Source organism: Protobothrops mucrosquamatus, unplaced genomic scaffold (genome assembly GCF_001527695.2).
Source record: "Protobothrops mucrosquamatus isolate PMUCROS unplaced genomic scaffold, P.Mucros_1.0 scaffold166, whole genome shotgun sequence".
NCBI lineage: Eukaryota > Metazoa > Chordata > Lepidosauria > Squamata > Viperidae > Protobothrops > Protobothrops mucrosquamatus.
In genome coordinates, this window is record NW_015386528.1 from 25,407 (window position 1) to 97,495 (window position 72,089).

A 72,089-nucleotide genomic window follows, 5' to 3' on the forward strand; every position below is an offset into this window, starting at 1 on the left:
TGAATGCTCTGACACTGGAGGCTTTTAAGAAGACATTGGGCAACCATTTGTCTGAAATGGTACAGGGTTTTCTGCCTAAGAGGGGGGGTTGGACTACAAGACCTCGAAGGTCCCTTCCAACTGTTATTCTATTATATAATTAATGTGTGCTTAATAGCTCTGTGCATGACAGCCCAATTGCCTTGTGTATTCCACAGATCTCAACCTTTACAATCCAGGGAGAGTTTTTTTTTTCTCCAATGGGCCTGTTTGTGTTTTGAAGACAGCCCTCAAACCTCTCCCCACTTTGCTCTTTCATTTGTGGCATTTTTAGAGGCTTCCAAGCATACTTCTCTCAATTTGATAAACTCCTGCTTTTGCACACCAAATTATAATCTCCATGATCTTTGAGATCAGGCATCTATCTTTTGCCTCAGGTTTGCTTCTAAGGCAAACATAAGCTAAAGTGGTAATATATGGAGCCTTCACAAAATTTGGATCACAACATGACCTTTCATTTCTAATGAGTCCCAAAAGCCAACCTTGTTGAGGTTGGATAGCTACATCAACAGATGTGTGGGTGTCTAATCTTGGAAGGCTTTTTCCTAGCCTAGAGCCATTTTACAGTTGCTGGTACAGGAAGAATCTTTTAGGGAAAGTTTCAAATTTTACTGATGTTACCAAGTTTTCCCCTTCTCAGTACAAGACTTATCAACAGTCTTTTGTATTGACAACAGTTGTATCGTTCAATATTTGAAAAATCCTCAGCTTCAATCATTTGGTCACCAGCAGGTGGCAACAGTCAGCTCAGATAAACAAACAAACAAAAGAAATCTGGGGCCATATTATCTTTATTGAGAAGAAAGACATTCTCAGTCAGACTAGTCCTGCATTTTTTTTTAAAAAATCACTTGATTATGAAAACAGGAAAGACCTTAAAGAATAGAAATCTCCCAAAATGTTGGACCTGAGGTTTGGTAAAGGTGAACCATGCATGATAAATTTCCAAAACACTGGGAGGTGTTTTACTTACAGAAAGGATTTTTCCTGTTGTGCGGTGAGGCATGTTTCGTAGGCTGCCAATCACACTAAGGAATGAGCATTCAAGATATCTGGAAGGCTTCTGTTAAAATAAAGCACTTTGCTTTTGGGGATTGTACAAAAATGCATTCTGTTTGCGCCACAATTGTGAATGCTAATCTTGATTTTCAAAGCAATGAGGAAATATGCATCTCTGCATTATAAGTAACACACCGATGTTGATTTTGCTATTGTGCACATCTGCATTCCCCACTGTGCGATGCTAAGAGCTAACATTTCCTGCAATAATGGACCAGGAGCTTCATAGAAGGGTTTCTGTTGTTCTTGAGGAGCTAGACAGTTGCAAACAGTTTGGCCCATGGCTTCTTTCCCAGAGACGTATGTCGACTAGTCATAAAAATTCAACAGGAATGGGAATGCTTTAAAAAGGTGTTCTCATGAACATCAATGGATTCCTTTATCTGTCAACATCTAACCTCAACTCTGAACTCTAGGTACTCATAAAAGTTTCCTTCTGGCTTTTAGGCCCCAGGTAGAAAAAAAAAATTCTAGTTTCAAAATTGCATGATTTAATTGTAGTTCAAACTTTAGAAATAGGATCTGTTCACTATTGCAAATCAGCAACTGCTAATTTCAATTTACACCCATAAATTTGATATATACTTTTTAATATTAAGAATATTGATCTGGACTGCAAAGGTCCACACAGCCATGAGATGGCAGCAGAGAGCTTTCCATAACATTTTGCTGCCATCTCATGGTTATCCAGACATTTGCAGCCCAAGGCTGGCCCTACCTCAATTTCACATCCATGTACAAACGTGATATATTCACAGTGAAAAAGGAAAAAATACAGTTTTGAGATAAACATCAGACACTTTCAAATGGCAGTAATCTTGGCAATAATCTTGTGTTTATTTAGCTTTGAAAAACTTTCAAAGCAGATGCTGTTTTTTTTTCTTTCAAGCTTATGTTTTGGGCAGAAGTCCTACTTGATCAACATCACATCATCTTATGATTCATCTATTCCAAATAAATGTTATGTTTCTTATTAGCTTGTACGTCAAGGTAAACTACGCACAAATGTGTGCAGTGAAGCCCTTGATAGAGCAGAAACACAGTTACAATTTATTTCCTTCACTTGCTCTTAAAAACACTTTTTGTTCCAAAACAGAAGTCTCCTGGGCTGCTTTATGTGCACTGAACATAGCTTTTCTTTCTTGGTTATGCTTTTATAACTATGTAGCACAGGTCAGCGTCAGTTAACCAAGGTCCTGTCCCACAGACCTTGCTAGACTGCAGTTCTCATGATTCCCAAGCATTCTGACCACAGTTTATGGAAGTGGTGCTCTAAAACATCAAGAGGTCACTGTGTCACCTACTTTATTTTGCCCTGACACTGTCAGGGATTAGGACGAGAGAAAAAGATTATAGCCTTTACAATTACATCTTTACATGAATGTCTAGTTGGTTGAAAAACTGCTTCTTAATGTGAGCTATTACTTTTCAATTAACCAAGGCCTCTCTTTTAAGGTAAGACAGAATCATTTTACTATGTGAAAAAGTATATAGCTTTGGTTGATACAGTCTGAACTATGAGCACATCAGTTTATGTTATTGAGCAGGATGATTGCCCATATGTCATTGTATTAAAACCATGAAGTTTCTTATTAACCCTTATTTCTCATTTTTCATGAACTGAGAAATCATACTTATTGACATTGAAACAAGCCAGGATGTCTAATCAACAGTGACTTAATGCGGTTAGCTTTGTGGCCTTGGAACCACTCTTAATAAAAGCAAGAATGAAAACAATTGAATAGGTAACGAAATAAAACCGACACTGATACATCTGACAACTATTGTTTCAAAGGGTCACTCTATCCAGGATTTGAGGAAAGATTCAGCTGAGGGCATAGCAGTGATATTTTCTTTTTTGTGATTCCATCCTGCAGTTCTTCGTTCTAGATCAGGGGTGTCAAACTCGCAACATCACATGACGTGTCATGACCTATCGCAACTTTTTTTTGCCATTGCTGGCAATGGGGTGGGTGCGGTTTCGCTATGATGCATCCGGCCTGCGGGCCGGCAGTTTGACACCCCTGTTCTAGATAATAGGCTATAATTACCAACCAATAGGGGAGTGTGTCAAACCTGAGCTGAGCTTGGAAAAGAGCTATAATTAAAGTTGGACTATATATTTTTGGCAATCTATATAATGTTAGAAAGCTTGCTCTGCAAAACTAGGATCCCAGGTCATCCCTAGAATTTCCACGTTAATTTGAAATACATTCTAACTAAAACTTTGGAGACCTGTTGTTAGTTATGATAAAGAATATCAAGGTAGTTTAAGACTTGAGTGACACATAGATGCCAGTTTCAACACATCAAGGAGTGTTTTCTAGAAAAGGAAGCAAACAATTTGAATGTATCCCATTCCGATCTTTCCAGGATATTTCCAGAGATGTCACCAGTATTTCCAGTAGCCTGTCCTCTTGATTTCCCAATATCCTGCTACTGCCATGGCTCATCCTTCCCAATCAATTGCATGCCTGTGTTCACTTTATATGTTTTTGCTGGTCTATTAACACAATTGTAGGCTACTGCAAATACTGAACCATCTACCCTAAAATGTGATTGTACAGTGCAATTACTTTCTATTGTTGCTGTATTTTCCCTGCAATATAGCAAAGCTTTAGAAACGTTTCCATTACTTATTAGTACCCAAGTGATTTATGTTCCTTACTTCTAGGGCTTTTTTTGTCATAGAACGCCCAGAATGGAGTTCCGGCACCTTTTTTGGATGGAACCTTGTAGGGTAGGCAAGGCAGGTTGTATGACATGTGTGAGTTCCCGCACCTTTTTTTTTTTTTACACAAAAGAAGCACTGCTTACTTCACTGCTATTAGAGATTTCTCTCTCTTTCTCTAATCAGGATGAATTGTCTGAACTGCATCTCTGTTTCCTTTCCTCTCTCCTCTCTGTTTAAAGTTCATTCATCCTGCAGTCAATCTGTCCTCTCCTCCCTCCCCCCACTTCTATTTGATAATCTTCCTACTTTTCCTTATTAAAAGTAATTGCCCAAACAATGTGAAACTGTTGAGAAGGGGAGTAGGATGGAAGAGAGAGGATCAATTAATTTCTTAATAGACATTCTGCTCCAGGATATCAGCAATTCACATCTGATATTGGTGGAGTAGAACTGTGGCTTGCACAATAGCTTCTCCCAAAGTGTGGGTAGCAAGAATTTTTATTTCACCATTCATTGCTCTTTAGAATGCCCTGGAGTCAAGTATGCTATACTAGGTTGCCTCTCAATTCCTAGAAGCCTACTTTTCTTATTCATTTATTATTTCTAAATAATAAACAGTAGTCACAAAGCTACGAAGGCGGAACAGGAGGAGGAGGACTACAAGAAGTACTGATGAGACAAGCATAATAGAGACTTGCAGCATCTTCAAAAATAAATGGATTTGCTTGACATCTGCTATGGGTCTAGGATGCAGGAGAGTTACATCTTTGCGGGCCAGAGACTAATTAATATACGCCACAATGTGTTAATCTTAAGTGCTACAAGATTCTCTGCTTTTCCATCAATGAAAGATTAATTTTACTAACAGCAAGAAGAGTTTGATGGTGGAATCACTTATCTGGGCTCTTCTGACTTTCTTTAAGCAGAAGTTAGATAGCCATCACTATGAGTTGCTTCCATTTGGATTCCTATACTGATCAAGGGCCTATATTTGATTGATTGATTGATTAATTATGTGTCATCAAATAACTTTTTATTCCTAACAACCACATAGCTAGATTTTTCAAGGCCTAAATGGCCCCCTGTGAATATGTGAGTTCTGCACATGTGTTGGGGGAAGTTTGCACCTTACACGAACACCCTATTTAGAACAAATAACCCAAACAGCTAACTCAGAGGGGTTAACGTTTAACCTACAACTTGGATTTGCTTGGGATTAAGGTTACTCCCCCCAGCTAGCTGTTTCCCTCCCTAAGAATGGGAGATGGGGCAGTGCATAAAGAAAAAGTCACAAGTAAATTTTGATCTCTGTAGTCCGGCTCAAAATAACAGTGTTAAAGACAGAGGAGGAAGAAGTATGTATTTGGCTATCTTCTCTGGGTTATAGTTGATAAATAAGAAAAATATAGTTTCTTCCAATTTGTTTCCAGAGCTACCTGCCATTCTGCTGAAAATATTCTTCCCAAAATTGCAGAGACAGAGTGATACAGGCTTCTTGAACCAGAAAGAATGCAAGTCAACATTTTCTTTAAAAATACCATGAATAATAGAGATGAGATACTTTTGACCACACTGAGGCCCTATGGAATAGAAAGGAAATGTTTCTGGTGTAAAGGGGGTGATAATTCCTTCCAATAATTCCCTTTTAAATTAAGTGCAAGAAGGTTCTGATCACGCATGGAAAGAAACCAAGCAAAAACAACGACTAGGGCTTTTTTTTTTTTTTTACATTTAAGATAAATATTTGCAAATATACAAAGTGTATGAGTCACCACAAACCAGTGGAAATACGTCATTTGGCCTTAATTATTAAAATGCCAGCCTCACTGCCTGAATGCTTTCTGGTTTAGGTATGGTATTGGGAATGCATTGCTTTTCTGTTTCCTCTGTTTAGTTTCACTTAAACAACAATGGTTAGGGATTCTGCTCTTGTCACCGTATCCTCTATATTTTCTGCTATTTTATTAGGATAAGCTGTTTACTACAATCTGTTTTCTTACAGGTATACGAGCAATCTGGCCATGAGCTATTTGATTTTCCCAATTTTAATTTGCTGCTTCTTTAAAATAGTAATAATGATGATTGTTATGAAAAATATTTTCTTAGGATAAGTCCAATCTTAATCATATACAAAGGCTTATAGAAACTGTTGAAAGTGGGTTTTTAAAAAAATCTTCTTTGGGTTTTGATCTCTCTCTCTCTCTCTCTCTCTCTCTCTCTCTCTCTCTCTCTCTCTCTCTCTCTCTCTCTCTCTCTCTCTCTCTCTCTCTCTCTCTCTCCCTCCCTCCCTCTCTCTCTGGCTTTGAATTGGAAGTAAACTCCTGCAGGGTTCTCTGTGATCACTTTCTGGGTGTAGTTGCATGCTTTCACTTCTTGCTGTAGGTGAAATGGCTCATGAGCAATTGCATTAACTCTGTAAGCTCAGCCAAAAAAGTGTGGTTGAGGATTCCCTTGCCGCTACTAACATCACGGACTGATTTGAAGATAGATCTTCGACTTTTATAAGCCCACAGATTTTTACGTTCATTGTTTTATAACATGCATTATACTTCTCTTCAATTAAGACCTTCAATTAAGACGTTCTTAACTCACACCTCTACTACCTTCATTCCTCTTCGTACAGTTTCGAATCGTTTGTCAATGTCATACACATATACAGTGTATATATATATATATATATATATATATATATATATATATATATATATATATATATCTCAAAATTTGGATTGCTAACAAAGAATTAAGGGAGTACTGGGATAGCTATTTCTAACCTTATTAGGTTTCATCAGCCAGACATACCCTTCTGAGATTCGAACCTGGGCTGTCTGCATGTTAAGCAGAGGTGTTAGTCACTAGGCCACAGGCTCTTTCTTGCTTTGTTAGCTACAAGAGACAGGGGAAGAGGATGAATGCTTTTGTTTGAACACCCTGTCGGCCCAAATATGGGAAAGGGAAATCTCCCTTTCCCATATTTGGGCCGACAGGGTAACCAAAGACCTACTAATATATAGGATTGGCTGGGACCTGTGACGAGGTCCAGGAGCCGGGTGCAAAGAGCACCATTCCCATAAATAGCCTTCCCATCAACTGGAGGTTACCCTGATGATGCTGGCAGCTGCTGGCGAAAGCTTGGTATTTTAAAATTTTATTAAAACTTTTTATAGTTTTTAAAAACTTCCTGGTGGTCTTACATTTTTGTACTTGCTAACATGAATTTACCCAGGAATCACCTTTTTATTTTTAGAATACTTAATTATATATATATATATATATATGTATGTGAAAAAGGAAGAAACAGCTGCGATCACACATTACTCCTAGAAGCACGAAGCTGAAGACACCAGCCTGAAGATGACGAATGGGACTTCGTCGAAACGTCGCCAAGATACTTCCAATTTTACGCGGGAGAAAACCCGATTAACCAAAGACCTACATACAAACACCCGCGAAAACCTCAGAAAACAAATATATATATAAAATTGCTTAAATCCTCTGAAGTTGAGGTACATAGCTTAACTCAAACTTAACTCTGACTGCATCTACCTACCTGTAACCTGTCAACACAATGGCAAAATAGCACTATGCTGAACCAGGAGAGCTTCCAGCAGATCTCATTTGCCTGGGCACCTGCCTGCTGATTCATCAAGCTTTAGAATTGAAGCATAAAGCATCTGGTTAATATTAATCACAAGGATGTTCCCATTGATATTAAATTCTAGTAACACAACCCCTGAATGATTAAGAAGGCTAGCCCTAGGGGGTGGTGAAGCTGGAGGCTTGCCAGGGCCCTAAAACTGGCAACCGACCAATTGCTCCAAAAGGGTGACTTTGTGCTGCTGATTAGAGGCAACGGGAGAGAAAGCATGGGTTGAATATCAACCCTCTCAGGCTGCCTTGCCTGAAGCCCCCCCCCCCAAATCCTAGATCTGGGACTGCTGGTTAATGAAAATCAACCACTGGGTTTTGAAAGCATACTTAATCCACCAGCCACAGCTTTCTGTTATAAAGCTATTTCAGTAATGCATGATGGGTGATTCTTAAGAAGTCCTTTTATACAGAACACATACCAGGCCTAAATGTGTGCCAGTTGCATAGTTTTAAAAATTGAGTTACATGAAATTTCCAGTTTGTGGGAAAGGGTCAAGGAACTGCATGGCAGAATCTGTGTTTTTCAAACAGAAGGTTCAGTTTTGGCCATTCCAGCTTTAAAGGGCTCTTGGGTAGCAGAGGCTGGGAGAAAATCTTCTGAAAACAGGAAAGGCCATGTGTCTAAGCAGTCTTCTCCGATCTCATGTCCTCCAAATATCTTGGAGAACAACTCCCATTATGGGTGAGATATATGGGAGCTTTAGCCCAGAGACCCAGGTCAGCAAAGGCTGTAGTTACATCCTATGCTAGGTGGACCAAACCTCTCTGTACAGTTTAACTCATAGGTTCTGTAGAACTTTCTCTCATGGGGGAAAAACTGACATTATATCATAAAGACAATTATCCACAATAGCAGGTATGTCATTTTCACAAAGATTTTCTATCACAAAGTAGTTTGTCTACAGGCATAACAAGTGTGCACCATTCCCCAAAGCCCTGAATTGCTTGCCACTGCTCTCTTCAAACTTCTGTGGAGATACTGCAGTTTATTTATTGGTGGGCTCTGTTCTTATGTATTAATTTGATTCACAGATTAACGTATTAATTTGGTTTACATGGGGGCTATATCATAATGCAGCTTAAAGTTTGTTTTTGGCCTATTGTTCCATCCTGAGGCACTGAATACTTGCCTTGCTCACAGACCAAATTGGAAAAAATAATTCTTTTAATCTGACATGGACTCAGTGTTAAAACTTTCCAGTAACATATCTCGTCTTCATGTAATCAAGGGACTGGGGGAGAATTATCAATGTATTTGGTTTTTTTTTTCTTTTTACAACCCCCAATTGGGTTTGACTCTGTTTTTTTGAAATCAGCCAAGGTCAGGTAGGTACCACAACCTATTGTGAAATATTAAAGTATTTGTGGGGAAATAGGGGAAAGGGAGAAAGTGATGATGGTAAATAATAAACGATATTTTATAGGTAGATGTAGATGTAGATATAGATAGATAGATAGATCAATAATAATATTTGATACAATAAAATAATATCCATATAAAATGGATATAATTTTTATTTAGAACAGTGAGTTTTAGCAAGAAAGTCAACTAGGTGACTTTGGGCCAGTCACTCTCTCTCGTCCCAGCTCATCTCATAGGGTTGTTGTGGGAAAAATAGGAGGAGGCAGGAGTATTAGATGGGTTTGCCACCTTGAATTACTTATAAAATGAAAAAAGTGCAGGAAAAAAATATAATAAACAAAAAAATGAAGGAAGGAAGCTAATCAAATGACGATGGACTCTATCCTATTGATAAGATCTTGCATTTTTTTTATAAGGTTGAGCACCAACTTTTGGCCCAGCCCATTGCTTTAACTTATGTACAAAGTGGGCACAATCTCCTTTTAATACCAAAGATGTTTTATAGCACTTAACAATAGCACTTAAATTTATATACCACTCCATTGTGCTTTACCGCACTCTCTAAGCCACAAGTGCCAAACTCAATTGCATCACGTGACTTTTTTGCCTTTGCGGAGCTAGGGTGGGCGTGGCCTGTGCATGCTGCATCTGGCCCATGGGCTGCCAGTTTGACACCCCTGCTCTAAGTGGTTTACAGAGTCAGGAAATTGCCCCAAGCAATTTGGGTCCTCATTTTACTAACCCTGGAAGGATGGAAGGCTGAGTCAACCTTGAGCCAATGTCAGGATCAAACTCCAGGCTGTGGGCAGAGTTTGCCTGCAATACTGCACTGTAACCACTGCACTGCCAGGGCTCTACCAGTTTTATACTGGTAAGAAAAGCTAATGTGGCATTCTGTTATGTTCCGTATGGCCCAAATGAGAAAGATGTGAGAGAAGGCATAGCTCTTTGTAAGTTCAGCACAAAATCTCCTTGATTTCTCCCGCTAGTCCATTAGGAGCTAGATACAGCTTAGCTGTAAGACATACTGAATTGTCAACAATTATTCTATTAGGAATCAATTAAACTCATCCAGGTCTTATAGCATGATTTAAGCATAAAAAAGATCAGAGTTTACTGGCATGGGAAAAGAAGGTAATTTGATGAGTCAGGAAATGGGGCGTTAAATCTACTTATTCTCAGTAGTTTAATTATCTGATTATAGTGGGGAAATCCTGGAATCCTTAAATATATATGTTTTTCCTGCCATTAACAAAGAATCTTGGGGCTTTTCAAAATAAATGTCTTTTTATGCCAGAATACAAAATCAGATAGATAAAATGTTGGACGTTGGTTAAATGACAAAAGAGGAGATATTTGAACATTTTACATTGCTATTTGAAAGAAATCAGGAATGAAAATAGGATGTTAAAGTCTCTAAAATATTAGGCACAGAAACCCACCTAATATAAATTGACTTCGAGGATATATCTGTCAGCAGGACGGTTTTAACTTTGCTTTACATACCTGTGCACTGCAGGAAGCTTGGAAACACCAATAATTTTTTGGCACACTGGAGCTCACACTTGACTTTCTAAAACATAACTCATTTAGTCTTTGAAAGATACTTTGATAAATGTTTGCATGTGTGAGAGAGAAACTTCAAAGTCCATTCTGGTTTTTTGCAACCTTTGAAGGCATTGGCAACTGAAAAGTAGCAAGATTAGCATCTAGGTTTTTCACTGACTGGTTGAGAAGACCACCCAAAGTTTTTAAAAAGGGGGTCCACGTCTTAGAGAAGTAATGTGAAACTGATTTCCATTACAAGGAAGCCTTTCTATCCCCCCCACCCATCCAATCCCTTTTCAAGTTGGATAGATGCCATCAACACCAAAGTGCTTGTATTTACATTCTTACCTGTGCTTAGGTAGAATAGGTAAGCAGTAAAACCAAAAACACCTTTTCAAGATAGTGAGCTCAGTTAATTGTGAAGTAGCCAAAATCTGAGCTAGATTTCACTTTTCAACATAGATCAGCAAACTGCCCTCAATGTGGGGGCAGAGTGGAATGACCAACTCTGATTTCCCTTCAAATGTTTCATCACTTGTATGTCATAAAATTGGCAGGAACCTCCAGCTGTTTATATGATGCTATTTTGAAAAAATGCTAATTTTTTCTTTACAGTGTGGATTTTTCAGGGAGAATGCAGAGCTGTTTGCTATAGTATGGATTTTCTTCAAAATTTGTACCTATATAACATACAGAATTCTCTCAAAAGTGGACCTGGACATAGAACTCGGTTTCAGAAGCCGCTGTGGTCTTTTAGGCTACAAGTAACTGCTCCAGGTGGTAAGTTATCCAAACTGAAGCTTTCCCCAACAACCAGCTATTCTAGAATGGTTCTAAACAATGGTTCTAGAATAGTCTCACCTATGGAGATTGGCCAGTGGGTCTCCCGGGATGGAGGTCCTCTAAACTTCTAAAGACTTCTCCTTGTAGTAAGGAGATGCCTGTGCTATAGGAAGTTTCAATGTTTGGTGTTTCTTTCAATTATTACTCCTTAACTCAATTCACCACTAATAGTTCTTCTCTGGCAGAGATGAAAGAAGAATTATTAGGACTGCTTTGACTGAGTTGCACTTAGTTTAATGAATGCCATTGTAAGAAAGTTCTGCGCTGAAAAGGCCCAGGACAAACATGCATATACAATTTATGTGGGTAATACAGCCTTTACTTCTGTGAACAGAAGTGGTAATGCTGGGAAGAAAAATAAAGGCAATGCTTTCTCTATTTTCATTAAGCACAAGTATGTGAAATGTTATGCATGTCAAGTTATATGGATACTAATCTCTGATTTCTGTTAAACATGCAAACTGACATATAATCCATTCCCACAGCTTCCACAATTCCTTGTTATCAGTCTTTACTAGAGGACTTTCATTATGGCAGGGCATCCTTAGTTCAACTAAGTTTACTTGCAATAGGCTACATTTTGTGGCTAAGAATCATTTTAATGGGAGGCAGGCGAGAGGGAAACACATCACACATGGGGGCAGGGTGGAGTTTTTTTTTGGGGGGGGGGTAAGATTCCTTGTTTTTTTTTTAACCACGAAACACCTACTTTAGAGATTAGGTTACAGTTTTCATCTGCTCTCACCTCAAAACGATTATAGAAAATGAGGGCCATGAAGGAAGAACACAATTATAAGCAGTCCTATGGATCTCATCTTCTGAGGTACTTCAGGCAAAGTAGAGACCGAGGTGGTTCCCTAGAGATTCATTGCTCTAGAGTCTTAATTGTTTGTTATAATCCAGAATGGTTTGGTTTTCATCTCTATTGAAATATGACTTAAATTATCTTCCCAAAATAAGAAGTCTCAGCTGGGTCTTTTCACTCCTTGATCTTGAAAGGAGGCCCCAGGATGAGTTCCAGTAAAGGAGAATGCTTGGAACCGATCCTCCCCACCTCCAAATCTACCCGAAAGTTATTTGTGAACTTGGTGGCTCCTTAACAAGCAATCTTCTGAACCCCCAGTTCAGCAGAGAGTCCCTAAGGGGACCAAGGAGGTGCTGTGTGAAACCCAGCAACAAATAGGAGGCATGTATCGCCTTTGGGCACCGACTGACGGGAAGACCAGGCGGCAGGCAGCCTGGGAGTAGGAACTCAAAGGCTGAGAGCCAGACTAGACACGCCTTGTTCCTGGCAGGAGATCAGCAATAACTCTAGACGACAGGACAGTATGGAAGTTGGTGGTGGTGGTGGTGTGTGTGTGTGTGTGTGTGTGTGTGTGTGTGTGCGTGCATATAACCTAAAGCAGTTTAGTTGTACTGTGGCAAATTAGCCAAGTGGCTGGGCATAAAGCTGGCTTTTAAAGTCATTGAATGTATCTACACTTTGTAAAAAATAAAAATAAAACAGAAATGTAAGAACAGCCCAATGGTTTCACTTCTTTTTCCAGAAGCCAGCTAAGTGGTTCTAAGAGGTCGAACCAAGCAAGGCATGAAAGTGAGCACAGGCTTTACCCAGCAAAGGGTACCTTCCTGCCCCTGCCGAGAAAAGTTCCCTATAGCTGAACAGCCTTTCCCAATCCCCATTTTGCAAAACCACAAGGCAAAATGCCAGTGTAATTGCTTTGTTTAGAATTATTGTTCAAACCTTTTGCTTTCGGAACAACATTTTGAAGCTAACTTGCCAAAGAATTTTGGGCTAAGAATGGAGCTTCCAAAAGAAGCTACCTCCATGTTATTTATCTATTTAGCATATGGTGCTACCTCCGTGCATTGAAAACCGTTGAATAAATCCAAACAAAAATATTCATGATTTGACATGAGAAGAATAGGCTGAATAGAGAAGACGTGCATTTCGCAACATCTGGAGCAATCTGCCTTGAACCATCTGTCCAGATTATAATTTGATGTCCTACAGTACTGTGCTTGTTCATGGAGAACCAATGTGCCTGGCATGTAATAACAGGGAGCTTCTGATAGACTTTTTTTTTTCAACTATCTCACAACTGATACACTTCAACCAACATAGCTGGGATTGAGTACAGCCAGACTGTTGGCTGTCCTTGGTGAAAGACATAAACTACATCCAGAAACCATGCAGCCTTTCTTTATAAAAATTTCTAAAATTAATTTGATAGTGTTGGTTAATTTCATATCCTAGCTTTCTTCTAGAGTTCAAAAAGTTTATACATGGCGCTCTCTCCTTCAACAATATTCCCAAAACAGTCCTGTAAAGGAAGTTAGGCAGAGGAATAGTAATTGCCTAGAATTAGGCACTGGGTTTTCATGGCTGAGGAAGGACTTGAACTTGGAGCAATCTAAGCCCTGACTCCCAAAGTGATGCCAAGAGATGCCAAGGTGTCTACGATAGGAGGGTTAAAATCAGGGGTCTTCAAACTCGGCCCTTTTATGACTCATGGACTTCAACTCTCAGAATTCCTCAGCCAGCCTGGCTGAGGAATTTTGAGAATTGAAGTCCATGAGTCATAAAAGGGCCGAGTTTGAAGACCCCAGGTTAAAATTGTTCGAATAGTAATCATGACTATCTAATCGAAATCACAACTTTTTGGTGCACAATGGCAGGACTTCAATTGTACAGTCACAACTGCAATTTTGACCTCCTTGCCTTAGGTATATGCCACGTTTTCTTCCATGCTGTCTTTTTTTTTTTAGCATTTAATTTAAAAAAAAACACACCAGGATGGGAAACTAGCATACTTTAAATCAACCTGTCTTAAGAATTACTCACTGCTTTTCTTGCCATTTGCCAAGTGACTATTTTGTGGCTGGCCACACCAACCATAACAATCATTTTGTGAGAGTACCCATAAGATGCTTTCAAAGTTTCTGTGGGACCTCAGTTCTTTGGATGATGGTGATTCATCTTCTTAAACTCCAAGGTTGGAGTACAAAGCCTTATTTCTCCTTGCCTCTTTAGGTAAGATGAGGGGCAGGCTGCCTTCGGAAACATTTTCTTCCTCCATAATTGGCTTTCCAGAAACGAATCCTTTCGGAACAGAATATGTTGCCTTAAATCAGACCAGGAGTCAACCCATCTCAAAGGGAAAGACCTTCAGGGCAAGCTGAGTAAGCAAAGGACTAGATTTCTCTTGTGTTGCTCCAGACTGTTTCTGCACCGACAGCAATAAGTTGCTGGAATTTCTTCCCTGGTTAACACTTCTGTGGGCTGAGGAGTAGCTGTCCCTTCAGCCAAGCATGGGCTGGTCCCAATTCTTCTTTTCCATCATCTTAATTTCTCCTTTGCTCTGGAAAAGTCCTTATCTAGGAATAAAGACAATGAGGTATGTGGTGCCTCTTCCCAGCCCAGCTGCAGGTTTTTTAAACTCAGACAAGGGCAAAGAGGTAGCAAAGAGGTATGGCTACTCTAATGAAAAGAAGGACTAGGGGTGACATGATAGCAGTATTCCAGTATTTGAGGGGCTGCCACAAAGAAGAGGGGGCCAACTTATTTTCCAAAGCTCCAGAAGGCACGACAAGAAACAATGGATGGAAACTAATCAAGGAGAAAAGCAACCTGGAATTAAGGAGAAACTTCCTAACAGTGAGGCCAATTAACCAGCTTGCCTTCAGAAGTTATGGGTGCTTCATCACTGGAGGTTTTTAAGAAGAAACTGGACAGTCACTTGTCTGAAATGGTATACAGTCTCCTGCTTGAGCAGGGGGTTGGACTAGAAGACTTCCAAAGTCCCTTCCAGCTCTATTCTGACTGAATTTGGTGCTCAGGTTCATGGCACACTCTTGCAAGTTACTGACACAGAGCACTGCTGTTCCCTGACATTACTCTAAAATGATCTTTTCTTTGAAAGCACTACACAACACATATACTTGTGATGTAATTTGATGGCACCCTCCACCAACAGTCATGCTATCCCTTCCTAGAGCAAATGATCTTGGTTAGTCACATGACACTCTCCCTTTCATTCAGAACATACAGTGGAAAATGTTGCAGTAGTTGGCCCCACCTTCTGCCACACTAGCCAATAGTCCTCACTTGGTATTTTAGTAAATGGTGGAATGGCCATATGATCCTCAATGGTCTTCCAAAAATAGCAGATGGCCGGCTGCTCTGACAGACTTGATAGTCTGCCAATCCACTGTGACAGTGGATAGAGATGTAGAAGAAATTTGAGGGACTCAGCTACAGTCAAATGCCATACCTCAGTAGAGAAACACAAGGTCATCTGCCATGACTATAAAACAAGTCTGCCCCAAGCTGATGTCATCCAGATTTTTTAGCAATGGCATTTCTCAGAATTCGCTGGTAATCTCGCAAAACAACTGGGAATTTTTGGAGCTGCACTGGAGCACTAGGATAGGGAAGGTTGCCAGAAGTCATTCTGTGTCTTAGATGATCTCACATTAAGAAATAAGGAAGCAGAACAGTGTTTGCTTCACCATAAGATAAAAGATAAATTCATATATTTATTCCCATCTCTGTGACTTCAGGTGATGAGTTACTTGCAGGAAACACTCACTACAAACCATATATGACAATGAAAGCATATCCTTCCACTAACAACTTTCCAGGGAAGTAGCTCACATATTCCAGTTCCAGTCAGCAAGAGACCAATTAATGACTGATGAGACACTAATGTGTCATACAGTATTTGTGCACTTATGATTCAGCATGACAAACATTGTGACATCAGAACAATGACAGATGGAAGGAAGTCCTTGTCTGGTAAGGTTCCATGTCTGGGTCACTAGGCCATCCTCGTGGTCAAGAATCAAGTACTCTGTGTCAGGCTGTTTCCTGGACTCTTAGCTAATCCTGCAAAGTTTGTGTGACATTTATAAAATCATGCAGTATCTTCAGCATGTAATACAGAATGAAATGGGAGAAACTCAATCAGTGCTTTCCTTAGGAGCTGATTGCCAGTGTTTATTCTTTCTCATTATACCATATGTTGCAAACGCAGTTGAGATTATGTGTGCATTTTAAATATTTCTACACTGCTTTTGGTTGCACAGAATCCCAAAACATTGGGCAACAATTTAAACATTCTGGCTTGAGGTTCTTTGCATTACAAGACATCAGTGGAGATGACTCTCCACAGAGAGATCATGGGGTAGAGACAGGGACTAGGATGGTCCCTTACAAACAGAGGGTGGCTGCCAACTACCAGCTTATAAATAGGGTGGCTATCATTTGTCTCCTTCAGGTTAGCAACTCTTCCTTCTGAGTAGCTAGATTAGAGATGGGTACCTACTATCTGGTTCCAAGAGATTCAACAGCTCCATCAGCTTTGAGGCAGGTGGAACTCCTTCTATTTGCCCACCTCCACAACACACAGTTCAATTCCCAAATGGTGGTCAGGGAGGGGAATGTAAGACCACATGCACACTGCCCACATTCACAACTTTTAAAACAACATAGTTGTCCTTGACTTACAGCCACAATTGACTTTGGCTTTCCCATTGATTTTGCTTGTCAGAAGGTCACAATACCATGGGACATTTCAACCATCCTAAATACATGTCAGTTGCCAAGTGTCTGAATGTTGAACATGTGACCATGGGTATGTTGCAACAGTCATGTGAAAAACAGTCATAAGTCACTTTTTTTAGAGCTGTTGTAACTTGAGCAGTCTCTAAATGAATGATTGTAAGTCGAGGACTATCTGTACTAAAAGGAGAGGCAAGACAAAAAGCAAGAAAAACAGGGTGATTGTTTTTATTTTTATTTTTGATAGATTATGATGTACTGACTGTGCTTGATGGTAACTGTCTCTTATTATGTTCCCTGGGTATTTCCTGGGCTCAGGAGATAGCTGAGAATGTAAGGTAGCTTTGCAAAGAACAAAACAAAAGAAAAACAAAAACGAAAATGAAAAACAGCCTACAGGCTGTTCTGTTCCTCAGCATAGAGAGTGGGTTTGGTTTCCAAATGACAGAGGATCTCTGCAAAGTGGCAGTTGCCTGGACCAAAGAAACATTTGAGCAAATGTGAAAATGAGCTACATTGGGAAGAAAGAACTACTTTCAACAGTAGAAGTCTAAGATGGTGAGTGATATTGATGAACATCTACATCAGTCTGAAAGCCCTACTTGGATTGGATCCAGACATCCTATCCTTTCCTTCATCTTGTCAAACAGAGGGCTGTGGTGGGATTGTTGCCCTCTGTGAACAAGCAGTGCTGGAAGTTATGATTCTCAGCCATAAAATACCATGGCTTCCCACTCCAAACTGATGTCTGGGCCCATATATGGTTAGAGAAATGGGGATGCTGTGCACTCTTTCTGACTGACATCAGCATGGAATTGTGGAGTTGGCTTGGAAGTACATTCTTTGAATTTTTTTTTAAAAGAGAAGGATAACAAATGAGATAGAACCCAAGATGTTCTCCTGCAAATGTATGTTCCATAAACCATTCAAGAGGCTTTTAGTTTCAACTTTGCTGAGTTTCCTAATTCAGTATGGTATTTGTATTATGGTAGTGTTTGATTACTGAATTTAGTACCCTCAAATATCGCTTTGATGTTAATTATTTTAAATATTGTAAGAACTAACAGTTACGCATGGTAGGTCCTTATTACTAGCATAATTAATTCGGGTTAGAAGTTAACATTTTTACTTAAGGCAATGTTGTAATCCCTTGTTGAGTCTCCAACACCTGCATGATGTCTCATTTATTTAGTTAAATCAGCTCCTGATTTCATGAGCTAGTACTAGCTCTTTGTGGGTTCTTGATCTTTTTTTAGATTTTAAATGTTTGTTCATTGACAAATCTATGTAGTGATCTTGTAGATAGATCAACAACCAAACCCAGAGCTTTATTAACTTAATGAAAACCTGCATTACAGCATATGCTTCTCAAAGATAATGCAACAAATGACTGTGTAAAAGAATTGGGTGTGCATGTCAATGGAGATTCTCAATCATCCAGGTCATGGTTGTCCCAAAGGTGCTTTTTTAAAAGGCAACCAGACTTTTGTTTTTTCTTGAAGATGTTTCACTTCTCATTCTCATTCAGTTCTGACTGCATGTGCACATTTTGGGTTGGCCCATGAAGGCATAGCTCAGTCAACAGTTGGAGGACCCATATTTCTTAGGTGAAAATTTGAACATGGTGACTCTTGAAACACTTTTCCATCTCAATCTTCAATTGCCTGAACAATAAACACCTCCTTTCTTTCTCAGTCATCTTGCTGGTATTTCAAAGGTATTGGTGAGTAGGAGAAAAAATGTTGCATTGTTTTTCCTAACAGTTTTTATTCAGTTTGATGAGAGAGAAGTTGCTGGAGAAATGTATTTCAAACCACAAGAAAATTTCGATGAAATTTCCATGAGTGAAATATAATGTTTTTGTGTTTGTATAGTTACCAAGTGGTCAAAGGATGCCTGCCCGAATGTCCTGACAGTCATTATGCAATCGTATCTCCAGATAGTAACATCTTCCCTGGGTTTCTGTGTTCAGATTGGTCCATGATATTCTTCAGTTGTTACATGTAGGCATCTAGGAAGACTTCAGAAAGGTAAATACAAGCACAAGCAAGGTCAGCAGAAGTCCCATGGTTTACTGATGGTCACCATCAATAAAATAATCTAAAAATATCAAGAGAAGTTTAAAATAAATTCTCGCTTTCCCTGTGAATAAGAGATAAAAATAGGACCCTGTTTTGCAAGGGCAAAAACATGAATAACAAGGCAGACTTGATTATGTGATCAATTGATCCACTGTTCAGAGTCAGGATAGCTTCTTACCTATTCAATGGAACATCTTGTTCATGATGATTGTTAATGGCCCTCAAAATTCTGTTGCCAGCTCTCCATTTCATTATTTTAACTACAGAAAAATAAAAGAACTCAACTATCACACACAAGTAATACACGGAATGGTGACGTAAGAAGATATACTGTACAGTATTTCTTCACCTATACTGTACAGATATACTGTACCAGTATTTCTTCACTGTACAGACATATCTTCTAGCTGGCCAAACCGCACACAATCACAGAAGCACAAGACAACCCAAACATGGCAGTGATTAGCTAAACCAGCCTAGCGTATTCCTTTAAATCGCTACCATACACTCTGGGAATCCTACTTGGCAGAAGAAACAGCACAAAGCAAACTGACTACATTAAATCATTACACAACCATTTTATAGGCTTTAGTCTTTCATAACAGGTGAGACAGTGGGCTAGATCCTTATCGGAAAATGGGCACGGCTCCATCGAATGCAGTCGAATCATGCTCGGATACCGCAACCAGGTGCTTAGCCAAATTTCTTCTGCAAGAGAAGCAGAAATTAAAGTGTTGCTGCCATCTCCCTTGAAGCCTTAAGGAAATAGCCTGAACTGCATATTGCGCTAGAACTTCACAGGGCTCATCTTCACAAGTACCGTAGCTCAACAAAATCCTTGGAGACCAAAGTGCTGAATCAGCACTTATCGAAGCACGTCGCACACCTCTTTACTCCATCCTGTTTTACTGGTATCATGCCTACTCTCTAGAACAGTTGCTGGTTTATAAAGAGTTGGAATCAAATCAAATCTATAGTCCATTGTTTCAAAAATTCGCCTCCCTGTGAAGTTTCATTACCTCCCAGTGACTTGCTTGCAGGTTAATGGTTTCAGTGATACAACTTCTTTCATGTCACATTAGTGGGGAAGCCACAGCTGTTTTCCTCCAAGATAAAAGAGAGTTGAAATTGAGGATGATAAAGCATTACCCAAAGAGAAACACTTTCACTTTCACTACAGTATGCCAATATTGTTTGACTCATCCTTGATATAGTGTCAGAAGATAGAGTTTTCCTACTCCAGGTCCAAGCATTCATTCCAAGGTCCTTGCCTTTGGACAAGCATTGCATGAACCATTAGGGGTTTGTGTGTGTGTGTGTGTGTGTGTGTGTGTGTGTAGAAAAAAGTATTTTCCTTACAAGTGTAATTGCCAACAACTTAGTTCTAGACTGATTTGCAGTATTAAGTGTAGGTGGCATAGGTGTCCAATCTTAACTTTGATGATTACAAACATGCATAAAATATGCATCACAATGTAATGCAAGCTCCACCATTTTATTCTTGCATCATGACACGCCATGCAAGTGCTTAAGGGGTGAAGTCTGTGTTGTCATGCCACATGTTTCGTTATTTTCTCTCTCCCCCCACCCCACACACCTATGTACACTAATTCCTAAACTAATTTCCATGACTGAAATCAGTGTGAATTCTAAACTGTTTGTTATTTAAAGAAAGAAATGAAGCCAACCACTTTATAACACCAGAAGCTAGGGATGATATGTCTCATTTTATCCTTTCATGATGTCTGCCTAGCTCAATATCATTTTGTCTACACAGGTGGTTTGAGGATCATTCTCCTACATCTTCCATGAAAACAATCTCTTTTAGCAACACTAAAAAAGTTCTTTACTGAAGCTTTAAGGAATGGCTGTCAGTGTGATTAGGCAAGGTAATATTTCAAGTGTTATTCTTTTAAAATACAGAGAGAGGAGGAGGAGAAGGAGAAGGAGAAGACTTTGACGATTTCATGTATTGGTTGACGTAGTTTCCTTGGTATCTGTACTGAAGCTGTTTGTCACTGTTTTCTTCTACATTATTTTTACCCCACTTCCAAATCTAGTAATTCCTGGTGATCTCACCTCCAAATATTGATCATGTAGCATTTTAAAAATAACGTGCACAGATGCCTGGGATCATGCACAAGCACAACTACAGCAGCTATCTGTAATCCTTTAAAGCAGCTGCCTTTTTTTTGAAAATTACGAGGTTAGGATTGCATAGTTTTAAACATGTGCTACTTTAATTGGTTTGCAGATAGCTTCTACCTGTATGCCTTTTTGTGGTCTGAAGTATCTTTTCCAGAGTACTTCCAAAATGACACTAATCAGATCCAAGGCCCCTTAGCTTTTTGAAAATACCAAATATTGACTCAAAACAAAACCATAGCCCTAACATCTTTATACAAGGAGATGTTGGCACAGTCCTTGCAATACATGAATTCAAAATTACCCAGCAATATTCAGTGAATGAAAAATAGGACAAGTTGTCACAAGGTAAAGGGTTAAGGTTTATGATGCATCTTAAATTGAGCTAGAAGGTAATTGGCAGCTAATGCAATTAATTTAAGAAATCGGTAACTCAACTTTTCCTAGAAGAAGGGCCAATTAGCAAGCAGATCTTGAGCAGATTGCAGTAGTCATGCTAATCTAGTGGTTACAAAAGCTTCTTTCAGATGTTCTATGAAGGCACAGGATCACAATGCCTTACAGATATACTTGGCAATCTGATAATACAACTAAGAAAATACATTGGAACTTCGTTTGTAGTAGGTATCTCCATGGCAGACAAAACAGAACCCGGAGTCTGCTATGTTTGGAAAGGTGACTCTTCTTTAAATGCATAATTTAAGACAATAGCATGTGGTCAAAATATTGTAAGTATGGTAGCTTTAAATCACACAGTCCAAAAATAGAATTTCAGTGAATAAAGCAACAGTTCAAACAGAAAAGATTGTAATGCTCAGCTTGAGAATTCATAAAAATGATTAAACAGGTAACAGAAACAGTTTTGAATTTGAAGGTAAAGTTGTTGAGTTTCTGTATGGAAATGTTTTCTCTTTAAGTGTGTGTAAACCCCCCCTTTTGTTTTAATCTAAAGGTAAATGGTTTCTCTTGTCAGTTAAATCATATTTCTAAATTTGTTACAGGATTGCTCATTGCGGTGGTGTCCCCAAGTGGTGCCTTTTAATTCAAGAAAGTCTGCTCATGTTGTGTGTCATGCAGAGGACTCATTGCGTTCATTGAGGTTGAAGCCAAAATTTCCCCATACTTCCAAAACCATCTGCTTAAACTGGCCACTTCTTATTCCAAATTTTAAAAGCACCTTTATGAGGTTTCTCCTTCTATTTCCCTCCATCAGTCCTCTCTCCTTTACTATTTGCAGCCCCCAGATGGTCCTGGTAGGAGAGAAGATAATATTTGTAAATAGATCCAAAAATGCAAAGAGAAAAGGGGTGGGGATGGGGGTTAAATGTTTCTGTTCCTTATCAGCCAGGTAACTGATTCACCACACCAACTCCTTGTCTTTGTCACCCATCTGAATCCAAACACTGCTTTGTAAACTTTTCTCTGTTCAATCTTTGGAAGCATCTCCTGTTATGGTGAAACTATCAACCTCGTTTATTTTTCTGTTTGCAGGTTTCATGCAAGAAGAAGGCCATGCAATTCTCTGGAAAGCTGGAATTAGAAGTGACTTACACCTAACAGAAGATGGATATTTTGTATTTGAAGAGCACCTTTGATGTGAAACTTTCCTACTACTTTACACATGAATAAATGCCTGATCCCCACTCAAGAGAGACAGTCGTGTCTCATTCCCATATTAGAGATGGAGACACTGAGAATAAGATACAATAATCCTGATGGCTCCCAGCACCTGGAGCACAAGCTAGCAAGGTATCATGCCAACGTCCTCTCTTCTCAACCAGCAGCTTAGCACCTTGGCTCCAGGATTTCCCTTACATTACTTCAGCATTAGCAGACTTAGGCTTTCTACCCATGCTAGAAAAAAAACTATAAGAGATGCCACATTTTCTTTAGAACATGCAGCAGAACGTATCTGTAGATTTGTCAGTTTGTATTTGCTGGTCAAAATGCCCCAAGATAATCTCATGTGCTGGTAAAAAGCTCAAAACTGTAGAGGAGAGATCAGCTGTTTATCTCTGCTGTTCCAGCCATTTTGAGAGATCTCTGACCTGGATTTTTTTTTCTTTTAATAAAGAAGCTACTATAGGGTGGAGGGGTTCCATATACAAAGGCTCTCAAAATTTGGCATGGGGATTTCACCTCTTGAAGGGACCTTGGTGCTCTCTGAGCTTGGTTGTTTTCTTGCAGATGTTTCATTATCCAACTAGGTAACACCATCAGTGCTAGAAGGGAGTGGGGTTTGCTCTCTGCTTATATGCGAGTGGCCTGCCCTATCAGTGTGGATGGAAGCATTCTTGGCAGTGCCTTGTTTGGTGTATTGCTTGCATTGCAACTTTTCTCTGACGTTTCCAGATCAACGTTGTCCTTTGAAGTTGCTCTTTGCTCCACAAAAGGAGAGGAGAGGAAGAGGAGAAGCTGCATGTTCCAGAAGACCTATACCAAACAGGGATAAGAAAATTAGAACCACTTTAGCCAAAGCTCCACTGAGTTTGCATGGACAAGGAGAAAATGAGAAGCTATTCTTCATAGAGCATTTGGTGGCGGAAGAGGAGAAAACAGTAGTATAGTCCTATGTTTCTTCTTACGTGGCTTCTCTGTTCATGCTCTTTTGCCATCTACTCATGTTAGAGTCATTGAGGTGGGATAGATAGTGTAGACCAGGGGTGTCAAACTGCCGGCTCACAGGCCGGATGTGTCATGGTGAAACCGCGCCCACCCCATTGCCAGCGATGGGAAAAAAAAAGTCATGATACATCGCGACACGTCATGTGACGTTGCGAGTTTGACAACCCTGGTGTAGACATTTCATTAACAAATAAATAAAAATAGCCACAGATGCATTTGAAATGGGAACTCTCCCTGTGAGAGTGAGTCTCCGTCCTCAGTGTCACACAGATATTCATAACCCCTCAACATAACAAGATACTTTAAAACCACCCGGTGTTTCTAAAAAGTGCAATTCTTGCCTATCTACCCTCCTTGTAATAATGACAGTTTGATTTTCGCACACAAACATACACACAGGATGAAGCAATTCCAAAAAATGCAGCAGGTGTATGCTTTTACAAGCCTTTTGACATGTGCAGTTTTAGCAGAGCTCTGCAAGTGACGGCAAATCAAGTTGGCTGAGTTTCAGGGTGGTTAAACAAAAAGTCAGCAGATCCATACAGGATTTAACAATATCCAACTTACCCGAAATTAATCCTCACATGTCCAAGTAGCCTGCAGGAGAAGGCAGACAGGAATAAGCTCTTTTGGATTACAGAACAAAGAGGAACACTTCTTTCTCTGAAATGAGATTGAAGAAAAGTCCCTGAAGATGAAAAAAAAAACCAGTCAAGATTCCAGGATTCTGGATTTCTTGATAGTCTGGAAGGATTTAAAAGAAAAAAAATATCTATTTCCCTTTTATTTTCCTTGATGTTCCTCAGATGGTAGAATTTCCTTCTTTCCTCCATTCTAAAGGGCTCACCTATGTTGGTGTACTTTCCTGCCAATTTTAATATGTAGCATTTTAAAAACTTCTCTAGTTCCCCTCCCCAGCCTTTCTGTTATTGTAACTCAGGAATCAGATCAGTAGTGTTGCTATCTGCACAGAGATTATTGTAGGCTAATTTCTGCTTGGGCAATGATTGGTTCTTCTGGGCTGGGAAGAAAACCATGCTAGAGGACACTGCCTGTTGCTTTTTTCCCAGCCCAATAGAACCAACTCCTGGCTAGAAAAAAAATAGCAAGGATAACTTCTTCCAGTACAAACACTGCATGGTGAGCCTCTTTTGCCACTTTCCTTCTTCGCTTAACTTCAGTGCAGAATTACTACTGATGGCTTGAGGATATTCTTTGCCAGTTATGGTCCTTCCCTGCTTTTCACCCAAATAGATTGTGGATGCTACCTGAATATTTGATAAGACATTGGTCTATTAGTCACATTTTTTTAATTGTGTCAGACAGCATCCAAAGACTATTAGACCACAAGTGGAGGTTAGAAATGCTATCATATAATTGTTTGATATGCTGATGCTTATTTTAAAGGTAGGTGTCCTCTTAGGAGAATGCTACATTTACTTCCATAACTTGGAATCATTTTGAAGATGGGAGCTGAACCTCAAGGGAGAAGGCACATCCAAAGACAAGGCGAAAATCCAGCTGTTTTTTTTTCTTTGCTAGGCTCATAGCCACCATCCCCCTACATTCCTTTCTCTCTTCCTCCTTTCACAGGAGTCCTATGGAGCTGTTGCTGGGAAATATTTCCTCATAGATGTCTGTCAGCTTTCTATAAAACTGAATTCCTTGAGTGAACCAAACAGAGGTGAATCAAAAATCCAGATGCAGGCAACACTGATGATGTTCTTTGTCTCCCTGGCAACCACAGCAAAACTGCCCTCAAAGATACAGAGTCCTCCAGCCCAGGGATGGGGAAAGATGGTCCCTTTAGGACTTTGTGGGCTTCAATTCCCAGAATTCCTAAGCATGGCTTGCTCAGGAATTCTGACAGTTGAAGTCCACAAGTCATGAAAGGGCCATCGTTCCCTACCTCTGCTCCAGCCTCGTGGAAGCTGGTGATTGGATCCCACAAAAGTCTTGAGTGGGGTCATTGGAGGGCATTTTGTGAAACTGAGACAGTGGGTTAGATTATCACCAGCGTGCTGCTGTTGGTCTTGATATTGCCACCACCTTTAGAGCAACACCTTTCTTCTGTTGGTAGAAGAAATATTCAGAGAGAGCATTTTGCCCATATTTTGTGAAAGTAGAGAACTGGAACCCTTTACTATGCTATTGTGGGGAATGGGGAGGAGGACATGGGAAAAAAACTAAGTTTAGTGGGTGGAAGAAGTTTGTGGTAGAGGGAAGAGAAGGGAAAAAAAAGCACAGTAGGATTGGAACATAAATAGAAAATAAATATTGGAACACCAATTTTCTTTCCTGCCAGTGAAAGTCTGCTGGTCTTCCTCTTTGCATCACATCAGATACCATCAAAAATCTTTGCCGTATACAACATTGCTTGTGAAAGTGAGGAGACTTTTCAGATCACTGGGAATTGGATGTACAAACAAATGCTGAATTGGTTTCGGGGGCTTCAGGCATTTCATGGTGAAGAAAGGAATATTTATGAATGTTGAGTTGGATCCATGTGCTCACAGAAGGGCAGTTTTTCATTATATATTATACTATATACAGTAACTACAATAAAAATGAACTCCAATACATTATGAAACAAAGGCTTGTATTCATAGAGCTCTACCATGCTGAGGTGGGGCTCAGCAGAGGATTTTGAACTGAGGACAGGGTATGAAAAGATACCCATCTCACCTCAAGTGAATTAGGACCTACCTCTGTTTGTGTGAGACTGGCTTTTCACTGAATTGGAATATAGCCCAGCTTCCTATTTTCATGGGGGGTTTCCTAAAAGAGAAATATTTTGTTGTTGCTGCTGAATCCTAGCTGAGAGACCTGCTACACTCTCTCAACTCCTTTTCCTTCCCATCCTGCACTGAACTAGCATTGTGACTTAATAAAAAGGAATCTCCCAAACAAATGGACAAATCTGAACACTCTCCTATTTATCTAGTCACTTAGAGAGGAAACCAGTATCTCTTTCCTTTGGCAATCAAGAAAAGAGAGCCAACAATTTATTGTTGGGTTCCATTAAGCTACCAAACAATCTTAATCTGCTCAAGGCCTGTTGGGTACAAAGGTATCCAAATTCTGCTTCGTGTGAGGCTCAGGAAGAGGTGTGGTGATCTATAGGTCTACTGAGGTGCTTTTCTGGGGGCTATTTGGCACAAGACCACATCAACTTAGCCCTACCACCCCAGCGAGGCTGAATCTCTGCACATAACTGGGCTGGGTGGAGAGCTAGATTCGGGGTCAGATTCAAATTCAGATTCAGATGATAGATAGACATAGATAGATAGATGATGGATAGATGATTCCATGATAGGATAGATAGATAGATAGATAGATAGATAGATAGATAGATAGATAGATAGATAGATAGATAGATAGATAGATGGATGGATGGATGGATGGATGGATGGATGGATGGATGGATGGATGGATGGATGGATGGATGGATGATAGGGAAGTAAGGTACATATACACAACACACACACATCTAATAACTTTACAGGCAATTCTCCTGTCTACCATGTATGCCTTATAGCCCCTGTTACTGTAGCTCTAACATCTCAAGAAGTAAAAGGATTTATTTTTGCCTTTACATCTCACCAATGAAACATACATTGAAAATACCTGCAGCCCCACATTACACTGAACTAGATGGTAGTTTTGTTTATTGTTTTGTGTTAATTTAGCCATTGTGATTAATTTATGGTTTATGGCTTCATAGGTTGTGTGGTCCCAATAAAGGGTGAACCCAGTGAAATGTGACAAAAAGAATCTCTTGGACAATGGCTTTAAGTACATGAATGATTTCTAGGTTGCATATTATACTTTGGTATTGGTCTATCACCTAGCTGAAGGGCCAGTTTTATGTTGAAAAAGATGAAAACAGGAAGCTTGGGGAGAGAAGCAAATCATCTAATCAGTTACTGATCAAGTCGACAGGAAGCTGTCCTGATACAAGAGAAATCCTGAGAAATGCAACAGGACTTCCTCACTCCCAAATTACAGCTGTAGTTGCACTAAGCATAGTCGTCAGTATAGCATTAAGTGGTCAACTTTCAGGAAGTGTTTGAGTCTATTGTTGGTACACTCATTGGTACACACAACTGCAGCCCACCAGGCTTGTTTCTGATTCAGTATATTGCATAAATCAGACAAGGGGTTCACTTTGCTATTTACACAACACCCCCAGCACTGCTGGTGCTTTACAAAGTACCTGGTTACCAACATATTTTACATGGCATTAATTTGTTCATTTGTAAATGCCCATGCCATGATTCAAAAATCTGGGATGGTACCTGGTGCCTAAAGAGTTTGCTAATCTCTAGTACAGACAGAGAAACCTGGTAATCATAACAGTGATCTCTGTCTGTCTGTCTGTCTGTCTGTCTGTCTGTCTGTCTGTCTGTCTCAAACACACATACACACACAGAGAATGAATGAGAAAGTTGGCAGACAGCAGAGTAACCACAGGAAGGAATAGGTACGAATAGGTACTAGAAAAAAGGAAAGATTTCCCAAGGGCAAAGTCAGGATTAGGTTGAATAATTAATTCAACTTGACCAAAAAAAAACCCAACCCAAAACCCCACCCCATAATTGGAAATAATGCATGTAAGCAATATTGCAAAATAACAATACTTACTACTGCTGCCATCTGCTGTGAGCAAAGCAAATCTAGTTTTGTGTAATACCTAAGAAATCAGGAGAATCCTTTGGTTATTTGTAGCACTGGTTGTATTTCTTTTCAATACTGTGAGGAAAATAACATCAATACTTTGTTCTAGGTATTATATGGAGAGAAAAAAACATGTTGAAATTGGTCAACACCACAAAGTATCCAGAAAAATTAAGTCATCACCATTCCTTCTAAACTGTTTTTGGAGAATGGAATAAGGCGGCCATGAAGAAGAAGAATGGTATCAATGGTCCTTGTAGAGGGTCAATAAAGCATATAAGGGCAGCCTGTAAGCTATCATCTAAGCTCCTGCTCACCCAGCAGTGTGCAAATGCGAGTAGATAAATAGGTATCACTTCAGTGGGGAGGAAACAGTGCTTTGCGACTTCATGCTGGCCACATGAAATGTCTTCAGCAGGGGTAGGCAACCCCTGCTGGCTCAGGAATTCTGGGAGTTGAAGTCCATGAGTCATAAAAGAGCCAAGGTTGCCTACCCCTGCTCTACAGCCACAACAATTAGAGGAATAAAATCCACAGGCATTCATATGTTATGAGCAGTCACTGAAGCAAGAGTCATCAGCTCTAGAAGAAAAGGCAATTGCAGACACCTCTCACCCCTTTCATAAAATATATATGCAGAGATGTAATGTCAGATGTTGGATATAATAGAAGTAAAAATTATAATATGTACAGCAAGACACCCATCTTACTCTTCCTATCTCCCTGTTTGGCTACTTGTTCCTAATTCTAAAATGTTTTTAAAAGAAGAGGAAAAAAAATAATGTCCATATTCAGTCAGATGTTCACCCATTTGCTTCTGCTTCCATCCCTTGCCACTCTGGCTACATTCACATGCCTCACTGAACCATCAACACTTGCCTGAACCTAACCCTTGTAGTTACATGCAGTTTGAAATCAGAAAACTAAATTTGGTAAACCATTGTTAAAACGTTTATGGAGATTCTCAGCCATCCAGGTCATAATTGTCTCAAAGGTGTTTTTTTCAAAAGGCAACTGGGCTGTTTTTGAGGAAGAAGATGGGCTCAAGATTCAAAATGCAATTCAGTTGTCAGAAAACTGGCACCTGGCTCAACAGTAACAACTGTGAGAGAGATCTAGATGTCCTTATAGGCCTCCACTTACATAGGTGTACGCTGCAGCTGCCAAAAAGGCTAATGCAATCCTAAGTTGCTTCAAAAGAGTGATAGTTTCAGGATCAGGTGAAGTGATAGTACCACTTTATATTGCACTGGTGAGGCCACATTTGGAATACTCACCCAGTTCTGGTCATCATAATACAAAAAAAGATCTTGAGAACCTTTAAAGAGTGCAGAGAAGAGCAACAAAGATGATAAGGGGTCTGGAGGCTAAATCGTACAATGAACGATTGAGGGAATTAGGTATGTCTAGTCTAATGAAGAGAAGGACTAGGAGTGATCCAATAGCCATTTTCCAGTACTTGACTGGCTATCACAGGGAAAAAGGAGTCAACTTATTCTCCAAAGCACCTGAGGATAGAACTAGAAGTAATGGGTAGAAGATCATTCAGGAGAGATTCAACACAGAGCTAAGGAGAAATTTCCTGACAGTGAGAACAATCATTCACTGGAATGGCTTGCTTTCAGAAGTTGTGTTCACCCCATCACTGGAGGTTTTCAAGACAGCCATTTGTCTAGACTGGTATATGATCTCCTACCATGGGCAGAGAGTTGGACTAGAAGACCTCCAAGGTCCTTTCCAACTCGATTATTCTATGTTCCCAATTGAATCAGATAAATTTAAGATTGCAATATTTCTGATTCTTATACAAAAAAAGAAACATAATACAAGGCAAGTGTATTCTTTGGGAAAACTCAGTTCATACATTAATGATCCAAGAAGAAATGTTTCAAATACACACATATATATATTTCAAATATATATATTTAAAAAAGACAAAAACTCCTGGCTATGTTAAAGCAGGAAACAATATTATAAAATGGCATGCTTTCAAGTATACAAAACCAACAGATCTCTTTTCATCTTGAAAAGGGCTAAGGGACATAAGGTGGACTACTTAAACGATTCCACTTTTTGTGTTTACATTTTGGAAAGAGAGAAAGGAAAACCTCAGACATTCTTTGCTTTTTCTTTGTTGGGTCAAAGACTGCCAGAAGCACGATAGTTTTGCAATGTGATACTGGACAGCTGGGTGGTTTGACTGTAACTATCTCAGTCTGTTTCTGCTAAAGGAGAGGGAGGTGTGCTTTTGGCAATTATAGAGGAGATTTCATTGGAAAGCATTTGTAGCTCCATAGAAAATTCTCAGCAGCAATCATCTTCCTTGCCATCTGGCAATTATATTTTGGTCAGCCATGTTGTTACGTTCAGAGAAGAAAAGGGCCTTGGTTCACTATAGTTCAATGGAAAAGCCCAACTGTTGATTTTCCTAGAAACAGAATTTATGGTTCTTATGTCATGATGAAAAAGAGGAAGGATGACAAATGTTGGTGGTAATGATGATAATGGTTTTGAATTGTAACTCTCTTTACAGGTAGTCCTCTACTTATAACCATTGGTTTAGTGACAGTCTGAAGTTACAATGGCACTGAGAAAAAGTAACTTACGGTATTTGGAGTCTGAAGTTACAATGGCACTGAAAAAAGTAACTTATGGCCATTTTTCACACTTATGACCGTTGCACTTATGATCATGGTCACATGATCATAATTTGGATGCTTGGTAACCAGCTTATATTTATGAAGGTTGCAGCCTCCCCAGGGTCATGTGATCACCTTTTGTGACCTTCTGACAAGCAAAGTCAATGGGGAAGCCAGATTCACTTAACAACCATGTTACTAGCTTAACGACTGCAGTGATTCACTTAACAACTCTGGCAAAAAAACATCGCAAATAAAAACTGAGACAACAAACCCCATTGAAAATATAGAAGTGAGACTAGAAACCCAATAGAAATTTTATAGACTATGTGTTTGGCAGAAGGGGAAAAAAAGAGGCTCATACTGGGCATCTAAATATACTGAGTGGATCTCTCCCTGTTTTGTACTGGAAATATTTCTAAAATTATTTTTACTGCAGTTGACCATCATTCTCAGTTCACATCTCTTTTTCATTAAATAACCCAATGTGTAATGGTACCTAGGCACATTGTATCATTTTTTTCCTTTTTTTAAAAAAGCACTATGTAGGGACTGACATTTAATCAACAAGTGGACATCAATTTAACCATAGCACAAAGAGGGGTCCTCAAGGAATTACAGAGGGTGACTGAAGAAATGCAGTGATGTACTAGCAAAAGTAGGATATGAATGGAAATCTGCTATAAACTAGATATACTAAGAAATCCGCACTTATAGAAACAAGAGGAGAAAGAGGAGAAGGATAGATCACCAATGCATTAAAGTTATTCTGGAGTGCAGTTCAGATATTTCGAACTCCACAAATTTCAGTCCAAGATTAGCTGCTGAATAGTTCTTAAGCACACCCAAATTGGTTCTTGTTCTTACATTGCCTTGACTTGGTTGCAAATACTTAGTACCTCTTTCAAAAGTAATTTTCTTTTTGATTGGAGATTTCAGGGGGAAAAAAAATGACAGAATAAGTTCCTTTCAGCTTAGCACATCTGGAAAAACTTGCAATAAGCTCCTCCAGCGACATTTGTAGTAAACTGTGTAGATGCCAAAAGTATGGAAAAACAACAACAACCAAGCTGCTAATGAATTTCTGGGATAACAGGCCAAAATTTTAATCTTTGTTTTTTTTAATCGGTATCCAGTGTTTTGGTGTCATAAAGGAAGCTGAATCACAAGTAGCACTTTTCTTTAAGTTTTCCATTCCCTCCCTTTCCCCCTTTTTTCCCTAGAGACAACAAATGGGAAATTTTAAATTTCTCCTTTCTGAGTCAGGGATCAGGAAGTGGTGCTCCCACCATTCTATTTTTCTGCTATCCCAATCTTGTAAGTAACCTCTTACTCTGAAATAGCTAATTTTATTTATTTCTTCCATTCATGTGGGCATCAAGTGATTCGATGTGCTAAAAGAAGATTTTAAATATCCAAACAGGTAAAAAAACAATAAAGAAGAGACTGTGCAGTGGGGACATTAACTAACCTGCTACACACTACAACAGTGATAGCGAACCTTTTAGAGACTGAGTGCCCAAACTGCAACCCAAAACCCACATGCATCGTTGGGTGCCGGGTGGGTGTGGCCCATTGGGTGGGCGTGGCCCATTGGGTGGGCATGGCCCATTGGGTGGGCATGGCTGCAGTGGTAACGGCAGACTGGGTGTGACTAAAAGTTCAATCAATCAATTCCAACTTTGCAAGATCTTTTTTTTTCCTGCAAGAAGTTGAAATTGACTGATTGATTGAACCTTTTTTTTTTTTGCACATGGTGGTGGAGGCCTAAAGCGAAAAGGTTTTATAAAACCCAGCTGAAGGCCTAGGACTGGGGCGACGGTGCGCGTGCCCACAGAGAGGGCTCTGAGTGCCGCCTCTGGCACCCGTGCCATAGGTTGGCCACCACTGCACTACAAGCTCTTAGCCCAGGGCCAGGGGAAGAACCTGGTGCTCGGGGCCATTTTGATGGCTCATATTTAGGGCTATCTAAATTAAACCATTTGATCCTACCTACCACTGGTTATTTACCTTTGCCTACAAAGTAATACATAGCATAGTTTTAACACCTCATAGGTGAACATCCCCTCAAAGTTGTTGGGCCATGTCTGTACCAAACACATCTTAATTCTACACTGATGCAATTTTATACCTACAACTGTTAATAAATATTAAGAATTCCAAATAACTTGTTGCAAAGCAGTTGCAGGTCATAAGTGTTGGAAATCATTTCTGGAGATGAAAAAATTATAGAGTTATAATGCATGTAATCTCTGGAAGAAAGATAATGATAAATTATTATTATTATTATTGGTAATAATAATCATAATAATCATAATAAAAATACTTGGCATCTCCATGTATGTGTGACTATGAAAGATTATGTGACAAAATAAAGAACCAAAGCAATTAGGTGCAATTGAATAATATTCCTTCAAAGGTTTATTACCAAGAAAGTTCCAAAGTTTAAACTAAATGCTTTATATCTCAACACCAATACATTTGAACAGTCTTTGTATGAAATTATATTTACAAATGCATTGTTCCAAACAAAAATAGGGATTTGGTAGTTCAAGATGTCTCTTTTATTTTATTTCATATGAATAAATAAGATATTAGGATTCACAAAAGGAACTTGAAATAAATCTTCTTATGTGGCATGCCTCACATTCTGGAAATACAGGAGACTTGAAGTGGGAAAAAGAATATAGATATCTATTCAGAAGTAATTATTTCAAGTGAGATTATATAGTAGTACTATCGCCATACAATAAACTTTCATCAAATGGGAAGTTCCATCAAAGTTAAAGCACTTATTTGATTATATTTTTCCATATTCTTTTTACATGGAAGGTGCAAGTGACTTGCAAAACTGTCAGACCCAACATAACAGACCTGGAGTAACAATATCTTTTATATTCCAATACCTATCAATACCAACATCTGCATGGCCAATGAACAAAGATGCAGGGAATTATGGTACACCATCACCTGCAGGCATGAGAACAATGTAATTTGAATGTTTTTCTTAACTTGATCAAAGCTTATGAAGTACAAATCAGACAATGAGTCAGGTGTATGGACAAGGGACAAGTTTATTTAGATATATTTGTTACCATCAGTGGTTGCATATTGTTTGTGTCTTGACTTTGGTTGGGTTTGTGTGCTGTGCAACTCATGGCTTCCTGCAATTATGTTTGACTAAATAAGCCACAGTGGCTGAATTCATAAGCCACAGACAAAAGCAAACCACAGTTTAGCCTAGCATGATACATGAACTCACACTTCAAGCAAGTTACACATTAAAAAGCAAACTACAGTATACAACTTTTCTCAGAATACTGTATAATGTAAGTGCCAGCTGTCACCTTATGCTTGTTGTACTTCACTATTATGTGGTTGTAGACTGCCATGAACTGTGGGGAGGGGGGATGAGGAGGGGATGCTTGGGAAATTGAAAGTAGAGATTGTAGCGCCTCAAGATGCTGCCCCAAGGTCATCCAGCTGGAAGGAGGGAGCCCCACAGCAAGCTGCACTTGGACTGACCGTTATGAAAAAATCTTGCATGGACTTAATTGGTTACAGTGGGGTGGGCAGCGAGGGACAGCTAGGAGGGGAAAAAATAGAACTTAGGGATTTTGGCGCGCAATTCTCAGTTCTGCCTATGCAATACTGCAGTACACTTGATCTCTAATAAAACTACAGCTTTCTCAACAAATGGAGACATGGATCATTTCTGTTTAGAAGTTTTGGTTGTGGGCAGTCTGACAGTGAAACCTGCAGCAATGAATAAGCTACGTGGCCTTCTGTGGCATTCAGTTTCAAAAATTATTGTTTATTTATTCTTTTATTTATTTTTGTAATCTAATAGCTCTTTTCAGTATGAAGACATTGAGAGGGGAAAAAATTTGCACCTACTTTCAGAGCATAATTTGTACCTTTCCCATTCAAATATAGTACAGTCACCAGATTAATTTTCAAAGGCAATGGAGAAATGCAGAACAACCCACCGTTCTGTTTTAAATTCAAAGAACAGCTTAAGTACTGCATCCATTTTCAGATGTTTCCATTATGCACCACAATTCAACCCATACAAGTTTTCAGTGAGACCTGTACTGCTGTAAGAAAACACAGCATATTTTAATGTATTTATCTTTATTGTAATCAATATTGATATCCATGCACCGTATATCATTTCATATTTCAAATTTGAAAAATGGTTTGACCACTGGACGTACATTGGAAATAGGGAAGGGTACAGTCTCTAAGTACTAAATTTACATCTGCGTTGAATGCTGAAAAACATATTAATGACATGTCATTATTTAGATATCTCTTACTCCTATTTGTAACATTTAATTTTAATGATAAAAAGGGAAATCATTCACATTTGAAAGAGACTTTTCGATAATGCTTACCCATGTAGCTATATTCTGAAGTCCAGAATTACCACCCACAGGAGATACTGTAATGAAAACCAGGAATTGACCCAAGAAGGATACCTAGATATCTAGAGCTGTCTCCATGCAAATGGTGAGTGGTGATCTCTGTGGCGGATCTTGACGAGACTGTTTTGCAATGGTTCTAGTCCTTCTTGTTTAGCTGTCTCCAGAACAGGTAGGGAACTTAATGTTGGGGATCTAGGCCATTGATCTACAGCAGGGGTGTCAAACTGCCAGCCCGCAGGCAGGATGCGCCATGCCAAAACCGCGCCCACCCCATTGCCAGCAATGGAAAAAAAGTTGCGATACGTCATGACACGTCACGTGACATTGTAAGTTTGACACCCCTGATCTACAGTATGGTGACTCCCAGGATTCCATTTACTTCCTATGATCTTCAACAGCTACCTAAAAAATGGAGCAACATGAAAGACTATATGCCATCTGTTAAACTACATGAAACTTGGCATGGTATCTATTCCCTGGTCAGGGGAAGGGAGACAGGGAAGGGGAGACAGAGAGAATCAAAATGAAGACAATGCTGAGAATGTCAATATAACCAATTAGGACCTGCTGGATAATGTCAAAGGTGGCATATAAAGGACTCAGATAGGGGAATACCTTCAGTATAACTACATCCATTATTCTTATTGGCCAATAGGAGGAGAAGGTATAACAAGGCAACGCACTCAGGAAACAACCTATACCTTTAAATACTAGATAAGCCTGTCTGACTGAAGAAGAATTGAAACAAGAGAGAGGTGGTTTTATTTAGCGAAGAGACAAAGATTCAACCTATTTTAGAGGAGTCTGCTCTCCTCCCATTACAACAGCAGGTCCACAATCTGAGATTACTCATTGAACTCAGGTGTCAGTTAATTCACAGATAGTGGCTATGGTGAGCAGCATCTTTGCACATTTATGCATAATACACCATCTGTGACTCTTTCTGAGCTAGTTGGATTTGACAACAGTTATTCACCTATTGGTTACATCCCATCTAGACTACTGCATCACATTCTTTATGGGATTATTTTGAAAGTGTCCAGAATCTACAAGTGGCATAAAATGTAGCATCTGGGCTGCTAACGTATGCAACCTACAACAATCGCCTGCTGCAGCACTAAAATAATAATAATAATAATAATAATAATAATAATAATAATAATAATAATAATAATAATAATAATAATAATAAATCTTCATTGATTGTCAGTTGCTTACCAGGAACAATGTAAATACATTGATATTGACCTTTAAGGACATATATGGTATAAGGCCTGATAATCAGAGGTATTTCCTTTCCTATTATGAACATGTCCTACTCTGAAGATTTGCAGGTAAGAGCCTTTTGAGAATGCCCTGTCTGTAAGAAGTTTGTTTCCCTTGCAAGCAGTGAGGGTATTCTGCACAACTTGCACACTGTAGAATTAAGTTCTGTGTACTTGGGTCCATGTTTTTGGAATAATAATACCTAGAAAATTGCACTTCTTTAACTAAGCATTTCATTTTTAATTGATTTCTGTATTAACTTTATACATTTTGCTTTATAAAGCCATTTGAGTGCTTCTTTGAGTGATAAGGTAGGATAATGAATGGATGAATGAGTGAGTGAATGAATGAAAAGTACAATAAAATGACAAATATGAAGATGGAATCGATTAATGCGCATCGAAAATTTATTTTTAAAGTATGGACTCAGTCTTCTATACAATATTTTTACTGGGAAATAATGAAATGGAATAAATATTGGAGTTTTGTTTCAAAAGGAGAAGAAAAGAGATTTCCAGGAACTAGCAAGAAAACAATGGAAATTGATTCAGCCCTTCCAGGAACAGGCAGTTTTGCTAAAGGAACATTTTGAGATTGATAATTTCAGGCTGTTCTGTGACCAGTTGACTTCTTCTATTGACTAAAATCTACAATAGTAGGTACCAAAAACCAAAACCAGCAACGAGAAACAAAAGAATCTGAATATATTTCCATGACATACTGTCTCCTGCCTTAGATTATAATTTGCTGCTTCCTTGAAAAAAAATCTGGGAATGTTTGTGATACAATTTTCTAGTTTACTTCACAGAACTACAAAGCCCATATAAAGGGAAGTGACTAACATGGATTTAGAAGTCTTTCCCCATTACCAAATATATGCACTTTGAGGCTGCTTTGGATAGACTTGGACTAAGGGCAAAATGCTACTTTAACAGCAGTGTGTGTAACAATGACTTAAGTCAGTCTCACTCTTGGGAACTAAGTGGAAAAAGGAGGTATTTATATCATGATCAGGCACACATTAGAAAAGACCCCACTGTATATCTACAATACAGAGATATTCTCTAAACTGATCAATCTGTAGTTTAAATGGCAATTGGTAGATCCCTCTCTCCCAAAACATAATTTAAACTTACTTGGCAACTGCTAAGCATTTATTTACTCAATAGGCAAAATTTTGATCCAGATCAATGATCACTGTTTAAGTTGTTTATAAAGAGTTCCTAACAAACAAATGTAAACAATTGGAGAATGTGAAGAAATACTGTACAATTTCCACATAGCAACCCAACTGCAATTGATAATAAGACACTATTGTTAAGTCTGGTTCCCGATGATTCATTTTCAGAACATAACCTTCCTGCACTTTAATTCTTGATATAAAGTATGAAATTAGGTTAAAAAGCCACCTGCATCCAGTTTATCTTATCTGCCTCATTATTTAATCACAGTGCCAATGCTGCTAACCGACAATAAAAAGTAGTAAATAACCTTGTGAACAACAGGAGTTTTTTTTTATCAATGAGGAAAATCAAATGTTCATGAAAACAAATACTAATGGGATTTCACAAGAACAGCAAAATGAAAGATTGATAATCGCATGCTGATCTGTGTTCTTTTGCTTGCCCCTGACTTAGTATCTCTTTCTAATATCTATCCAGGTTTCCAATCAGCAAACATACCCCCAAATTTTAGTCTTTTGCTAGCATTTTTCATGGGCTCAGATACTTAGTGCCACTAACCTGTAATTTTCCTATTTCTGGAAAATTCATGCTCAGGCCAGATCTCCCTTAATCCCTCTCTATGCACTTCCTATTGTGGACAACATTGAAAATGTATTTATAGTTCTGGAGATTCACACTTTGTATGCCTGGCTGTTTTTTAATTCATCTTTCAGAACTGTCTTCCATTTCATCTGTATGTTGAACATTTATTAAGAGCAATTATCACAGATTTGGGAGGGTTTTTTCCCCCTCTCATTCCTTCTCCATTGTTTTCCATAGGACTATAGATCAGAACCATGCTATTGCTGTTTTCATATTTGTACAGCTCCTAGAAAATACTATTTGTATGTGTACATTCATATTTGTACAGCTCTCAATTCTAATTACTATCAGAAATATTTCATATAGTTTTAACAAATGACAACATTGGACACCTTATTAACCACCTTACTTTGCCTCAACTCTGTTTTATCACAAGTGGTCTCACTATAACTAGGTTGAGGAATTTTCTTGAGAGATAATGTCACTAACGTACTGTTATTATTGCCACTATTTCCTTCAATCTCTTTGGCATTTGCAATCTATACGTGCATCATCTCCAAGACAATTATCTATGGAATTAATAGCAAAAATGAGAGATGCAGAAGCTGATGAATTGTGGGCCTAATACTTTAAGCTGAACTTGCTACTGGAATCTCAAATGATTAAGCTCCAATAACATTTACTTTATTGAAGTAACTGTTGAATGTCTCACAGTTTGTAAAATCTACTGAGTATGTAGCTGAGCTGGAACTTTTGCCTACTAAGCAGTGGCTTAATAATTGGGAGAGAAATATAAGCATTCTTCCTGTCTTGGCCACATTTCAAATGCCTTAGCTGAATGCCTGCTTATAGTATGTATCTAAGGAATATTGAAGTAAGAGATATTTGTCTTCATGAACAGATGGTCCTCGACTTACAACAGTTCATTTAGTGACCATTCAAAGTTACAACAGCACTGAAAAAGTGACCTATAACCATTTTTTCACACTTACAACCCTTGCAGCATCCCCATGGTCACACGATCAAAATTCAGCAAAGTCAATGGGGAAGCCAGATTCACTTAACAACCATGTTACTAACTGCAGTGATTCACTTAACCACTATAGCAAGAAAGGTTGTAAAATGGGGCAAAGTTCACTTAACAAATGTTTCACTTAGCAACAGAAAGTTTGGGCTCAATTGTGGTCATAAGTCAAGGACTACCTGTATTTCATACCAGCTGGGGACAATGGCAGCTGCGATCCAACATACATGGAGGATATCAGATTGGTAAGGTTTATCCAAATAGTTCACTTATTACCATTTTCTAGTCCAGCTCACATCTTTCACTTATTTTCCTGAAAAGATTGGGGATAATATTATACAAATTAAACACCAATCACTACTACTTTGATTTTCCTCATTATAAATCTAAAAGGAGAGACTACATGAATATGAGAGACATTTTCTAGAATGTCTCCTGTCCAAGCTTGTTTAATATGTCTTGGATTTCTCGTCCTGACACTGCTGAATTTTGTAGCACAAAAGTATCCATAAAAGCAGAATTGCTTGTAAGAGATGCAGAGTAATTTTTTTTTTGCTTCTTTCTCTAATTTGCTTGTGGGATATTTATTCCTAATTATAAAACCAGTGCAAACATGGGCCATGCCTGGTCTCCAAATGCCACTCAATTACAAGTGCCACCTAACCTAGTCAGATTGGTCAATGATCAGAAACATTGTAGACTATAATCTGGAACTTTTGTAAGACCGGGGTACTAGCTGATGAAGTAATAGCAAGTGCCTAGGGTAACAGTAACAGCTTTCATTTACTCTGAAAGAGATCTATTTTAGGGATTGGAACCAATTAGTTTTCCAATCCCTGAAATAGATCTCTTTCAGAGAAAAGAGTGAATGAATAAGAATAGAATAATAGAATAATAACTTTATTGTCGCTTTGATTGTACACTCATCGGCATACATTAAAATGAAATTTCATTGCATTCTGCTCTCAAAGGGTCACCACCTCCAATATACACTACATAAACACAACAAAAATAAATAAATAAATAAACACAAAATTATGCATATACCCACATATATTTCTGTATTTCTGTATTTATTTTTTATAAAATGCTTCCGGGTGACAATAGAAACTTTATAGTGATTACCTATAAATGTCTGCACCCTTATAGCATCCCATCAATGGAGTTTTCTGAGAAGTACATAGCTATTATTAAAATAATAATAATAATTAAAATAATAAAACAAAAAGTCAGTAGGCAGGTTTCTTGTTCTTGTTTCTTGCTTTTATTGTCAGGAAGTGTCTATATTTTTTCCTTAATTTGTGTTGGTGACAGCGATTACTATGACAACCGTTTAGTGTCTAATGGTTAGAATTTTGCTGGGCAGCGGACAATTTTGCAATGCCTACCTTTATTTAATTGATTAATTAACTTTGCATGTTGTCCAGCACTGATTATGATTCACTTGGAGCATTTAGAATATTTGAGAAAAGTCACGAACAGTATCTGACATGCATTTGGCATGACTGTATACTGAGTAGTCAAGGGATTAAACCTGACCTGAGAAAAGTTTAAGCCATCCTACAAACATCAACTCCAATTTCTGGCTGGCGACCCCCAGGGGGAGAGCCTTCTCTGTGGCAGCTCCTGCCCTCTGGAATGACCTACCCCCCGACCTACGTACAGTTGCGGACCTGCGCCTTTTTCGCCGAGCCCTGAAGGCCCATCTATTCCGTGCGGCCGGCCTGGCGTAGTTTGGATTGTGTTTCAGTGGGGGGTTTTGTATGGGTGTGTTTTTAGAACAAGCCTATTATTTAATTCGATTTTAAAACAGAAACTATTTATTTATTCGTGGTTTTTAGTATCGCCTGTTCACCACCCTGAGTCCCGCAAGGGAGATAGGGCGGTATATAAATTTAATAATAATAAATAAATAAATAAGAAGGAAGCCCAGACTTTCCTTGGCTTATTGGTATAATATGGTCAGTTTATTCCACATGATCTCAGATGTTAACTAATCTCAAAAAGAAAGACGTGCTGATCAAGGTGAAAAGGGGGATACCCACAAACTATTGAGGACTTAGAGTGCTTTATGTTAAAAAAAAAAAACTGTGCTAAGAGGACCTGATTTGGACTTATCTTTTATATTGTATATAGTACTTCAAATGTGAGTTTGGCTGCAATGCTAGTGCAACTTCATGACAATGGGGAGCACCCAACATCATCACTATGAAAGAAGTTGTTCAAGAGAGTAAAGGTATTGCGGGGGGGGGAAGCCTATGTGTTGAAATGGGCAATTAAATATTTAAAAATGTATTTATGGGGTCATGACTTACTCTTAATTACTGATCATCAACCTCTTGAATAGTTCCAAAAATAAATGAAAGATAGCCATAGGAAATTAATATGATGGCATTTAACTCTTCAACTTTCTAGGTTCCAAATACAGCACCACAAGACAGCTGCCCTACTAAATGATTTGGTTTCTGTGCCCCATGAAGAAGGTTGCAAAAGCAGTATCAATACAAGCTTGTTTTTAATGCCCATTGAAGCCAGGCAGTCAGACACACAACTAGCTTGCGTCATTGAAGAATACCACTAGGAGTTGCAAGCTTAGCCCCTCCCTCCACCCCAAATCACTGAGTTTGCAGATCAGGACTCACAGGACTCCATCTCAGCCTCATTAAAGAGCACCTGATATAGGCTATTCCAGTTGGCAGCACAGGATATACTCCTCCCGCCCAGTGTTTCTCAGGAAATGCCTGCAGCAATACCTGTGCCCAGCCAAACTGAATGACATTCAACCTGCATTACTTTCCTGTGTCTTATTTCCTGGAACATCGCAGGATAGAAATCTAGGAATAGAGATCAATCTTTTCTGGCATATATATCTAGCTATAAGTATCTGTCTGTCTGTCTGTCTGTCTGTCTGTCTGTCTGTCTGTCTGTCTGTCTGTCTGTCTGTCTGTCTGTCTGTCTATCTATCTATCTATCTATCTATCTATCTATCTATCTATCTATCTATCTATCTATCAGCTAGTTATATCTATATCATCTATCTATCTATTATCTATCCATCTATCTATGTCTGGTGGTGCAGTGGTTAGAATTCAGTGTTGCAGACTAATCCTGCCCACAGCGTGGAGTTCGATCCTGATGGGGCAGCAGGTTGACTCAGCCTTCCATCCTTCTAAGGTTGGGAAAATGAGGACCCCAGATGGTTGGGGGCAATAAGCTGACTTTGTAAACTGTCCAGAGACTGCTGTAAAGCACTATGGAGCGGTGTACTGTATGTATGTGTGTGTCTGTCTGTCTTTCCGTTTCTATATCTATATACATCTATATCTATAATGATATCAGAGAGAGAGAGAGAGAGAGAGAGAGAGAGAGAGAGAGAGAGAGAGAGAGACATAGACATAGACATAGACATAGACATAGACATAGACATAGACATATTCAGCATGGTATGCATGCAAACTGCTAATAGAAGGGTTTAAGACAATCACCTTGGAAGCTGTGTCTGGTGCAGGACATGGGAGGATGGGAGGCTTTGTGAGGACTGAGGTATTTAATTTCTGCCTAATAACTAGCTGCGGGACAACTCGCCACAACCAACTCACCACAGGACAACTCGTTGCCAGATAAAAGTTATACTACTATCAAAGAAATGGTGGAATAGAATAATTAAAGAAAGGATGCAAAAGAAGGGACAGAATGAAATGTGATAAAAATATATTTTTAATTTATTTTAAATAATTAAATAGAATTATTAAATGGTTCCACAGTGAGCTGTCCCATGGCAAGTTGGCCATGGCAAGTTGGCCGCAGTGAGTTAGCTGTGGCAGGTTGGCCCATTCCCAGTTTTGCGACACTATGTATAAGCTTCACCCACAAATAGTTGCTAATCGTTCTTGTGATTAGGGGCCAGTTTTGTGTTGTTCATTTTATTGATTGTATTTTTATTGGTCAATGACCGAAATAAAATTCTGTCTGTCATCTCTTTCCTTTTCCCTTTTGTTTGAATAAGGCAGAGGCATTGGTAAAACTAGGAAAGGAGAATATTCTGGGTTTGTGTATTAGTGTAGTGAGACATGGCAGTGTTTCACTATTCTGTTTGGCATTGGACACTTTGAGAGCCCCCGGTGGATGGGGAAGGCTGCTTGGCTATATTTATTGCTTTGTAACTCAGTACTGCAGTTGTGTACAATTTTTATTCTGAATGAGCAGAGTTATTTGGTTTGCCTTGTACCCACACAACAAAGGGGCAACATTTTGGATGGAAGGCAACCACAATGCAGTACCCTCTTCTATACAACTATCACATTGTGTCTCTGAAGGTACCAAAAATTGAATTAGTCTGAAACCTGCTTTTATTTTCCTATTCCTGGTTTGTTTTGTTTGCTCGCTTTCATTATTGAAAGAATACTCATTCATTACCCCTAAAGAATGAACATTATTGTCACACAATCATTTTGCTGTGTAACAACCCAGTGGTGGGATTCAAATATGTGAGCAACCAGTTCTCTGTGTGGATGCCGCTTCCAGAAGTCCATTCTGGGACTGGGCAACAAAAAATTAGCTATCGGTTCGCCAAAGTGGTGTGAATCGGCTGAATCCCACCACTATAACAACCTTAGGTAGCTGGTAAATATTTTGCATGGGATTTTATAGGTATAGGGAATGAAATCAAGTATAGAAACCCCAGATCCTTCTCTAACTTAAGAACTGGGGATAGATGAAAAGAAATCCCTGTGCTAATTCATACGTGCACTTCCAAGGAAGCATTTATCATGTGCTTCATTATCTATGTGTAGTTCCAGTTATTTTCTAGAAGTATTTCTAGGATGGCCATTAAAAGAAGGAATAGATATATAAAAAATTAATATCTAAAACAGCTCTCTCTCCAACAGTTGTTAGGTAGTTTTCGACTGATGAATGTAATTGAGCTTGGAATTAGAGTCATAAGTCATGGCAGTCATTAAGTGGTCATTAAGCAGGTCACCATGTGAGCATGCCTGATTTTATGTACTTCTTTGTGGGGGTAATTAAACAAATGGGACAGTTGTTCAATGAATCCGTTATCCTCAGTGGGTGGGTTTTTGGTTTTTTTTAACCAAAAACTGGAAGTAAATGACAGAAGCCAGCAAAAAAAAAATCCCAAAAATCATGGTCACATGACTGCAGGATGCTGCAAATGGCTGTAAATGCAAGCTGGTTGTCAAGTGCCCAAAATCTGATCATGTGACTGCAGGTGTGTGGGTGGGTGTGTCCGCACGCGCATGTGCCCATCCAAACTTTGAAAAATTTGAATGGCCGCTAAGCTACCAATTGTTAAGCAAGGATTATCTGTAAACATTTTGAGCTGTCACTAAATCTATTGACTTGTAGGGGTGAGAACGTAACTATTGTCTGTCATGCTTTGGGCCATCTTCCAATTATTACAGTGACCACATTTTCTTGGGGAAAAAAAATAAAGGGCAAACTTGAAAACTTTCCCCCCCAAAAAAATGGTTGAAAAAGGAGCAAATCTAAAAGAGGGTCATAACAACATTTTTAATTGTTTGTTCAGTACTTTGCTTTTAAAAGGACAATTCAATTTCCATATTTTTCCTCGTGAATGTGAAAGACTGTGCATTAAATAGTACCATTTGAATGGTTTAAAATGACCAAACTAAAATATTTTGTTTGAAAAAGAAACACATCTAAATGACATTTTTTTTTCTGAAACAAATGACTGCACTTCACAATAAAGGACATACGATCATTGTAGTTATGATATGAAGAGTGGTAAAGTAACCACAGCTCATTTAAGCCTGACTATTTCAAACGAAAAGTCACTGAATTTTGTTCCTCTTCTTGGTCATCCTATAGAAGTCTACAACTGCAACACCACCTCTTCATATGATTGTGTTGTGACCGAGGGAGTAAGCGTCTAATTTATGTTGCTAAAAGAGCAAGTTAATTATAAGGTATCATATGGACCAGCTTCTCATTTAGGTTTCATTTACCTCCATGGAATAGTTATTCACATAGTTATTTTCATTAGGACTGCATGTTAGCCATACTTGGATTGCCAGAAAGGCCAGCTTTTCAAAGTATTAGTGCTTTGATAAGCGTCAATTTATCCTTCTATGTAATTAGGTTAATTCATTTATATTTGGGGCTACCTCTGGCTAAATAATCTTGATTGTTTATATAAATATACAGATCAGGTCCAGAATTCAAGAAATGCAGCACTAACACCTGAGCTTTAATGTTTTTTGGGACAGAGTTTCATTATTTCTTGCTGACTGAAGATTAAATTTATCTGAAGAAGTGCTGACATCCAAAGTAATTATGCATCATTTTAAGACATACAATCTGCCCTCTCCCCCATGCAAATACTTTATACGAGATATGGCTCTCTTTTCAATATCCTCCATATATATAAAAATAAAGTTCTTGAGTTCTTCAGGAGACTCATTAAAATGAAACTGGAGCGTAGGTTTCCTATTTTTACAGGTGGCTTTTTTCCCCCCAGGTTCAGTTGATTCATGATTATTTCAAGAACTTCTTCCCTCCTAATTCTTCCCACTCTTCTTCATCCAAGAAGAAGAGAGGAAAAGAGATTTGCTTGGGAAGAGGCAAGAAAAAGCTATAGCTATCAAACATAATTTTGTTAAACAATAAATGAGCATTAATAACAGGACTGGCAGTTTTACAATGATATTTCATTTACCTTTTGCAAAAGGTAAATGAAAACCAGCTGGGCCCAACCAAGGTATGAAGTTCTGTATTTACAATGAGGATCATTTTGCTCCTTGTAGTAGAGTGTGGGATAAAGGGAATTTTGCCCATTCTAGGGCAAATCAGGAGTCTGGCCGCATTTTTTCTGACCAACAAATCTTATCAAGAGGCATAAGTGGAATAGCTCTACTGATGTTAGGATTTCAGTTGGGATGAGTGGGAGGGAGGATGGGAAAATAAAGAATGGGCTGGTTAGGCAGACAGATTATACAAGTAGCTTGTCAATTCATAGTTGTAATGTGTTTGCTGCCTGAAAATTTCTGATGTATATGAGTTCACCCAATTCTCACCCAACTATGCTATGAAAGTCCCATTTGACCAAGTCTACCATAGTTGGTCCTGGGAGGCTGAAAAGTTGCAATACTACTTTGCCTCAGTTGGAGTCCTGATGTTCTGTCCCCGTCTGACACACACACCCAAACAGCCAGCCGAGGGTTAAATAACTTCTCCACACTCCACACTACAGATAAGAAACTTGGCAGCAGCTCCGTAGCTGCCTGCCAAGACTTTTACTCAGAGAACAAAAAACAATACACACAGTTAGAAATTAAGTCCATAGTAAACTACTTCGCCAGAGATTTAGCTTTGTCCATCACAGAGTCCAAATGGCCACCACCTCCCTTTTATAGCCTGTGGGGTGTGGTCCAGTGACTCAGCTTAATCTCTGGCACGTCTCCTTTTCTGCTGCGCACGCTTGTCGCTCCTACGCTGGCGTGGATCCAGCCACAACGTATCTTCATCACTATCCGAAACACCTGGCTCCTGGCCAATCTCAGAAACACCTGGCTCCTGGCCAATCTCAGAAACACATGGCTCCTGGTCAATCTCTTCTCCGTCGGGAGACACCTGAGGCCTTGCCAAAGAGGAGGGTCCTGGAGAGGGAGGCCTGGCCATCTCCTCTCCTTCATGTTCGGAGCCTTCTTCCTCCGATAAGAGGGGCTCACAAGACGGAGCCACAACACCTGATGCCTTTAATTGTTCTGTGCAAAGTTTGTCTGGTTTGTCAAACCTAAAATCCACAGTGGCATTGCTGGCAGATAATGACATATATCACATCGGACGCCTCAAAACAGGAATAAAGTAATACTTGGGATCTGCCTCACGTGTAACCTGCATCTATGTAACTAAACTGTCTTCTTCTCCTTCTCTGCCATCCCAGTTTAAATCCTCCTTCAGTCTAGTTCACGGGTCGGCAACCTGCGGCTCCGGAGCCGCATGCGGCTCTTTGAGCCATCACCTGCGGCTCCGGAGCCTCCTCCGCCATTTGCAGAGAGAGAGACAGAGAGGCACTTTCGCTTCCCTTCTCTCTCTCTCTCAGGCGGACTTACCTCCTGCAGGGCTCCTGATTGGCCGTGTGCCCGGGTGCCCCACCCCCTGGGAGAAGCGTGGCCAGGGCCTCGTGGCCTTGAAGCCACCCGGGGAAGCCCTGGGATCCCTGATGGGAGCGGCCCGCTGGAGGCTCCGCTGAACGGGACAGCCCTCCCGCAAGCTGCGGCCCAAGGGAGACCAGCCCCTGCGATCCCCAGCCAGCCCGACCATTGGACCCGCTGGCCAGGAAGGCGCGCCGGAGTCCAGGCTGCCGGGAAGGAAGAAGGAGATTCAGCAAAGGTAGGAGAGGAGAGCTGCCTCCTGGGGCCCAGCGCTGGCGGCGGCTTCCTTGCCATCCTCTTCCTCCTCCCCTTCTTCCTCCTGTTGCCCCCAAGGCAGCTTGGGCGGGCGCCAGGGCAAGAGGGTTGCCTGGGGGGAGCAGCCGGGCTGGCGGAGGGGCTAGCGGGCCGCGTGGGCCCAGCCCCCACCGCGGCTCCATCGAATGGGCGAAGGGCGAGGTCGGGCAGCGCGGAGTCATGGCTGAAACGGCAGCAGCGGTTTTCTCGCCCTTCTCTTCTCCTTCCTCCTGCCGCCTCCAAGGCGGCTCGGGCGGGCGCCGGGAGGAAGAGGGGTGCCTGGGGGGGAGCAGCTGAGCTGGCGGAGAGGCTAGCGGGCCGTGCAGCCCCAGCCCCCACCGCGGCTTCATTGAATGGGCGAAGGGCGAGGCCAAGCAGCGCGGAGTCGCGGCTGGGACGGCAGCAGCGGTTTTCTCGCCCTTCTCCTTCCTCCTGCTGCCTCCAAGGCGGCTCGGGTGGGCGCCGGGAGGAAGAGGGGTGCCTGGGGGGGAGCAGCCGAGCTGGCGGAGAGGCTAGCGGGCCGCGTGGCCCAAGCCCCCACCGTGGCTTCATTGAATGGGTGAAGGGCGAGGCCAAGCAGCGCGGAGTCGCGGCTGGGACGGCAGCAGCGGTTTTCTCGCCCTTCTCCTCTCCTTCCTCCTGCCGCCTCCAAGGCGGCTCGGGCGGGCGCCGGGAGGAAGAGGGGTGCCTGGGGGGGAGCAGCCGAGCTGGCGGAGGGGCTGGCAGGCCGCGCAGCACCAGCCCCCAACGCGGCTTAATCGGATGGGCGGAGGGCGAGGTAGGAGAGGAGAGCCGCCTCCTCGGGCTTGGCGCTGGCGGCGGCTTCCTTGCCCTTCTCTTCCTCCTCCCCTTTTTCCTCCTGCTGCCACCAAGGCGGCTCAGGCGGGTGCCGGGGCAAGAAGAGTGCCAGGGGGGAGCAGCTGGGCTGGCAGGGGCCGCGCAGCCCCAGCCCTTACCACGGCTCCATCAGATGGCGGAGGGCAAGGCCAGGCAGCGTGGAGTCCCAGCTGGGGCGGCGACTTCCTCGCCCTCCTCCTCTCCTTCCTCCTGGTGCCCCCCAGGCAGCTCGGGCGGGCGCTGCCTCCACCGCGGCTCCATCGATGGGCAGAGGGCAAGGCAGGGCAGCGTAGAGTACCGGTGAGGGCGGCGGCCGGGCCGGGGGCGGCAGCGGGGAACCCCGACAAAGTTGCAGTGCCGCCGCCAACGCTGCCTCCCGTCCTTCTCCCCCTCCCCGTCCGTTCGGCTGAGGACACGGTGGGGGTGGCGGCCGGGCCGGGGGTGGTGGCGGGGAACCCTGATGATGCAGCAATGGCTGCCACCACCACCACCGCTGCCTCCCGTCCTGCTCCCCCTCCCCACCCGAGAAAGAGGAAAGAGAAAGGGGAAAGAGAGACAGAGAAAGAGAGAGGAGAGGGAGAGAAAGTTAGAGGAAAGAGAGAAAAGAAAGAGGAAATTGAGAAAGAGGAAAGAGAAAGAGAGAGAGAGAGAGGAAAGAGAGAAAGAGGAAAGAGAGAGAGAAAGAGGAGAGAGGAAAGAGAAAGAAAGGGAGAGAAAGAGGGAGAGGAGAGAGAGAAAGAGGGGGAGAGGAAAGAGAAAAAGAGAGGAAAGAGGGAAAGAAAGAGAAAAAAGATTGAGGAAAGAGAGAGGAAAGAGGAGAGAAAGAGAGAGAAAAGAGACAGAGAGGAAAGAGAGAAAGAGAGAAATAGGAAAGAGAGAGAGGAAAGAGAGAAAGAGGAAAGAGAGAGAGGAAAGAGAGAAAGAGGAAAGAGAGAAAGGAAAGAGAGAGAGAAAGAGAAAGTGAGAGGGGGAGAGGAAAGAGAAAAAGAGGAAAGAAAAAAGAGAGGAAAGAGAAATAGAGGAAAGAGAGAGACAGAGAGACCCTTTTGACATCTAAAATGAAGGTAACAATGCATCAAGCGGGATTGGCCTAGGGGGGGATTTTATAGGGGATTTTATAGGGATTTTAAAGGGATTTTATAATTTTAAATCTAATACAGGTCATTTAATATATATTTTAATTTGGCTTTTAGATATTTATTGTATAGTACTGTTTTTATTTACCTGTAAGCCGCCCTGAGTCCCTCGGGAGAAGGGCGGGGTATAAATTAAAGTAATAAATAAATAAATAAATAAATAAATATATCCTTTTTTACTTTTATTTTATATATACACACACAAACACATACATACATACATACATACATACATACATACATACATACATACATACATAAAAGGTAAAACAGGATATATGCAATGTTATCTTCATTTTAGATATCAAAAGGGTTTTGCGGCTCCCAGTGTTTTTTTTTCTGTGGGAAACGAGTCCAAGTGGCTCTTTGAGTGTTTTGGGTTGCCTACCCCTGGTCTAGTTATCCTGTGTATCTGGCACCTCACAGAAATGTGTGCCTTTTAGTAACAGTTTTAGTAACAGTTGCTGGAAAAAGTACCAGGCATTTTTCTCACCATGGGCAAACATGGTTCTCCTACAATAGTAGAAGCCAAAGTAGTCAAACATCTAGAAAGAAGAGCTCATAACCATCAACAGCATAAAAGATACTCATTTGTCATCTATTCATGACACTCTACTGTGGGTACCAATTGGTAGAGCTCAGCCAGCATGAGCAGTTGGTGTACAAGCTTAACATTCACCAGCACAAGGCTCTTTCATTGAACCCTGGCTTTCTGGAAGAAGACTCTGGAGATTTTGCAACTTCTTCCAGAGAAGCAGAGAGGTGGTTCAAGTAGCCTAAGATGCCAAGCTCTTTTTTTTTTTTTTTTTAAGTGCAGACATACACATACACCAACACACCCAACTCCACCTTTCCCAATAAATCTTTCCTAATTTCTGTCCCAAAATTATATGCAGCTTCATTTCAAATATTCTTTAATTCGACATTTCTCCCCTCCATTCCCTATACAACCTTTTCTAGTAAAACCGGATTTGATACCATCACTGGCAATATTAGAATGCCATTTCTTCTGTTGGTTGATGCTTATTACCTTTCTTATATAGAAGGAATAATGAGAAAAAGGCAGTTTTGTTCCCATGGCAAAGAATAATAGAATAACAGAGTTGGAAGGGATCTTGGAGGTCTTCTAGTCCAATGCCTGCTCAAGAAGGAGACCCTATATACCATTTCAGACAAATGGTTGTCCAAACTATTCTTAAAAATCTCCAGTGCTGGAGCACCCACAACTTCTGGAGGCAAGTCGTTCCACTGGTTAATTGTTCTAACTGTCAGGAAATTTCTCCTTAGTTCTAGGTTGCTTCTCTCCTTGATTAGTTTCCATCTGTTGCTTTTTGTCCTGCCTTCAGGTGCTTTGGAGAATAGGTTGACCCCCTCTTCTTTGTGGCAGCTCCTGAGATATTGGAACACTGTTATCATGTCACCCCTTGTCCTTCTTTCCATTAAACTAGGCATATCCAATTCTTGCAACTGTTCTTCCTATGTTTTAGCTACTTCCCTCATCATCTTTGTTGCTCTTATCTGTACATTTTCTAGAGTCTCAACATCTTTTTTATATAGTGATGCAATATTCCAAGTGTGGCCTTACCAAGCCATTATAAAGTGATACTAACACTTTGCATGATCTTGATTCTATCCCTCTACTAATGCAGCCTAGGATGGTGTTGGCTCAACCAAAAGTATGCAAAGCCACACAATCCACACACATGAGTTCAGTTTGAATATGACTTTCAAAAATCAGGTTTTTCTGATGCCCAGATTTAATTCACATTGTCATTTGAAAAATGGGGCATTTCCCCATTTCTGAAAACAAGGGTGGTTTTCACACAATTCTTTTTATGAGAAGTGGCTTGTTGAATTTAAGAAAACAAGGAGCAGAACTAAAAGCTAGCTGCTTGTCACTGACCTTGTACCAGCATTTCTTTGGGTTTTCTAGTGACTTTTTCTTAGAAACCAAATATCCTACCATTTATTATTCTATGATTTGTTTGTTTCACATACTACAAAATCTTATTATGAACTCTAACTTGCACTAATGTGCATGGTGTTACTTAAAAAAATGAAGAGGATAGTATGGTTAGTCATTGGTTTCCTGAGAACTTCAACAATTTTAAACCAATGAAAAAAATATTTCTAGGTTTAGATTATCAGTTCTCCAATTCAGGGATTGTTTCAAGTTTCAAAACACCACAAACCACCGATTTGATTGTTGGAAATGTAAGTTGTTCATGTGAAAGGGTTTTACATCCAAAATGCATTATTTCTGGTGAGGATTTTTTTGATATGTTGAAATCAGTGGGATTTATGTGAGTCCTGATTATTAAGTGCCATTGGTCCTCTCTTACCGTATTTCCCCCTAAAATAAGACCCGGGGGTTTTTTGCCTCCAAAAGAGGCGCCAGGTCTTATTTTCGGGGGCTATCTTTTCCAGTCATCTCACGGCAGCAGCACCAACAGCTCCGTCCAGCCAGCCCACTTTTTCTGTGGCCGTAGCTTGGTTCTTGGCTGCAGAGGTCTTCCAGAAAGGCCTCTGGCTGCAAAATGCAGGCCGGAGCTCCATTCTCAGCTGCAGAATGAAGCTTCTCCTTCAGTCACAGAAGTGGGCCAGCGAGGCAAGTGTCAATCCATGGGAGGCCTGGCTGCAATGGTAAGCTCCACCCCCACCTCCCACTCTAGCCTGATTTTTAGGTGTGCGCCTGACTCCAAAACTAGGGCTTATTTTTGGGGTAGGGCTTATATTAGGCCCACCCCCAAAAATCAAGCTACGGCTTATTTTCAGGGTAGGTCTTACTTTGGAGGAAACACGGTAATATCTTATGTCCAGTTTCAATCCAATATCTGTGACTAATTTTGCAATAGTTTTTCTAGGAGATTATTAGACTAGGAAAGCGATGCCATAACCCAAGACTGTGGCAAGTCCAAATTACATTTGCTGCTGATCCATCCAATCTGCACTTGCATCACAATTTGGGAGAAAAGGTGGGACAGATAAGCAAGAAGGTCTCAAACCTAGAGTGAAGTCTTCCTTCTCAATGTGCAGAGCTCTGTATTTACTTAAGCTGCTTACTTGCAGCTGTTTGGGTCTCTTCACTTACCTCCATGCCTAAAATAAAACCCCATGGAGAACTGCATGTTTCTTCTATGTCCAAGACAATAGAATAGAGAAAAGTCTAATTATGGGCTGCGAACAACCACAATAACTTTATGCATTTGACTCCAAGTTGCCTCCATTTTGAAGCTAGCAATAGCAGTAGCTCTGGGGTTCTGGCCTATGTCAGACCCAAGCTCTTCCTCTTCTGTATCACCCACTATGGGTCCTACCTATTGCATTGTATCTAACACATCTAATTATGGGTCCTATCTAGCACAAAACAGAAGTTTTATCCATGAACCATAAATTTAAAGAAGCTGTTGAAGCAGGTACCAGTGATTCTGATTTCATTTTCATGTAAAACCACCGACAATTATGTTACTTGAGAGATCATCCTCCAAATTATTAGTCCAGACACAATGCAGCAACTCAAGCAACACCCAAGACATTTGCGGTAGGGCTACACATACTACATGACTACCACTGCTATAATTATAACTATTCTGTGTAAGTGTTAGTGATTTTAAATGACTACCTGACCATATGCATTCTATTTATATAAATGTGTCAGCTCAGTCAACTTGATTGAATTACTGTAAACAAAGTGTTGAAAAGTGAACCTTGATTCCACCTGAAATGGCATGCTAAGTTTTATGCAAATTCTGGTTGAAATTATTAATCAATGTTTTAAAATGCCTATTTTTTAGGTTTTTAATAGCAGAAATCAGAATTCAAAATTTCAGCATAAAGTGCTTTTATTTAATCAAATTGGCATGAAGGAATTATATATATCTCAATCAGTCATTAGGCCACACCACAGCACCACATCCATCTAATTGTTAATTAATTTAAGGTGGGCCATAGCTATTTTAATTGCTTCAAATATTCTAGTTTTTAATCATACAGCTTGTTGGCACATTTTCCACATGATCTTCAGCACATCAATAGAAAATGGAAAATAAAATGGGAAACCATAAAAAAATCTTCAACAGGATGAGTGAAGAGTTGAATGGTCATGGAATCTGAATAATAAATAAATCGGTCTCTTCAGTAATTGAACCCTAATCCTCATAGGTGGCATAGTGACTCAGTGGTTAAGATTCTGGGCTAGTTGACTGGAAAAATTGGCAGCCCAGGTTTGAGACCTGATGGCTACACAACAGTGTGAGCTCCTGTCCTCACCCCAGTTCCTAACCAACTTGGCAATTCTAAAACATGTAAATGCGAGTAGATAAATAGGTACCACTTCTGCGGGAAGGTAACAATGCTCTGTGATGTTATGCTGGCCATATGACCACGGAAATGTCTTCTGACAGCACTGGCTCAAAGGCCTTGAAATGGAGATGAGCACCACCCAGTATAGTCAGCAACAACTAGTGGAGTAAAATCTGCAGGGATTCCTCTGTCTTTACCTCACAGGTGATGTTCAAAGCTGACTAGGTTTTCAATTACCTCATAGGTGATGTTCAAAGCTGACTAGGTTTTCAATATAATGGCAACAATGTTGCCAGAGGCTTATTTATTTGACATTTATGGGTGCAGGCTAAAATACCACATATAAAGTAAAAACAAACAATTTTTAATTCAGGAAACATAAGATATTCCCCTCCATATGACTGGGCATTCAAATGCAGCACAATGTGTACTTTCCACTTGGGCAGAAATTCTCCACAAGCAGATGATTTTAAACCACTGATTTACAATTCAGTTGAAGATAAAACTCCAGAGGAGAACTGTACATTGATCATTAGCTCCTGAGAAAAGTTTGAATCCACTAAACCTCAACAATTCTTAAAAAAAATAAAAATCTGGCAATTTCTAAATATACGGCCAATTTAGTGTTGATAAAAACCATGGATTTTCCTGAAATGTTTCAGTTTCAGTTCATTTCATAAATTTGATTGGGGGCTAATATTAGATAAGAAGTTTAGCTGATGGTAAATTAATTTTTACTACTATAGTTTTAAATACGCCTCCCTCTGTTTAATGCTAGCTAGCCTTTTTCTCCTTCCCTTCACAGGCATGACCATGAAAAAGAAAACAGAAATATTTGATTCTGTTTTCAGCTAACTTTAGGGAGGAAAACAAAGAGGTGGCTTATGCTCTGTATTTGCCTACTTTTAGACTTTGTGTTCAAAAGTATTTGAAGCTTCTAAGTTTGAGTGACTGAACCTTAAGGATGGGTTTCAGGCTGAATCCCCAGTATTTGGATGTGTCCTTATGTCTATAGCTGGCTAGTTTGATCCAGTTCCTAAGTGAGGAGGGGGCTCTCCAGCAGACCCAAGCCATGCTCTTTTAACAATCATATCTAGACTTACCTTCTTCCACTAAACTGTGCTATTCCTTATGGAGACCATCTAAGCCATTAAGCCCTTCCTCTTGTAGCAGATAATCCTATATTTTAATGGTGCAATATGTAAATAATGCCTTTTCCTTCTCTCCCCTAAACCTACTTCCATACTGTCTATCTCTCCAGCTTTGGACTCTTTAAGTGCCACTCTTTGAGATTCTCAGCCAGGCCTTAAGTTGGGCAGCCCACTTATATGCATATTCATGGTCTTCCATGTAGACTGGCATTAGATAGCTGGACATCTTCCCCTGGAACCCCTGTTCGGGACACCTGATTGACCAGGATATTATTTCAGTGGCATGAATTTTTGTCCTATGTCATGGCCTGAAAGTTCTCTAGATCAGGGCTGTCCAACCTTCGCAATTTAAAGACCTGTGGACTTAAAGTATAACTGGCTGGGGAATTTGAGAGTTGAAGTCCACATGTCTTAAAGTTGCTAAGGTTGGACACCACTGATTCAGATCATGGAGATTCACAATCTGATTGGACTTTCTATTTTCCCTGCTTATCCTTCAGGGTGATTGCTTAATTTGATACACATCTGAGCATATTGTGTCTTGCTAGTCAGAGCGCCATGATATTTATTATCTGAACAATAAATTTTCAGTGTGGCCTTCTTGGACACTAAGAAAAGAGATGATGTTATGAATATCACTGAACTGCCACAGCATTTCTGCCTGTAAAGTTTTCTGGAGTCCTTGCCAGAAGCCAGCCGAATTGCCAGAAAACAGAATGCAAAGAATGTTTTTTAAGCTTCATTTCCTTCAGCTAATTTCAGAGGCAGCACCATTTGTGAGGATGGAAATCCAGGAAATATAAATATGCATCCTTGCTTTATGCAGGACATGCTTTATTGCACTAATCTTGTCTAAATTTTCTTAAAAATCAAGAACCTATAGACCACAGAAGTAAGCAGTCTGAAAGTCATTTTATTTTCTTTAAAGTAGAGCTTGTGTAGCAAATGGCAGGAAGCCATGAACCACAAAAATAAAACCATTCTAACCCTAGTGCTAAGTAAGGAAAACAAAGATGTCTCAGCAATTAGCAGTATTATATATGTTAGTCCTAAGTAACAACAGATGTTTAAACTGGAACCCAGCACATTCTTTGCAATCCTTCAGAAACCAAAAGCCTCTTGACATTGCTATACATTACAATGATCTAGGGCTTTGCAATTATTTGCACTGTATTTGTGACTATTTTATGAGCATCAGGGAGCTTTTACCTGTATCGACATGAGCCCACCACAAAGGTCTGCTGACTTAACAGAAAAGCAAGCACACACTGTAAAAACCTGCAGAGGAGCAAGTGCGCAAAGCTACTGGGCTTAGCAAAATAGACATGAAAATATATGAAAGGTGGGCTAATAACAATTCATTATGTAAACCATCCCAAAGAGCATCTCAAGAGCATAGAACATTTTTCAATTCTAGGTTATTGAATTAATACTTATATAATTTATCTCACCCATTCAGAAAAACATGTCCTACTGAAATAGGACAATGGTTGCACAGGATACAATTATAATTATACAATGATAAAAACTGTACCTGATAACTGAACATTAAAGTACATTCTTGTTATTCTCATCCATCATTTACAATCCCTATCCAAAAGGGTGATATAGTATGCTTTGTACCCTTGAATCTAGAATAACCAAATGCAACAAATCAATGGAAACTATATCAGTAACCCAAAAAAGGTAACGAGACATCTACACAAATAACAACATTCCATGACATCATGCTGGCCACATGACTGTGGAAATGTCTTCAGACAGTGCTGGCTCAATGGCCTAGAAACAGAGATGAGCACGCACACACACACACACACACACACACACACACAATGACTAGCAGAGTAAAATCCACAGGGACTCCTTTACCTTTACCTATGCACTCAACAAGCAATCTTAATAAAACTAAATACCCCCCCCCCAAAAAAATGGATAATTTAAAGCCAACTAAATGCATATTTCTCTGTGGTTTTCCCTTCAGTATAATTGTGGCATGACATTTTCTGCAAGTCTTAATTTTGATTAAAGATATAGGAATCTGGCATATGTCAGATAATCCTTGTTTTGCTGGAATCAGCCTCATGACAAGAGGTTCTGACATCCTTGAGTCAAGAATCTGAAAGATTATGAACTTTAGTCAGCAACTGATTTATAATTGCAGTCTCAAAGCGTGAGGGGATGATGTTCAAGTTGAAACTATAATCTTTGATAGTAGTTCTCGAGGAGAGAAATTTGTGTTAATTTTTTCCTCAATGAATGTGGTTTCCAGGGATAAAGATCAAAGTGATGACAGTGGCCAGAGTTACGACTAATGCAGAGTGCAGCTGGTACAACCTGCAATTAAACACTACAGTTAGACTGAAGTCTAGACGAGAAGCCAGTCCCTTGCCAACTGCAGCTCACATTGATAGCAATGCGGCAAGACTAAACGTTACTGTGGCGGGAAGAACAGAAAGAGACAACTACCAGTTGGAAGGAGAAGGCAGACTGGATTACAGCGACAATGAGCAGCAGCTTCAAAAATAGACATCCTTGTGACTACAAATAGTTAATGTTTAATGTAAGAGTTGTTCACCTGTTTTAAACATGGGGATCTGTACATGCTGTTAATTAGGGAAAGGAAGGGGGTGGTGGTTACCCATGCAGATGGCACTTCTCTTATTTTCTATTGAAAAACAAATCTGTGCTAGCCCAGCCCACTACCTGCCTTTGGCTCTGTGGATGTAAGGATTGGCATAGGGGCAATATTTTTAAACCAGCAGATAATTTAAGATTTTGAAAGTGCAATGTGAGTGGTTTCACAAAATGGCTGTTGGAGTGATTTGCCAATCACAGAATAAACACCCATTTACCAACTAATGGGTGTGCTCCAAAGTTTCTCCTTCTATTTACCTTTGTCTTCTTTTTTTCATCTGAGCAAATGGGCAACTTTCCAAACAAGGCACCGGCTGTGGTCACTGTTTCGATTCTTGATTTTCGATTCTTTTCAACCCTATGGAATGTTGGAAAGAAATTACGTAAAGGGCCTCTGGAACCTCTCTGTCTTTCTGCCCGTCTCAAGATAACTTTCATTAAAGAAACAAAACAGAGGGGGACAAAATTTGGTGTGGCAGGAGAAGTCAACAAAAGGAAGTTCCATTCTGAAAATGAGGTAGATCTGACCAGGGGTTTGGGGCAAAAAAAGGAAAAAAAAATCACTCTAAAAGAGGGACAATTGGGCAGTGGCTCAGAATGATCTCAATGCCCTTTCTCTCTTCATCATATGATTCAGAGCACAGCAAATATACAAGCTTGTATTCAAATACAAGCACACACACAACCTGAGAGGAAAACACAGTGGTAGGATTCAACCGGTTCGCACCACTTCAGCAGAACCGGTAGCTAATTTTTTGTTGCCCAGGCCCAGAACGGACTTCCGGAAGCGGCATCCACACAGAGAACCGGTTATTCACATGTTTGAATCCCACTACTGGGAAAACAGAACATATACAGCAGCATCCCATATGTACCAATTTGATTAGACCCTCATATTCACAAACACACTCGCCTAGAAGCAACACCTGTGCACCCTTGTGGATAAAACACGCACACACACACACACACACACGAAACACTTGTTACCTCATATACCCCTATTATTCAGGCCAGAGAACTTTTAGGGTGAGGTTTAGATTGACATCCAGAGTGTTGGACCAGTTATGAAGTACTCATCCTGAGACTGAGGAGGGTTGGATGGGTTCTCAAATATTCCTGCCTGGTTTTATCTTAGCATGTTTGGCATCCATGTCAGAGTTCAAGTCTCAAATGGTGAGCTAGAATGGGCTAATTACAAGATGTTTCCCCAAGTATTCTCACATTTGTGTTATCAGGCTTAGATTGCTGCAAATTACGAAACATACTGAACAATGATTTCTATACATAATTCATGTGGATGTGCCTGACTTCTGTGGTGGTATAGTATTGTACACCTTAACCTTCACTTCATTTTCAAGTAGCTACCTAGCAGAGATGTGTATTTTAACTGGAGAAAAAGTCTGTTTCTTATTCTTCTCATCCATACTGGGAAAGAAAACTCACTGTGTTCCTGTGTGGATCAGTCTACCAATACCTGCTTTAATTTTCTTTTAGGGATTGTTCCCTTCTTTCTAGTCCCTGTCCCTTGTTTTGCATTTCCCAGATATTGGTATACATGGATGCTTTCACATCCTCTTAATCATCACAATAAATTTATTAAATATATAGGCTGCCTGACTACCAGAGACTCTGGGCTGTTTACCCATTGGAAACATTTAAAAACAAAGTTGGAAGATTTAAAAACAAAGAGCAATATAAAAATGCAAAAAACATCTAGAGACAAAAGAACAATGGTGGCAAAACAAACAAACAAACAAACAAACAAACAAACAAACAAAAAACCAGAGGGGAACAGAGAAAGGGAAAGAGGCATCAGTCGTCCTCTCCTTCCCTTTGACATTAATTCAGATCCTTTCTTTTTCCTTCTCTTTTCCTTAATGGTATCACTGTGGTTTGGGTGCTGCAAAGCAATAGGGAACACATTGTTCTTTCATTCTCTGTAGGCCCATGATAACTTTCACAAAATAAAGTATCCATGTCCCAACTTACAACTTAAAAGTTGTTTTAAAACAAATAAATGGAAGAGAAGAGATGCCTTTCAGAACCGTAGGGAAAATAAGGGGAACATTGCTTCATCCAGAAACAGGCAGAAACAGAAAGGGTTCCCATGTATGGGTTGAATGAAGCATGGATTTCTAGGGTTGACTTAATGGGCCATCACTGGATCAATTGCAACATTATTTTAAAAAATACAGAGAAAACAGAAGCTTGGCTACTGAGGACAAAATGGCTGTCCATGGCAGCAATCAGCCACTAGAGAGGAGGGGAGATTCTAGGCACTGCAGACAATTGGATTTGGAGCTACTTCTAGAATGGAACAAAAGTACTGCAGGTAATTCATTCTGAAAGGCTAATGATGGTTCAGATCAAAACCCAGTAGTTTTGCATTGAAGCTGGGAAATATAGGTGCAGAGTGCATTTGGGATGAGCTGGGAGTGTGGTGATATCATTCATTTCTGCACTCAGGAAGTGGTGAGAGGCCAGTCTTGGTAATGGGCGAAGCAGAAATTCTGAATCTATCCTACTGCTGGGAACTAAGGAATTGGGGGAGGGGAATGAAGATACAGCGAACCTGTTCCTATCTTCTGGTTTGATAATGCTTTTGGTTGCTGCTCTACTTTATGGTGCTTATTTTGTATAATCCTACAAGGTTGCCTCTTAGCCCAGGCTGTTTTAGTTAAACCATGCACAGGAAATCTGTGTCAGCTAAAGACTACTTAGTCTACTCATAGGCTTTGGAATCCATACTTGCTGCTTGACCATAATTCTTAACATTTTGCTGATCAGTTGATTCAGATAATGTTTTTGCACTGGAACACAGCAGCAAGAACTCAAAGTTGTGAACCAGGATCGTGAGAAGGAAGAAAGAAGCTGTGCGGCTATCTTGGGTGAGGTGAGCAAGAATGTGTACATAACTGTCCATGCATCTGCTTCCAAATATCATGAGATAATTTGGTGCTCAAGGCTGAAAATGCCTGCCTACAATCTACTGCATGAGGTCAAAGCAAGAAATATGAAGTAAATTTTATCTACATCTTGATGACAATCTTCTCTTCATGCCATCTGAGTTAGATAAGGCCCTGTAAGTGGGAACCTCTGTCTGAACTTAACAAAAGGCTGAATGAGAGCCATTAAACAAGTTGAATCCTGATAAGATAGAGGCCCTGTAGGGAGGCAATGCTTAAATTCAAGAACTGGATATGCAACTTATTCTGCCTGAGATTGTATTCCCTTTAAAAGCAGGTCCTTTGGATCCAGTGTGGTCTCCTAGGACCCCAGATGTAGCTGTCAGATTACTCTAATATTCAGGTGGTCTCACTTTCCCCCATTAAATTTAAACATTGCAAAGAAAAATTTGTAAAACAACGGGCTGGATATTCTATCTGTATCTGCTAAGGTTCATTGGGTTCTACTGTGTTCCAGAAACCAATCTGAAAATAGAAATCATCAAAGACTAAGGGCTGAGGTTATTAGATAGTAAGGACATTGATGGGAGATAAAGGAATAAACAGAACAGATGGATGAGAAGCTGTAAGGGCAACAGAGTGCACTTAATCCCTGTCTTGAAGCTCAGAGAGTTTAGACTTCAGCATAAAGACATCACACATCTTTCCTTCTCTTCTATATCCATGAAAGATATATTTTAAAATAAAACACTGACAGCTAAGAGACGGCTTCCTAAAAGGCACAACAGGCAGAAAGAAAAAGTGTGCAACCCAAGTTTTGGGAATAAACAGAGAAGACAGCACAAGGACAAAAATCCCCTGCCGGCATTGGTTCTATTGCTTATTGTTAGGTTGGCTCTATTGTGAATCCAATTCTGAGGCCTAATTCTCATAAAATTCTCATATTCAAAAGTGCTCCAAATCAGGTTTGATGTTTCTCTTTGTTAGTCGGTTCCAGCTTCATGAAATACGGAAACTAATGACTCTTTAAATCAATACCCAAATATATAGTCAGATGAAGTTCTAGGAAAGTAAGGTTTCCTGTATTCTGGCTTTGTTCCTCCCTGCTGATTCATCTACATGGCCAGATGAGATTCAGCTGACCTTTATTTAGCCGTGAAGGATATGGAAGGTTATTAATATTCGCATACCTGCTGGAATGCTGAGAGATTCCCTTAATTAACATTTGGAAAGCTCTTTGAGAAAGTGGGATGAAAGCTGCTCCTGTACCTGAAAGTTATTAAGTATATCTCCTAGGCTTTTGCTGAATTAGGGCAGATGCAGATACTTATTAAAACAATTAAGTGCTAAGCATTGAATATATGTTCTCTTCCGTGCATCAGCATCTAGTGGATAAACTATTTCCATCCTTACAGGATTCAAGATCTCCACGTTTGTCTTTTCCTGCTTACTGTGGCTTGAAAGCAACTATTTACTTCCCCCCAATGTACACTGTAAGAGCAATGTGACGGCATGATTCACTTTCTGCCTTCCAATATGCAGTAGTAAAATGTTTGAATTGAATGTTTCAGAAGTTCTTGTTTTCAGACGTTGCTGGTACAAATCAGGTTGTGCACCCACATCTAGATATCTCATATTCTGGACTATGCTTTTAAGTCCCTGTAGCACATTGGAAAAGAATCTATGTATTATGTATTATCCATTTCCCCAAACTGATAGAATGAGATAGGTGACTCCACAATATATTTGTTTATCAAATTTTATAGCTGCCCATATGGGAGGTGAACAGCAAAGGCTATGAAAAAAATCAACATGTCAAAAGCAATCGAGTTAAAAAGTTAAACAGCATAAAACACAGAAGAGATTAGATCAGCAAGAGAGCCACTTCAAAATTTCACTGATCCCCTCAGACCCTAGGCCAAATGACCTAGCCAGGCCTTGAAGGACTTTGGGAAAATAAGTAGGGATGGAGATGACTTCACTAACCAATGGAACAACCTGCCTCCAGAAGCGGTGAATGCTCCAACACCGGACGCTTTTAAGAAGAGACTGGACAGCCATTTGTCTGAAATGGTGTAGAGTTCCTGTCTGAGCAGGGGGTTGGACTCGATGACCTCCAAGGTCCCTTCCAACTTTTATTATTATTATTATTGTTGTTGTTGTTGTTGTTGTTGTTACTTTAGATGGGAGAATGTCCCATAAGGTGGCATTAAAACAGCAGAGAAGACCCACCCGCTTGGGCTTATCATGTGTAGTTCCCTTATTTACGGGACCTATAGCATATCTCTCTTCCTGTATCTAATGAGACAAGCAGATGTACTCAGGGAAAGGTAGCCTCTCAGATAATCTGTCCCCCTGCCAGGAAGGCTTTCAAGGTCAAAAGCACTGGACCTGGAATTGGACTTGGAAGCCAACTGGCAACCAACCCAACTCATGTAGCAGAGGTGTGACATGAGCTGTTGTAGAAATACACATAACCGCCTGCATCTCTGCATTTTGCACTAGCTGAAGTTTCCAGATACTCTTCAAGGGTAGCCCCATGTAGTGTCTTTACCAGCTACATGAAATCCTTGTTTGGGACATTGAATATTAAACTGTTGTGTCGATTGGGGAGAGAGAGGGATCACAAAGCTAACCTATTGTGACATTTCTTTTCCTAAGTTGTAAGAGGTTTAGACATCTTTTCAGGGGATGGCTTAAAAGACAATGAAAAATTTGGGCATGTCTTATATTGCCCGTAGCAATATGCAGACCACAATTTCTATACTATTAAAATTCTTGTTCCTGTAACCTTTAACTAGGCAAAACGGTACATCAAAGGTCAAAACCCCATTTTGAACTAAAGTACTTCAAATAAGCTAATTTACAGAATGTGTCCAAAATCTGGGACCCATGACTCCTGTGAAATTGAAATTTTGGCTAATTTTATAACATAAAAATGATCATAGAACAACTTATGATGTAATACAAAATGTCATAAAATGTTTCCTATGCTGATAATTGACTGTGCTATAGAGTTCGATCTGGACTGTTTTCAAGGTAGATACAATCCACAACCCACAATTCCAAGGCAGGAATTGGGTATGGCCACTCTAGAGAAAATAAGGGCTAGGGGTGACATGATAGCAGTATTCCAGTATTTGTGGGGCTGCCACAAAGAAGAGGGAGTCAACTTATTTTCCAAAGCATCAGAAGGCAAGACAAGAAACAATGGATGGAAACTAATCAAGGAGAGAAGCAACCTGGAATTAAGGAGAAAACTTCCTAACAGTGAGGCCAATTAACCAGTGGAACAGCTTGCCTTCAGAAGTTGTGGGTGTTTCATCACTGGAGGCTTTTAAGAGGAAATTGGACATCCACTTATCTGAAATGGTATAGGGTCACCTGCTTGAGCAGGGGGATGGACTTAAAAACCTCCAAGGTCCCTTCCAGCTCTATTCAGATTGATTGATTGATTGATCGATTGATTGATTGAACATCTCTGACTGTATCTCAGCTTTTCCAGGGAAGGCAGTACATTAGAAGCTCTGTCATTATTGAAAGCATCAACGGATTTGGTAAGGAAATGGACATAACCCCAACTGAGCCCAAAATTTCCATTGTTCAGCAAGACCGTTGTTAAGTAAGTTGTGCCCCATGTGATAACCTTTTTTGCCACAGTTGTTAAGTGAATCACTGCAGTTATTAGGTGAATCACTCAGTTGTTAAGTGAATTCAACTTCTCCCATTGTTGGAAGCTAGCTGGGAAGGTTACAAATGATGATCACATCCATTGGCACAGCACAACTATCATAAATACATACCAGCTGTCAAATGTTTGAATTTTGATCATATGACCACAGGGATACTACAATGGTCTTACGTGTGAAAAACCAACCTAAGTCACTTTTTTCAGTGCCATTATAACTTTTTTCATTTAAATGGATGAGTCTGTGTATATGCTTATGTGTGTGCATTCATGCACATACAAACTGGTGTTCCATAGTTGCAAACAGAATGAGCTACAAATTAGAAAGACTATAGTTCAGATCTTCTATCATAAACTTAGTAGGTAGTCTATCACTAAAGTAATTTATTTTCCTCTCTGATATAGTTCCCCTATTGCAATATGTACTTTTTTTTTACTCATCTTGCCTTTCTTTAGAAGCTCAAGTACACAGTGATCATTCCTCCCCTTTTTTCTGCATCATGATATAATGGTCTGTGAGAATGACCTTGGGAGACAGGAGAGGAGTCACAACAAGACAATTGTCATGCAAAATTTATCTCAGCCTACAGAAACAGAAGAAATGTAGGAAGTGCCTTCAAAGTGCCTCTTCTCTAGCATTCCAGGAAGAAGAGGAGAGGTATACAATACTTTCACACTTGCAAGATTCTGTTATTGTACAGTGTTACTACCCATATTTTGTGCTTCTTATCTAGACTACTTTGAAGAGTCACACCATCTGTCACAACCACCCTGTGACCCAAAAGTGATTTTTTTCAAAAGGCACTTGGATATTTTTTTCCGTTGAAGACATTTTGCATCTCATCAGTCAGAATTGAAGAAGCTTCTTGGATGAAAAGCGAAATGTCTCCCAGGAAAAACAAAGTCCAGTTGCCTTCTGGAAAAAGCACCTTTGGGACAACCATGACCTGGATGACTGAGAATCTCCATAGACAACCACCCTGTGAGATAGATTGGGCTGAAAGAAAGAAATTGGCCCAAATTTACCCAGGTGTCCCCAATGCCTGTCCAATATATTAACCACTACATCACCCCAGTATGTAGCCACGAAAGCCTTACTCAATTCTTCACATGAAGTACTTTGGACATCTAAAAGTTCCATACATGCATGTTAAAGTTTATTAGAAGCCATGAAAAAAATGCTTCTTTTAAACAGAGCAAATGATTAGTGAGTTAGCAGGATAGCCATTGGCAGAGATCAGATTGATAACCTTTGGCAGAGATCAGACTAGCCCAAAGCACCAGTCCTAGGACTACAAAGCAGATCACACTGAATATCTATGTGAAACACAACTATGTGAAGCCATCTACCCAAAGTAATTTCCGTATTTTCACAAATACTTTCCAGACAAAGAGGCTCTCTGAGAAGAACAGATCATTCACATCCATATTGCATATGCACAGCATTATATCATAGATCAGCAGACCATCAATATGCCTTCTATAAAAATGTAGAAAAGTTGAATTGAAATTAAGAAAAGTACTTGGGCATTGAAAGGAAATAAAGAAGGGAAATAGGAATAGTGAGCTGTAACAGTTTGTAAAACTGTTAATTTTAACTAGCCAATTACTGAATAATTGTTTGGATAATTACTGCAATAAGTGGAGTAAAAATGGGTGGGAATGTCTAATGGAGCAAAGTTTAAATTAGATATATTTCAACAGGTTCTATTATAAAGTGGTAAACAATTGAAGAAGCAGGAAGTAGAGAGTGGAATAATTTACAACTGCTCACAGGGAACATTATAAAAAAAGGGGTGCTTCCTCTTAAATATCTTTTAATGTGTTCATAAATAACTGAGAGTTGGGGTTGATGGCCAGAGATGCTATTAATGCCAATTTAGTCAGGGTGGCTAAAAATAAAAAAGGAATTCCAAAAGTAGTTATAGTCTCTCCAGATTGGATAAGCAAGTGATAAAGTGGTACAAGTACAGATAAATATAAAGCACAGCTGAGCAGTGAAAAGCAAGAACAAGAAAAAACCCCTAAAACTCAGTTGGGTTGTTGGAATTCAAAACAAGGGTGTTTCTTCCAGATGTTCACCACAGTACCTAGCTGTCAATCAACAGAAAAAGACACAGCTGTTTTTTTATTGGTTGGTTCTGGCCAGAGGTAATCTATAGTATAATGATTGGCAAGTCATAAGGCTTAAGAGAACTTTTAGAGAAAATCCAGATGTTGTAAGTACAAGTTGGTTAAGCCTGAAACAGTATATATAGGCTGGCTCAAGGGTGTATTGTGCCCCTAAGTCAAATTGACTGATGGCATCACCTTCTGCCAATGTGAAAATTTATATGTTTGGAATGATGTGGAAGGAGGGACAATGTTGGTATCTCCTAAGCTTTGGCACCTACAGTAATACCAACTTGGTCTTAGACTGAAACAAGTCTCAAACAACTTCTTTGTGCTGATAAAAGAGAAATCAAACAACTTCATAAAAGCATTGTCTATTGACGGCTGGAGATTGGGCTTTCTGGAGATTGGACTCAGAAAGCCCATCAATACAAGGTGTTGAGGACATCTAAAGAAGGTTATTCCCTCATAGAACACCACCCTTATTCTGCCCAGCCACTTGCTTGCCCACCTGCCCACCCAGCTATTCTTCTGGCTGCCCATAATGAGTTGTCCTCATGGTGAATTGGCTGTCCTGCAACGACTTGGCAGTGGTGAGTTGGCTATGCTGAGCTGACCACACTGAGTTGACCTAGACCCCCACTCAAGTACTGGAAGACAGTAATCATGTCCCCCCTAATACTTCTCTTTGATAGACTATACATACCTAACTCCCTCAACTGTTCATCATACGATTTAGCCTTCAGACCCTTTATCATCTGTTGGTCTTCTTTAGAGTCTCAATATCTTTATTTTATTGTGATGAACTGTATGCAGTATTCCAAGTGTGGTCTTACTGGTGAATTATAAAGCAGTATTATCACTTCTTGTGATCTTGATGTCTATGGAGTTTCTCAGTCATCCATGTCATGGTTGTTCCAAAGGTGCTTTTTCAAAAGGCCATTGGACTTTGTTTTTCCTGGGAGATGTTTCGCTTCTCATCCAAGAAGCTTCTTCAGTTCGGCTGATCAGTTGTGATTTTGAGGTTATCTTTCTGTTGATGCAGCCCAGGACTACATTGGCACACTACTTGCTCATACTTAAGTGGTGGCCCAATTAAGTCCCTCATTACTTATTTGTTTCCTTCTCAGAGGCATTTGCTTGGCTATAAGAGAAAATTCTGGAATAGGTAAGCCTTCCATGCCTGTTCTTATGAGCAGTCTATTTAACATCGCAATCAATCATCTACTGATTAATGAATCTGTTAATTATAGCAATTGCAGTTTTAACTCTCATCAAAAAGGGAGACATTTCTTATGTAGTAACGACTGCCCAATATTCTACGGGAGCAGATATTGTCAGCACCAAAGGCAATTTCAGGATTGCCGGTAGCTACAGAGATCAAATACCACAGGTTGCTTACGAGCCAAAAGGAATTCATTGTAAACTTGCCACCCACAGACAAAAAGAGGAAACTTCGCCTTTTTAGTTTAGCAGAATCCCACAGTGCATTAGATCGTGTGCAATCTTGCTACCTCATTATTTGAACCACTGCCCTGACAGTCAATGGCTTAGAAGTCTTCCTTATAGAACTTTTCCTTTGAAAGACCTTTTTCTTTAATGACAATGATCTATTTAGAGAGTTTGCATAGAACACACCTAGAGAAACTCATGCATGACAAGCCAACGATCTCTTGAATAAACCTCTTTATTCAAAAATAACTCAGTTAAGAAGTCTGGACCAAAAATTGATTACATATTCAAATTAATATGTGAAAGACTGATGTGGACACCCACTGTTTTTTGGGTCATAGACTATCCAGCTGATAATCCCGCAATGAACAAAAATCACACTGCTGTGCAATGAAATGTGTGTGAATATGCCTTCAAGTCAATCTTGACTCCTGGAGATGGCTTGGACAAGTCCTTGCAGTTTTCTTTTGCAAGATGTTTGGAAGTGGGAGAGAAAGTGACTGACCCAAGGTTACCCAGCTGGTTTTGTGCCTAAGGCAGGACTAGAACTCACAGTCTCCCAGTTTCTAGCTTGCTACCTTAACCAATACACCAACTAGTTCGCTGCTCTGCAGCAAATTAGTTTTAGAATTAATGCCTCGCCTATTTGTCCTTAACATAAATTTTAATATGATCAGATTAATTATGAATCTGGCATACTGATGATGTCAATAGGCTGCCAACCTTTTAACAATATGGAAAACACAAATGGTCACCACAATGTAAAAAAGATGTTGAGACTCTAGAAAGAGTACAGAGAAGAGCAACAAAGATGATTAGGGGACAGGAGGTTAAAACATATAAGGAAAGGCTGCTGGAATTGGGTATGTCTAGTTTAATGAAGAGAAGAACGAGGGAGGGACATGATAGCAGTGTTCCAGTATCTCAGGGGCTGCCACAAAGAAAAGGGAGTCAAGCTATTCTCCAAGGAGTCTGAAGGCAGGACAAGAAGCAACGGATGGAAACTAATCAAGGAGAGAAGCAACCTAGAACTAAGGAGAAACTTCTTGACAGTTAGAACAATTAACCAGTGGAACAACCTGCCCCCAGAAGTGGTGAATGTTCCAACACTGGAAGGTTTTAAGAAGAAACTGGACAGCCATTTGTCTGAAATGGTATAGGGTTTCCTGCCTGAGCAGGGGGTTGGACCAGATGACCTCCAAGGTCCCTTCCAACTTTATTATTATTATTATTATTATTATTATTATTATTATTATTATTATTGTTGTTGTTGTTGTTGTTGTTGTTGTTGTTGTTGTTGTTGTTGTTGTTGTTGTTTTGGTGTGAATATAACAGTGATGAGGTTTGGGCAGTCATGAAGTTTGTCCTGTTATTCAAGAGGTCATTAGGTAGCATTCAAGTCTCATTATGCAAGTTATAATCTGCCTTGGAGGGATTTAAAAGTGTCCTAGTTTTGACAGACAGTTGACCAGTGTCACCTTAGTTGATCCCTTAGGACAACTAGTTTGAAGCTTTGCAAGTATTCAGTTAGACTAATAAACACAATACAGATGTTCTTGATCCAAGTTCCCAGCAAGAAAAATGCAGCTTGATCAATAACAACACTGAGAGTATTATCACGGAAATCCATTGGCTCTAGAATATAATTTTAGATTAATTACACAATTACTGGGCGATTTCATCAGCAAAGAAGCAATGATATTCTTCTGTCTAAACACGACTGTACAATGATTAAATCATAATAAGGAATAAATAAATAAAGATTCAAAATTGTGGGAGCCATGAAGAGGGAAATACAGAAAGAATTTCATTGCCTTGAGAAAATCCTTGTCACTAATCTATGACAGACAAAGGCTTGCATGAATACACCAGAATATGGAACAAGCGCATGAAATTATTAAAACTCTCCTTACTTTTGCACGTAACGTGTAAAAACAAGTCGTTTTTACTAAAGTCAAACTAATGGGAACTGATTTTGAACTTCCTCCTTCTAGCTACCTTAAATTAGTATTATGATTTTCATCGATTGTTTATGTATGTTATACTTCCTCACACAGAGGAAGAAGAATGTAAAAATGTTCTTGAGGATGGGGACTAGAATAACAGAGCAGCAGACAAAGAAAGGAAAAGAAAGGAGTTTCTTTTCCTATTGCAATGAGCTACATTTTTAAATGATTAGAAAACTCAGTTCAGATCTTTCTAATCACCTTCTGGCTGTACAAATGAGACACAAAACTCCTGAACTACTTCTTATAGCAAGAGACATACCTCTCTTCCATTGGCCCATTTTCTGATTCCCCCATCTATAGTCACCTCATTGTGATTCTAAAGTAGAAATTTGGATTCCCTCCAGATGAAAATGAGATTCATTATCAAAGAAGAATCTCACCCTTTTTCTGTTTAGAAAGACATCCTCTCCATCTGCCTCCATTCAGACATAGTAGTCACAGGGCATTCACATGTCAGAGGTATACCTTCAGTATAGAGTTGATTCTTGAATGTATAATCCACGTCTCTTGATCCAAAAAAGAGTTCAACCTTCAATACCTCTGTGAGCAGAAGCGACTTTCTGCTGCCGAATAAAGTGATGAGGCATATATAGTGAAGATCAGATGCCTGGCCATTATAATTTGATTTAATACTACAATAGCTACTACTGTACCAGGATGACCAATTAAGCATGCTAAGAGTTCACTAAATTATATCCAAGAACCTCTCCTTGTGTCCATAACGCCAACAATTATAAGAAAAATGATGGAAAATTTACAGCCGAGGTAGCATTGCTCAAAAATAATTATGGAAAAGAGACTATAGAGACCACTGAGGTTCAAAAAAGAAAGATTATACTGAAATCTTTTACAAATAGGCTGATTTTTATTTATTTATTAAATTTAGGTACCATCCATCTCACTCTCAGAGTGACTTTGAATGACTTTGCAGAATAACAGAAATATCTGCAGGAAATGAGTATATTTAGCAACCAACATCATTAGGAATTGGTAGAAGACAGTTGAAATCGAAACTGGAAGTCAAAGATGTAGATTATATTGCTTTTTTAAACTGAGAATACAGAAGTCTCAAAAATTCAAATGTTGTACATCTCCCAGTCATGTTTTGTAAAATGGGTGGCTTTGTAAATATGATTAATAAACTAATAATTGTGGAGTCCTTGGGACTCTCCAACCTAGGTTGTTTTCATGGAGAGATTTCATTACCTGGCTAGGGTATATCTTCAGTGCTAGATGGAAGTAGGGTTTGCTCTCTGTATATAGTCTGTCCTGTCAGTGTTGGTGGGAGTGTTGTTTTCTCGTTGCTAGTTCATTGATTAATATTGTTGTTTCCTACTTGATTGCTTGCCTGAGTTAGTTGTTCCTTGATTAGGGTATTGTTTACTGCTTGTTTGTTTGTTTGACCTTAACCCTGGTGTTAATCCCTGTTTATATGGGTGTTGTTTGCTGAAGAAGAAATGTTCTGGTTTTTCGTATCCTTTTTAGCTTTTGATTGCCTCTTTTGAATGGTATGTAAATGTTGTTTATCTTTATGTACCTGTTGATGGTTGATTTGTCTGAGTTCCAAGCTTCCAGGAATGTCCCTACCATTTTGGGATTTAGCTTGGAGTAAGATGCTCACAGTTTATCAGTTGAAACTATGGTTACATCTGGTCATGTCTCTGATATTAAGGAGTTTTCATCAAGTCTTCTGACTGCTAGTTGGTGTTCATGGCTATGCTCTACTAATCTTCTATCTGTTTGCCTTACATTGTGGCTGTTACAGTTCTTACACTGTATGTTGTACATGACCTCCTTTTTTTCTTTTTGGGTCTTTTAGTTTAATTAAAATGTTTTGGAGGGCTTTGGTTGGTTTGTGTACTGTCATGATTTTTTCCTAAGGGTCACGAGGGAGCAGAAATGGCACAAACCTATATGTGGAGAGAGGAAGGACAAGAGACTCAGGTGCCTAGTAGCAAAGTAGGACTTGCTGGGGTGAGGGCGTGGGGCACCAGAGGTTGACAGGTAAGAGATATATCTGAATTGGGAGTAGGGGTGCAGTTT